At 37.8% G+C, this 60,948-nt stretch overlaps 3 protein-coding genes across 4 annotated transcripts in view; 1 reads left to right on the top strand and 2 right to left on the bottom strand.

Annotated features, from left to right (window-relative positions):
- Nucleotides 1-6,410: 6,410 nt before the first annotated feature.
- LOC114476351 (dynein heavy chain-like) lies at nucleotides 6,411-7,790 on the bottom strand. The gene has a single exon (XM_028467782.1). The coding sequence runs from the start codon at nucleotides 7,788-7,790 to the stop codon at nucleotides 6,411-6,413; it is 1,380 nt and encodes a 459-aa protein (XP_028323583.1).
- Nucleotides 7,791-12,652: 4,862 nt separating this feature from the next.
- pitx3 (paired-like homeodomain 3) lies at nucleotides 12,653-38,543 on the bottom strand. Its single transcript, XM_028468490.1, has 4 exons — nucleotides 38,325-38,543; nucleotides 30,910-31,027; nucleotides 21,978-22,183; nucleotides 12,653-13,731 (listed from the first exon to the last, which is right to left on the bottom strand). The coding sequence occupies exons 2-4, from the start codon at nucleotides 31,016-31,018 to the stop codon at nucleotides 13,180-13,182; spliced, it is 867 nt and encodes a 288-aa protein (XP_028324291.1). The 5' UTR covers nucleotides 31,019-31,027; nucleotides 38,325-38,543; the 3' UTR covers nucleotides 12,653-13,179.
- A 13,084-nt stretch (nucleotides 38,544-51,627) lies between these two features.
- gbf1 (golgi brefeldin A resistant guanine nucleotide exchange factor 1) overlaps nucleotides 51,628-60,948 on the top strand; it is a 164,048-nt gene continuing 154,727 nt past the window's right edge. For both annotated transcript variants that reach the window (XM_028467807.1, XM_028467806.1), the window contains exon 1: nucleotides 51,628-51,895. The gene's annotated coding sequence lies outside the window, so the exon portion shown is untranslated. The remainder of the gene's footprint in view (nucleotides 51,896-60,948) is intronic.

Here is a 60,948-nt window from a genome sequence, read left to right as displayed (position 1 = left end):
AATTGCAAAAGATATAAATACATATATACACATGTACCTTCTTTTATATACAACATTTAACTAATGCCAAAAAACACAAACATAAATCTACTGCTTCATATGACCCTCTAAAATATACTGTGACATTTTCTTTTTGAAATGAAATAATGTGTCACTCATTTTTATTTCTTTATCAGCAGAATTCCACAAATGAGCCCTGGAACAGACACATACTGTATCTGTGTTTAACTACTAATCCTGCTTTTGGAAAAATAAACATAAATTGATCTTTTAGGCTGTATTATTGAACGCCTTCTGATGGATATTTATTTTACATTGTTTGTATTATTTTATAATAAATAATATCTTTGAATTTCATAAGTTTTGATTTAACAAATAATGGATGTGTGTGGTCATAATATCCTGCTTTATTTATCAATCGTACGGCCTTTTTTTTGCAATAAAACAATATCATTGATTATGGTTTTAAAGAGAGTTCTACACTGAGGATTTTCATAGTCATTTTTTCAAATTTTGTGTATTTTGTTCTTTTGTATATTTTTGTGGTCATCTTGTTCATTTTTGTTGAATAATTTTATGTTTTTTTGTTGTGATTTTGTGTAAATGCATTTTCTTTTTGTGTATTTTATTGTAATTTTGTTTTTTTCTTGTCATTTTGTGTATTTTTGCTGTTGTTTTGTGTGTGTGTTTTTCTGTAGATTAGATGAGTTTACATTGGGGGGCGGGGCCCCACAGAATGGGACCGCCCTCTGTCCTGGTCTGATGTAAAGTAACAGTAGCTTATAAATAAGTGGGAACACTGAGCTCATGATCTGAACATTTCATATCTTAGTTAAACTCTTCAATAGAACGTAATCTACAGTTAGTGAGGAGGGAATCACTACGTCTTCATATTAATAAGTCAGAGAAATGAAATAAATCCCTCTTTAAATAGGTTCAACAAGCATCTCATAAAAGTGACTTAGAAACTAAGTCGCTCTGCTAATGAGAGTCAAAACTTTGTATGTTTTTTCTAATCCTCGTTGCAAGACAAAGTCTGTCTAATTATTTTGTCACTTTTCAACTTCAAATTCATCATTCTGCTTTTCATTTAGTTCTCCTTTGGAATTATGACAACATTAAACTGAGCAACAGGAATTTTAATAATTTAGAACATGACTTCAAAGCACAGCCAGAGTCATAAATGTGTTTTTTATTATTTTGGTTTATTTCAGTCACTTTATGTATTTTTCTTTAACTTTGCATGTTTTTTGTGTATTTTTTTAGGCCTGGGACTGTATCGCGTTAATTGCAATTAATTAATTACAGAAAACTATGACACCGTTAATCTTTTATTTGATTTTATTTTTTGCACTGCAAACAGCGCAAAACATTTCTCATTTCACGAGTTCTCAGTATATCCATAATAATAATGCTAAACATGTAGCAGCTTGCACCTCAATGCTAACATGTAGCAGCTAACACCTCAATGCTAACATGTAGCAGCTAGCGTCTCAATGCTAAACATGTAGTAGCTAACACCTCAATGCTAACATATAGCAGCTAGCATCTCAATGCTAACATATAACAGCTAACACCTCAATGCAAACATATAGCAGCTAACACCTCAATGCTAAGCATGTAGCAGCGAACACCTCAATGTTAACATATAGCAGCGAGCACCTCAATGCTAACACATAGCAGCTAACACCTCAATGCTAACATGTAGCAGCTAACACCTCAATGCTAAACATGTAGCAGGTAACACCTCAATGATAACATATAGCAGCTAACATCTCAATGCTAACATGTACCAGCTTGCACCTCAATACTAACATGTAGCAGCTAGCGCCTCAATGCTAAACATGTAGTAGCTAACACCTCAATGCTAACATGTAGCAGCTAGCATCTCAATGCTAACATGTAGCAGCTAACACCTCAATGCTAACATGTAGCAGCTAGCACCTCAATGCTAAACATGTAGCAGCTAACACCTCAATGCTAACATGTAGCAGCTCGCACCTCAATGCTAACACGTAGCAGCTAACACCTCAATGCTAACATGTAGCAGCTAGCACCTCAATGCTAAACATGTAGCATCTAACACCTCAATACTAACATGTAGCAGCTAGCACCTCAATGCTAACATATAGCAGCAAACACCTCAATGCTAACATGTAGCAGCTAGCACCTCGATGCTAAACATGTAGCAGCTAACACCTCAATGCTAACATGTAGCAGCTAGCACATCAATGCTAACATGTAGCAGCTAACACCTCAATGCTAACATGTAGCAGCTAGCACCTCAATGCTAATATGTAGCAGCTGACATATTAATGCTAACGTGTAGCAACTAGCATCTCAATGCTAACATGTAGCAGCTAGCACATCAATGCTAACATGTAGCAACTAGCACCTCAATGCTAACATGTAGCAGCTAGTGCCTCAATGCTAAACATATAGCAGCTAGCACCTCAATGCTAACATGTAGCAGCTATCACCTCAGTGCTAACATGTAGCAGCTAGCATCTCAATGCTAAACATATAGCAGCTATCACCTCAGTGCTAACATGTAGCAGCTAGCAGGGACAATGGTCCTAGTGGAGCAGACAGTGTCTCCAATCCACACTGACACTCAGACAGGGTTCAGAACCAATAATAAATACATGAGTGACAAATGAACAAAGTCAGTGATAAATGATACTTTTCAAATATTTTAGGCTCCTCCTGCTGTTCCCTCAGATGTTTAGTGGAGGAGTTTTTTTTCCAAATTGAGCTCTTTGTACCCCGTGTTTGATCTTGATCTGTAGACCTAATTCAGGTTTAAGATTCAGAGTTTAAGCTAGGCTACATTTCTTCCTTTCTTCTGTTGAGGAATCAAAGGAAAGCAGATCAAGGGCTGGAGGAGTGTGTTGTTGTGTGTGTTCACAGCTAAGTGTGAAGTTGTTGGTATCTGAATGTGAACCATGAAGTCAGAGTCCGTGACCCCGACACAGAACAAGTCTCGTTGGCCCTGGTTTCACAGAAACCCAGCCTGCTTGGCCACGGGAGTTTATGTATCTCGTTGCATTTTCCACATATCACAGGCAGACAGGGAGCAGGCGGAGAGCCTGGTGAACAGCTGCAGCACTGCCAACATGAGGCTGTTATTATGGAGACAGCTGAGTCCATACGCGCGCCCCCCCTCAGCCATCCTACAATCACACCCTAAAGCAGAGGTATGTTTTTTGGAGTCATATAGTATATTTGTGTGTGTGCGTCATTTTGTGTTTTTTGGGGTAATTTTTTAAGTATTTCTGTTGGCGTTTTGCTTGTTTGTAGTACTGTGGGTTTGCAGATTAATTTTTTGTGTTTTTCTTGTCTTTTTGTGTACTTTTGTTGTCATTTTCTGTAATTTTCTGTATTTTCTGGGTAATTTTATATATTTTGGGAGTAATTTTGTGCATTACTGTTGCCGTTTTGTTCATTTGTAGTTTTGTGTGTTTTTGGAGTATTTTCTGTGTTTCTCTTGTCTTTTACTGTATTTTCCTGCAATGTTGTAAATATTTCTATTTTTTTGTGTATTTTTCTGTCATTTTGTATGTTTACGTCGGGGTCCGCATGAAATTAGGCCGAGGGCCACATGTGCCTATATCTGCCCTAAAGCACCAGGGCTTTGTCTGAATATTTCCTCCTATCTCCTTTCCTATCCACTTTTCCTTAACCCTGTGGGTGATGTTACAGGGGTAAGGGTGTTAGGAGACTTCGTAAAGGAGTTAGGGAAAGGACAACACGTTGTTCTGACAATCAGATGCACTTACACTAGGTGACGTATTAATAATAATAATAATAATAATAACTAACTCGGCCTCCAGGTTTTGCAGAGCTCATGAAAGTATGACTGCTTGGGGCGAGCATCAGGACACAGACCAATGTGCCATTTGCAGTGTTGTAATAGTAATGGGTGTGGCCTAGTCCAGGTGATTCAGTGATATTCAGGAATGGGCGTGGCCTAAGTCAAAAGATGCTATGGTATTTAGGGAACACGTAGATATAAAGTTTATTAAGATGTGATTTAAAATGTGAAAGTTACAGGCCAAAATGTGTTTGCACCCACTATAGCGCCACCTAGTGGAACATTTTTTGGTATGGGTGATCTGTGTGGTCTTCTATATGTACCCTGTACATTTCACAGCCCTCAACATAATACTTCAGCTTAAATAAATGTTTGTTGTTTATCTAACAAGCCACGCCCACTTTGACCAAACATTATTAACTTCGAGATACGGCCTCAGGAGCGACCCAAGGTCATACCCACCAAATTTGGTAAAAATCGGTCTTAGGAGATATAAATATCCCATATTTTCAGTGCCCCCTAGTGGCCTACATTATTCAGCTGTAGCTCACACCCCCACAGTCACATACCAACCAAGGATTTCAGATTTGGTGTTTTTATAGATAACTAGAACAATTTATTCGTTAATGGTTTGTGCATATTTTGACCGAACAAAATTCTTTGCTGAACTTTAGATCAGGTCCAACTGAAGACTCTACGTGACAAGTTTCACGCTGATTGGACAAAACCCAAAGGAGGAGTTAGAAAAAGAAGGTTTTCCAGTTTTTGTGATTTTGCGCGGCTTGGCCCCTAATACTAAGGTTAGTGACATGGTGAAAAAACTACACATTTCCTAAAATGGACTAAAAGCTAATTTCTAACACTTTCTCCTGTGTCTCTAACTAGTAAGGTCTACTCCTGCACTCGTTCTCTAGTACCACTAGTAAACTCACAACATCTCACTAGTAGTACTAGTAAACCTATTGTAAATGAAGTAGGGTTGATAACCACACCCAGCTCTCTGATTGGTTGTAGTATTTCTGAAAGCCAATAAAAAGCCTGTATTAGTTTGAAGTTTCCCTGCAGCCATGTTAGCATGTAATGCTACTAGTAAAGTGTACGCAGGCTCTAGTAAACCTCAACTAAGTATTGGTACTCTAAATATGGGCAGTAGGAGAGCTGAACCATGGTTTGTATTGGTCTTTTCTGGTTTGGGAAAACACACTCACACACACACACACACACACACACACACACACACACACACACACACACACACACACACACCAACGCTAGCTTCAAGCTAGCTACCAGAACGCTAACGTTACATTTTGTTTCTTACAAACAGAACAGTCAAAATACAGTTTCAACAAAAAAAAACCTTTATTGACAAAGCTCTGCAGGTGAAGTAAACGGCTCTGCAACATTAATTGTCCGTTGCGCATAAATTGCACGACGCAACAAATCGATAATAAAATTCACCGCCAACGCTTTTAATCAGAGATTTTATTGATTTGTTGTTGTACCCCTAAATATCACTGATATAGCTTCAGAAACCAGTTGGATGTGGTTCAGTCCAATGACAGTTGTCTTTAACTGGAATCCAAACACAGCAGCCTGTCCTAGGCTCCTCCCACTATCAGCCCAGTGGACCAACTGGGAACATGATGTCAGTGGATTAGTCAGAGCTCAGAATAAGATGGAGAAGTTTGACTTGTTTCACCCTGTGTCCCTCAGTCCTTAGCTTCGTGTTCTTCATTCTACGTTAGAATGAAATGTCTTGAGCGTCTGGAGGAGGTGTTAGTGGAAAGGTGTTGACAATGGTGTGTGTGTTGGTGTGTGAGCAGCGGTCACGCTCCGACCCGTAGTCTCTGGACACGTCATTAGGACTTCCTCTCACTGACACGTCTGTGGTTTGTAGTGTGAGTAAACACCAGGGAGCAGCACACATCCTCCATCTACTGGAATATTGATCTGTGGAGCACTCGCTGTGACCGTTTCACGCCACAGAACAACTGTTTCTAGTCTTTGTCACGTTAATGGACATGGAGCTGACCTCCAATCAGCTGTGAGGGATGAGCTGTGCCCATATGGAAAAGTCATACATGGAGCTTTTAAAACCTTTAAATAAGACAATTTCTTGTGTTTGCTCTAAAAACTGACTTCCCAACACATTTCTGATGTTTACACGGAATGTATGGTGGAGTGAGGGAAATCTTTGATTTAATCACAGATAAAATGGGTTCAAAGGGACCAGAGTAGTTTACTGAAGACCCAAACATGTTCCAGACCCAAACACACATTGACTTAGTGACTATTTAGAGGAGCTGACATGTCCACCAGATAAATAGGATGTATAGCAGATCTATTTCTATATTCTCAGAGAGTGGGTGGAGCTTATTACTATACTATATTTACCTTTCTATGTGATGGAGTCCCCTCCCCCCTAGCTAAACATTTACAGTGTGAATATTGAATAACCACAAAATAATTGGTAAAACATGTCTTAATTCTTTTAGACTGAATGTAATGACTCAGTATATACTGATCTACATTTATGAAGCTTTCATTTATTTTACACAATAATCAATGTGCTGTTGTGAATGTGACTTTTCTCTCAAGACCAGTGGATAAACAGAGGGTGTAGAGTGTAAGGTGTAGGGTGTAGGGTGTAGGGTGTAAGGTGTAGGGTGTAGGGTGTAGGGTGTAAGGTGTAGGGTGTAGGGTGTAGGGTGTAAGGTGTAGGGTGTAAGGTGTAAGGTGTAGGGTGTAAGGTGTAGGGTGTAGGGTGTAGGGTGTAAGGTGTAGGGTGTAAGGTGTAAGATGTAAGGTGTAAGGTGTAGGGTGTAGGGTGTAAGGTGTAAGGTGTAGGGTGTAGGGTGTAAGGTGTAGGGTGTAGGGTGTAAGATGTAGGGTGTAGGGTGTAAGATGTAGGGTGTAAGGTGTAGGGTGTAAGGTGTAGGGTGTATGGTGTATGGTGTAGGGTGTAAGGTGTAGGGTGTATGGTGTAGGGTGTAAGGTGTAGGGTGTAAGGTGTAGGGTGTAGGGTGTAAGGTGTAAGGTGTAGGGTGTAAGGTGTAGGGTGTAGGGTGTAGGGTGTAGGGTGTAAGGTGTAAGGTGTAAGGTGTAGGGTGTAAGGTGTAAGGTGTAGGGTGTAGGGTGTAGGGTGTAAGGTGTAGGGTGTAAGGTGTAAGGTGTAAGGTGTAGGGTGTAGGGTGTAAGGTGTAGGGTGTAGGGTGTAGGGTGTAGGGTGTAAGGTGTAGGGTGTAAGGTGTAGGGTGTAAGGTGTAGGGTGTAGGGTGTACGGTGTAGAGTGTAAGGTGTAGGGTGTAAGGTGTCGGGTGTAGGGTGTAAGGTGTAAGGTGTAAGGTGTAGGGTGTAAGGTGTAAGGTGTAGGGTGTAGGGTGTAGGGTGTAGGGTGTAAGGTGTAGGGTGTAGGGTGTAAGGTGTAAGGTGTAGGGTGTAGGGTGTAGGGTGTAAGGTGTAGGGTGTAAGGTGTAGGGTGTATGGTGTAGGGTGTAGGGTGTAAGGTGTAGGGTGTAGGGTGTAATGTGTAGGTTGTAAGGTGTAGGGTGTAGAGTGTAAGGTGTAAGGTGTAAGGTGTAGGGTGTAGGGTGTAAGGTGTAAGGTGTAGGGTGTAGGGTGTAGGGTGTAGGGTGTAAGGTGTAGGGTGTAAGGTGTAGGGTGTAGGGTGTAATGTGTAGGTTGTAAGGTGTAGGGTGTAGGGTGTAGAGTGTAAGGTGTAAGGTGTAGGGTGTAGGGTGTAAGGTGTAAGGTGTAGGGTGTAGGGTGTAAGGTGTAGGGTGTAGGGTGGGGACAGTAAACACTGGGTCCTCTGAGGGTCTGATGGGGTTTGATGAGCTGCCAGCTCCTCTTTTGTGGGCGTGCTGGGATTCCTGCAGTAATCTGTGACTGAGCTGTGTGAATTCCTGACGTGTTCAGAGGAACATCTAACGTCTCTATCCTTAGCGCTGTGAACAGGGCCGTAGCACCACATTTACAGCCTTGGTACCCTATGTTATACTACTACCCTTACATTATTCTAGCTTTCTGTTTTTCCCACAATCCCATGGGTTCCCAACGTTTTCGGGTCGTGACCCCATTTTGAATATTACAAATGATCAACGAGCTCAGAGATTTATTTTTCTAGAATTAGTTTTTGATCATGTTTATTAAAGTGTGTTACAGATACAGAATAGTTACAGGATCAGTGACAGTGACAAGTGTGTCACCATTTACTGCATTTTATTTGAACTAGATTTATATATGAGAAAGTTTAAGTTTAGGATACAGTTATTTGATATCTATTGTGTGTGATGTGTATTTGAAAAATAATAATAATAGAAAAAATATAAATAGAACGTTGATCACAGTTTTTTTTAATATTAATTTTATTTATTTATTTAACCAATTACTAGACATTTTATGCGACACCATTTAAATTCCATGCCACCTCACATGGGGTCCCGACCCCAAAGTTGAAAAACACTGCAATAACCCAATGACTCCTTATCATTGCTTATATTTTATAATACTGTTCTACTATATTTTAGTGCGTTATAGAATATTGTTTGTGACATGCTGTTGTTACAGTTTAGTGGTGGCTGGAAATGTTTTATTTTCATGTGTGAGGAGGTATAACTCATATATATATGCATATATATGAAGAAAATACGTTTTTGAACACCCTGCTATTTTGCAAGTTCTCCCACTTAGAAATCATGGAGGGGTCTGGAATTTTCATGGAAGGTGCATGTCCACTGTATGAGAGATAACCTAAAAAGAAAAATCCAGAAATCACAATCTATGATTTTTTAACAATTTATTCGTGTGATAAAGCTGAAAATCCGTATTTGAACACCAACGTTAATATTTGGTAGAGTAGCCTTTGTTTGCAATTACAGAGGTCAAACGTTTCCTGTAGTTCTTCACCAGGTTTGCACAGACTGCAGGAGGGATTTTGGCCCACTCCTCCACACAGATCTTCTCTAGATCAGTCAGCTTTCTGGGCTGTCGCTGAGTAACACAGACTTTCAGCTCCCTCCAAAGATTTTCAATTGGATTTAGGTCTGGAGACTGGCTAGGCCATTCCAGAACCTTGATATGCTTCTTACGAAGCCACTCCTTGGTTTTCCTGGCTGTGTGCTTTGGGTCATTGTCATGTTGGAAGATCCAGCCACGACTCATCTTCAATGATCTGACTGAGGGAAGGAGGTTTTTGGCCAATATCTCACAATACATGGCTGCAGTCATCCTCTCCTTAATACAGTACAGTCGTCCTGTCCCATGAGCAGAAAAACACCCCCAAAGCATGATGCTACCACCCCCATGCTTCACAGTAGGGATGGTGTTCTTGGGATGGTACGCATCATTCTTCTTCCTCCAAACACGCATAGTGGAATTATGACCAAAAAGGTCCATCTTGGTCTCATCTGACCACAAAACTTTCTCCCATGACTCCTCTGGATCATCCAAATGGTCATTGGCAAACTTAAGACGGGCCTTAACATGTGCTGGTTTAAGCAGGGGAACCTTCCGTGCCATGCATGATTTCAAACCATGACGTCTTAGTGTATTACCAACAGTGACCATGGAAACAGTGGTCCCAGCTCTTTTCAGGTCATTGACCATGTCCTGCCTTGTAGTCCTGGGCTGATTCCTCACCTTTCTTAGCATCATTGAGACCCCACGAGGTGATATCTAGCATGGGGCTCCACTCCGATTGAGATTGTCAGTCATGTTTAGCTTTTTCCATTTTCTAATGGTTGCTCCAACAGTGGACCTTTTTTCACCAAGCTGCTTTGCAATTTCTCCGTAGCCCTTTCCAGCCTTGTGGAGTTGTACAATTTAGTCTCTGGTGTCTTTGGACAGCTCTTTGCTCTTAGCCATGCTGACTGTTTGGGTCTTACTGATTGTATGGGGTGGACAGGTGTCTTTATGCAGCTAACCACCTCACACAGGTGCATCTGATTCAGGATAATAGTGGAGTGGAGGAGGACTTTTAAAGGTGGACTAACAGGTCTTTGAGGGTCAGAATTCTAGCTGATAGACAGGTGTTCAAATACTTATTTTCAGCTGTATCACACAAATACATTGTTAAAAAATCATAGATTGTGATTTCTGGATTTTTCTTTTTAGGTTATCTCTCATACAGTGGACATGCACCTTCCATGAAAATTCCAGACCCCTCCATGATTTCTAAGTGGGAGAACTTGCAAAATAGCAGGGTGTTCAAATACTTATTTTCTTCACTGTATATATATACTGTATACAGTATATATATATATACAAAGGTTAATAAAAGGTAAATATAGAATGATTAGAATCACTCTGAACACCTACTTAAGACTTGGTGGCAGCAACATTTAGTCTTCAAAATCTTTTTTTTTTCCATCATTTTATTCCTAATTAAGATTTGACGTGCAAAAGGAATGTTCCAGCATTCCTAGTTTTTTTTCAATTTAAATAATATATTGCCTAAAAAAAGATGTTTTAAAACTCACCTCTGAAGAAATGCACAAACAGTTGGTTTCACCTTCTCTCCCTCTGCTTTATTTCTTTCTTTGAGTTTTTTTTCCTGGTTTTCCTTTGTTGAGGAAAGACATGCTTTCCTGCTGCTGTCTATCTCCTGCTCCACGTCACATCCACAGTTGAGTTTACCAGTGAAAGGTGCATATATATATACAGTATAAATAAACATGACCTGCAACAGAACCACATGCAGGTCGTACCATTTGCACAGTTTTAAAGGGGGTGGTAGCTAGTGCTCTGATGTAGCATCAAATACAATATAATAGTCGCACTGTCAATTACAATTACAATTTTCTAACTTTTATTTCTATAGCATTGTGATGATTGTATGCCGTTTTTTATATGCGTACAATGTCATTTTATCATCTTTACATTGATTGGGTCTTACAATTGATTATCAATTATGCAATTACAATTATGATCGACCCCAACCCTGGCTTAAGCATTAGCATTAGCTTAGTATTAGCATTAACCTAGCATTAGCATTAGCCTAGGATTAGCTTTAGCCTAGTGTTAGCATTAATAATCGATTTCAGTGCAAAACTGTGCTTAACAACATCTTATTTTCACACAGGGCCCTTTTTCATTCACATATAAATCATCTAAATATGTTCTAAGTGCATTTTCATACATACTATATATATAAAACAGACGTCTGAGGCCCCAGACTCTGTGGGGGTAATGGGTACACTCAGTATGCTCAGTATACCCATTCCCCCGCCCCCCATGGCCGTGAGTCATGCTCTGATGTCACAGGCTGCAGATGAGAACCATGGAGAGTGAGCGCTCAACACGTTCAGTGAAACACATCAATGAGTCGCATCTTTATTGAGACAAAGCAGGCTACACCAGAAGAAAAGAAAGCTGCTTTTTGCACTCGTGCATACATGGTTCACAGTCATGGACTCCTTCGTATTAAACACCACACAAATCTATAGATACGCAGTCAATGGCTTTTCTCAGTTCAACTTTGAAAAATGATAATAATGCTCTTGTACTAACATGTTGTTTTATTTCTACTGTTTATGCTCATCATCATAAGTTCACCTTCTACAGCAGGGGTGTCAAACTCATTTTAGTTCAGGGGCCAAATACGGAGCAGCTTGATCTGAAGTGGGCCAAAGATTTTAGGCTAAAACATGAATAATTTCAGTCTAGTTTACACTTAAAAATACTTAAAATACTAAATATGTAAAAAAAAAACAACAATATATCTCAACAGGGTCTACACATTACATTTCCTAGATTTTGTGACTAATTTCTATTTAATTAAGGGAAATATGTGGTTATGGTTTGAGAAAAATTAAAGGGTTTTGTAATAATATAGAGTTTTTTCAACATTAAAAATGACTGTAAAATGAACCAGGAAAACAGTGAGCACCTGTAAATATGATTGAGTTTCATTTACACAACGATTCATGTTTTCTTTCTCATTTTTGACTTTCTCCTGTGGGCCGAACTGGATGCTCCAAAGGGCCGAATTTGGCCCCCAGGCTTTGAGTTTGACATGTGTTGTGCATGCCCCCCCCCCCCCCCCCCCCCCCCATCCAACCAACCACCTTTAACCACTGACAGTCCACAGATAAAGCAGGTAACGGTTTAATAAAAGCCCATAACGATCAAACTAAGGCCTGGAGCTTCTTGGAAAACATGCTTTTACTCACCTTTAACTCACTACAGGTGGTCATATTATAAAACAGAAACAAGTCCCTTATGTACATCCTCCTTTGGGTCCCAACCATTGATTTAGACCAGCCTCCGTCAGAGGTCAGAGGTCAGTCCACATGACCACAGCGTCTACACGGAAAGTTCTCTGAGCGTTAGAACCCTGGTTCAGATCTACTAGTACCTCACCTCACGTTTACTAGAAAAAAGTGTCACTAGTTAGCATCATATGCTAATTAGGGGGCGGGGAAAGCATATTCAGGCTGACCATTGGCTTTAGAAAGTATTCTAACCAATCAGGGAGCTGGGTTTGGTTCTAATCCTTCCTACTTCATTTACATTAGGTCTACTAGTACAAGGGTTGGGGTCAATTATAATTGTAATTGCGTAACTGGTAGTTAATTACAATCGTAATCATAATTGTAATCGAATGTGTTGCTGTTGTGATCATAATTAAATTGTAATTGCGTTCAGATAATTGACTTAGTAATTCTATAAAAACTGTCAATCATAATTTAATTGACTCAAAATATTATAATTTATTGTTGTTATTTTCTTTTGTGACTTGTGTGTATTTGTTTTAACAACTGTAAAGTGTCTTTAGAAAAGCACTTATAAAGAAAATGTATTATTATCAATAATCATAATTGAAGCTAACACAAGAGGAAGATTACGTTTAATAAAGATTATTTATTAAAGATTCAGAAATTGTGATTAATTGTAATTGAACTTGACTTTCAGGGAGAAAATAATAATTGTAATTTTAACAGTAATAGTTGGTCACCGTAATGGTAATTATAAGTTGTAATTAACCTACTAGTAGTGCTAGTAAAGCCAATAGATTCACTAGTAGTACTTGAAGACCTAATGCAAAAGAAGTAGGAGGGATTAGAACAAAATCCAGCTCTTTGATTGGTTGGAATACTTTCTAAAGCCAATAGCAACCCTTAATTTACCCTCCCCGCCCCCTTGTTAGCATATGATGCTAACTCGTACACCGAGTAGATTAAAGATGAGTACTAGTAGAGTTTAACTCTCCCACGTCTTTCCTTACGTTTATTTCTCTCGTCATGCTCTCGTGTGGAAAGATGAAAAATGTGTTTTTTAAATCCTTGGAAGAAGTCGGTTTAAAATCCCAGACCTGTTGCTGGTGCCCGTGTGGTGTCAACGTTCAGTGGGAGTGGGAGGGTCTATACGGGCCGCTCCACGGCGTACTGACAGGGACTCATGTTAGAGACGGGGTTCTGCACGGCGGGGTAGCTGAAGGTGGCGTGCTGCTTGGCCTTCAGCCTCAGGCTGGCCAGGCTGGAGTTGCACGTGTCTCTGTACATGTAGGACCCAGCGCTGGTGGCGTACGGACACGCCGCCGCCGTCACCGCCACCGACTGGAGCGCCGCAGGGCCGTTGAGGTTGTTGAGGCCGCCGGCGGGGACCCCGGCCACTGCTGACGGAACCATGCCGGAGGCCATGTTCATGGAGGGAATGGAGGTGGGCGGGGAGAACATGGGCTGGGAGGAGAGAGGGCTGACGTTCATGGAGTTGAAGAAGGGGAAACTCTTAGCGGCGAGCGGGCTGCTGCTGAGGCTCTTGGTGGCCCAGTTATTGTAGGAGTACCCCGTGTACATGTCGTCATACGGCTGCATCAGTCCGTTGAACTGGGCACCAAAACCGTTCTTACACAACTCAGCCTGTTGGTTCCTCTCCCGCTTTCTCCACTTGGCACGACGGTTCTTGAACCACACCTACAGAGGCAGACAGGAAGAGACGTTCAGGAACCAGGAAGTCCTGCTCATGGATTATCAACAGTTTTATTTAACCCTCCAAGTCTTAAAGTCTTTACACTGGCTCCCAGTCAGCCTCAGAGGAGACTGTAAAGTTCTGCTGCTGGTTATAAATCTGTGAATGGGTTTGGTCCAGAATACATCAGTGAGATGTTAGTCAGGTATGAACCCAGCAGGTCTCTGAGATCTATGGACACAGGTCAGATAGTGGAGCCCAGAGCTCACAGTAACCATGGTGATGCTGCTTTTAGTTGTTATGCTGCAAAGAAGTGGAACAAACTGCAGCAGAGATGAAGTCAGCATCACATGTGAACATTTTTAAATCAAAGTTAAAGGAACTTTTTTTCTCTACTGCATATGATTGAGAGAGAGATTTTTAATCATATTATTTTAAATGTAATGTTTTTACTGATGATTTTAAATTGAGCATAGCGTTAGTTCAGGCAGGCCGCGGACATCAAGCCAGCCACACCTCCAATCAACCAACGGCATAGATTGGCTCCCTATTGGTCAAAGCATACAGGAAACACTACTTAAATGGCGACAGCTGCCTCTTACCAACTCTCACAACCCACCTCCACCCCAACTCCTCCAGGTCAGTATGGATCCAACTAACTGGGTGTCATTTTTTTGTCATTAACATATGCACTGATCTGTTCCAGGAGGTTTCCGCTAACCGCTCTCCTTGCTTTAGCCTTTAGCCAAGGCTCAGGGAAGGTCAGGGAGGAGTGCTCTCCCTACCTCCGGCTTTCCACGTAAGCTCGTGGAAAGGGCAAGGAGGTCCCAGAACAGACCCATACCGCCAAATATACGATTGCATGCATATCCATGTAAAGCGCTGAAAGGCGCTATATAAATCCTAATGCACGTTTATTGTAAATAAATCATTTATTTTGACTAAAGCGGTCCTGACTGAAGTGTTTTTGCTGCTGATGTTAATGTTCTTGTTGATTTTTAAGCTGTTGAATGTTTTCTTTTTGATCATGTAAAGCACATTGAGTTGCCTTGTGTATGAAATGCATTATACAAATAAATTTGCCTTGCCTCCTATTATCCTCAAATATTACTAACACATTATACCCTTGGGGTACGATTGATAAGTGCAATCTAACGATATTAGATTGTGAAGGATTAAAACATGATGACAATCTGCCAAATCCTGGAGATAGTAGAACCGTCTGTAGTACTCATTTCATCCTTCGTCAGTGCCATATGTCTGTGTACATACACAGCACAACCAAAGGTTTTTTCTCTGCTAAATCTCATCATTAACTATTCAGATTCATGTTCGCTCTACAAACACACACTGAAGAATTATTCAAAGGGCAGAATTAATAAAAATGCTCGTGACAAACATCCTTTAGCCTCATTCAGAGGGACGAGTTCAAAAGTTATGTTTCCTCCCTCTCTTGTTTTTACACATTTTGTAAAAAAAATATCAGCTCCAAACGGGCGAGTTGGATTTTTCTCATGTTGTGACGTCACAACGTGGAAACTCCTCCTCATGACAATCCTGGCTCCTCCTACCCTATAAGAATGTGAGCTCCCCCCTCTCAAACTACCTCACAGCTAAAACACACAGCAAACGCAGGTTAATATCACAGTTAATATCTTTATGTTCAGTATTTAGATCATTCAAAGTACAGTGTGAGCGCTAACAATCAGTTTCACTTTTAGTAGCCGTTATATTGCCTCGTATCACCTTTATGACATGATCTGACGTGTTTGTGACCCAATGCGACGCAGCGGTCGAATAAAACAATGAACTGTTTCTGTATTCAGACGAGGTGAGGAGGATACGACTGTTAATGATTTACTCTCCTGTTGTTGTGATAAACACACGCTGGAGCAGTGTGTGTGTTTACGCTCACGAAGAATGTGCAATATATCGTCGTTCACGATATATCGTCAAAAACATTCTCACCGGTAAGAATATGTCATCCCACGATATAAACGATAAATGCCCATGTCGGAAATTACAGAGGGTCATTTGTCCCTCGATTTAGCCAAGAATGACCCTAAAAACCTTGTTCCACAGGACAAAACTACCTGTTTGTTGTCAACAACTGATTATTTTCTGGAGCGGAACGCTGTTCACAGCAGACCAACGTCTTATTGTCATAAAACCACAGAGAACATGGATTGTTTATGGTTAGATTTAACACTTATATGAAAGGATAAAAAACTAAACATGTCACACGTTGTGTGAAATAAATGTTAGCATAAATAATAACGTCACTATTCACTATTTTTTATTATATTTCACGTGTTCACAGACAAAGCTGGTCCCATTAGACTAATGTAAATATTGAGATTATTACACATAAATATACTGAATGATTAACACTAGAAGTCCCAGGGATTTCTATATCCCCCCTGAAGTCCCAGAGCAGGGTCAAATGAACTCTAGGACCAAACTGACGACTCTGATGGCTACAATTTGCATCTATTCATTTGTAAATGAATCACCTGAGAAATCAGCAGGGGGGAGAGCCTGACTCTAACAATGGAAGTCTGGAATGTTAGGGGGAAGTGCCCTGGAAGCTAAAGTCACAATGCCCCGTTTATTAACTCGTTCTGCTTGATGCTGGGGGAGAACAAACACAGACTACAAACATTGAAAGAAACAGAGTCACCTCTTCCAACACACCTGATTCAAATTATTATCAGGCTTCTGCAGAGCTGGATGATCATTTGAATAAGGTGTGCTGATTAGTGGCCCTCGAGGACCGGAATTGGACACCCCTGGAATACCATGTTGTCATGCAGCCTTTTGTGCTGTGGGGAATAAATAGCTGGCTGCTTCCACCTGCTGACACTCCACACTTATTCTACTCAAAATGCAGAGAAGGTTTACCACTCAAGAAGCGTTGGAATTGATCCTGAACAATGCAAACCCTTGTGACTCAGATGGGGAGGACATAAACCTTCAGCCAAATTCGGATTCGGACTCTGAGCTGTCTTCAGGTTAGATTTCCCAAACATCCTATTTTCATTTCCTGACTTTATTTTTATTTAAAACCGAAGAAAAGAATAATTTGAATTTGTTCACATTGCAGATGACGCGACTGCTCCTCATCTGGAAAAGAGAGCTCGGTTGGAGAGTGAGCCCACAGAGACGGCGAAAGAGGGCACAGTGTGGCATGAAGAACATGTGGGTACAATTCTCCGTTTCACTCCAATGGAACCGTACGCTGCAGATGGAGAGCCAACAGCAAAGGCCAGAAGAAGAATCAGGAGTCGCCTTCAGAGCTTCCTCTGTTTCATTACTGTTGGCATGCTCCGTCCCATTCAAGAATGGACTATTCAGCATGCACGGCAAACGGAGCAGACGGACTGATTCATGATCCTCCATGAACTAATGGCATTTATTTCTGTTATTATTTTGAGGGGGGTGACCAAGGTTCCATCTCTGCGTGACAGCTGGTCAGCATGCCTGGGAAACCCACTTATCACTGGAATTATGTCACGAAACCGTTTCCAAGACATCATGCGTCACCTACGATTTGATGACATGTTTACGCGCAGTGAGCGAGTGCAGACAGATAAGTTTGCTGCAATTTCGGATGTGTGGGGATCGTTTGTTACCAACTGCATCACATGCTACAACCCTGGTCGACACATCACAATTGATGAACAGCTTTTCCCATCGAAGACTCGCTGCTGTTTCCTGCAGTACATTGCAACAAAACCCGACAAATTTGGCATAAAGTTTTGGGTGGCTTGTGATTTGAAAACAAAGTACATCTGCAATGTCCTCCCATATCTTGGAAAGGACCCCAGTCGTCCCAGTGAGGAGAGACTTTCTGAGAGTGTGGTGATGAAGCTGATGGAACCATTTATGGACAAAGGCAGGACGGTCACCACGGACAATTTCTTTACATCACTGACACTTGCACGACGACTGCTCAGCCGGAAAACCACCATCCTCGGGACAGTCAACAAGATTCGCCGGGAAATTCCTCAGTCAACTAGAAAGATGGACCGCAAGGAATTCACCACTCAGGTATGTTGTTGGTCTTTTTATTCCATCAACACCTCTGAGTGTGTCATTGTGTTTAAAACCGCTATAATAACAACAATTTCTTCTTTTTTAGGTGTTTTCCACCACTGGTGCCACGCTGACGGTGTATGCGCCCAAACGAAAAAAGACCGTCTACATTCTCAGCAGCATGCACAGCGTGGTTGAGACTGAGGAAACCATCAAAAGGAAGCCAAACACCATCACCCAATACAGCACCACAAAGTGCGGAGTGGATGTGATGGACCAGATGGTGCGGGAGTACAGTGTGCGCACAGGAACACGGCGATGGCCAGTCGCCGTGTTCTACAACATGATCGACATGGCGGCACTCAATGCACATCTGCTTTATCAAGCATGCACCGGGGTGCAGGAGAGACGGGTGGACTTCCTGGTTCAGCTAGCAAGAGAGTTGGCTAACTCTCATGTGAGTGAAAAGAAGGCACTCAAAGAGCAACTGCGCCAACAACAACCGCCTACACCTGGCCCTGGGAAAAGGGCTAAGTGTCAGATCAACCATTGCTGCAAGAGCAATCGCGCAACTGTGCGATGTGTTCATTGCCACAAATACACATGTGGCAAATGTAGGAGAGAGATACCGTGGCAGTGCCAAGTATGTCACGAGTCTCAATAAGAGGATGAAGGAGATTCTTCTAAATATGTGCACAGTTGCTTTGTTATTATCGTTATTTTTATTTATTTTGTTTGTTTTTTTTTTACACAAATAAAAACCATTGAAAACAAATCACAGTTGTTCTTTTGCACATTTCTCACACCACACTGTCATTAAAAATAAATAATTTTTGTGTTCTCTTTGGGTCAAATGACACCTCTCTGGGTTTTATAGGTAAAAAGTTCATTTGACACCTCTGTGGGACTTCTAGTGTTAAATCATCAGCTTGATCTGGTTTAATTATAGGAAATCATAGTTATTTATTAACCATAACTTTATTTAACCCATTATCAGATAATGAAACCAGATTCATCAGCAGTAAAAACACTAAAGAAGTTGTTTGTGTTTTTCATTTGCTTTTTTTTAGAAAATAATTTCATTTGAAGTGAGGAAATAAATGAATTAAATATAATAACACTAATAGTGACCCACATGCACAAATATATTCCATAAAATATCAGCTCATGAACTCTGAGTCAGCAGATATTGTAGCCTTTTTAAATGTGTCTATCGTTGATGTATTCACATGTATTTATATTTGTAAGGAAACTGTTTATACTTTAAGTTGGGAATTGTTTTATTTATTTATAGTTTTTTTTATTTATGGTGATGTTTATCGTTATCGTGATAAACACCAGAAATTATCAGGATCATTTTTTTGTCCATATCGCCCATCCCTAACGCCCACTATGTATGAAGGCCCTAAAAACAGCCTGTTTTTAGGAGCACTCTGAAAGTCACGTTTCAGAGGATAAAACTCCAGAAAACATATGACAGAGTAATACATCAGTATCATTTTACTGGTCATTAAAAAAAAGTCAAAAGTGCCACAAAACGTTGATATTAAGCTGCTCGTGATTCATTAAAGGGTTTTTGTGTCATTTTTCTCCACTGACTTTGACTCATTTTTGCTTTTCTTGTAAAATTATATTGAAAAATAAATAGAGTTTATATATTGCCATTTTAAGCAAAAATACATAGATATGAATATTGGTCCATATCACACAGGCCTAATGTAACCAAAGCAGTAACGTTTTATCTTATAAACGATATGATTGTATAAACTGTGTAAAATGAGGCGTTTAAACACTGTTTAAAGTATGATTTTATTAATATGAGTGTGTTACCTCAATAACTAATAGAAATCACTAGACTGATATACTGCCTTGTTATGTAGCAGTGATGCTAATGCTAATGCTACACTACTTTAGTTAAAGTAAAAACACTGTGTGACTATAAGAACATGTCAGACCTTTAGTTTGATGTTAATTATACTTAGAACCAGTTTGATAAATTACTTAAATACAATCTTTAAAATGTTTGAAATGTTTGACTCAAATGATCTTTCATCCCTTTTTCATATTTAGGATGAATATTTTAAGTTGGTGAATTGGGTTGTTTTACTGATAAATAACTTTAAAATAGTCTAAATGTTCTAAATGAAAGTATTGTGATAAAATTGTGATGATGATTGTTATTTCCATATCGCCCACCCCTACCCTAGGGTCAATGTGACCCCATTTCTAAGACAAAGTAGCAAACGTGCAAAACAAAAGAACGACTTATTGTAAGGTTTTTGTGTCAGAACACGAGCAGAAGAATCTACTTAAATTAAAGCTTCTGGAGATGATTATTGTTTATCAGATAAAGATAGAGTATAAATCTCAGATCAATTCATCAAAGATCATTTACACACAAAGAAGATGTAAAAGGTGGAAATAGTTTCTCTATAGTTAGTTTTGATCATCACTGTAAACTCTATGATTGACATTGTTGGTAAAGTTTGGTGCATTGTGGGAAGTGGAGTCCTCTCGACCAGTGGTTCTCAACATAGGGGTTGTGAGAGGGTGAGGGTCGCCAGAACAATCTGAACAATATGAGCTCATTCTTGATTATTTTTACCATTTTTCTGCAACTTCACCAAACTCACCATATTTTAACCTATTTTCATCACTTTTTCTCCTTTTAATGTATTTTTACTAAATTACTCCCATTTCTGACACTTGTGCATCATATTTCAATGACATTTTTTCCACTTTCCAGACATGTTCAGCACTTATAAACCCTTTCTACCACTTTTACACCTAATGTCACATATGTTGACCCATTATTGTCACTTTTAACCTCTTTTCACCAGATTTCATGCGTATATTGGCCAATTTAACCACATGCATGATTTGTCATGGCCCATTTTTTACCAGTTCAAACATTTTTTTTCTTAATTTTTATTTAAATTACCCACAATTTGCAAATTTTAACCAATTTCACCTCCTTTTCCACCATTTTTGGTAACTTTTAACCCATTTTATTTTTTGATTAGAACAAGGACTTACATATTTAAAATGAGTATATCCTAGAGTTTAATTAATAATGATAAACTTCCTGGATAACGGTGGATATTATTCAGATATCTGATCTCTGAGGCAAAACTGTCTTTATTTAATTAAAAAAACAGCTTCAAAGCTATAAAAGCTGTAGAAGAACTGAAGTGTCAAACTTAGAGAACAGTTTAATTTGATTAATGTTTCGTTTTCACTGAAAAGAGAAAGTGTTTTTCTTTCAAAGAAGTCAAATCATTTTTAATTCCAAACCAACCGCACTGAGCACTTAAACTAATATTGTTCTGAATTTAGGAAAGACATAATGATCTCAGAATGAGTCACATCTTACCCTCATATCAGACAGACTTATTAAACCAATCATTTACTTATTTAAATAAGAACACGTCAGAGACGAGAAACGCTCACATTTATCATTTATTGCTCTTTAATTTGAGGATAACATTGGATTAAAGCTTTAGCAAAAAGTCTAAATGGAGACATTTCACAGGTTTTTGTTTGAAGTGAAAATGTTGTAAAATGAAAGGAATGTGGCAGAGCTTCAGCTCTTTGATGTTTTATCTCCACAGTTGTTTCCATTGTTGGAACTATAGCCAGTTATCATCAAAAAGCTCACCGTGAACCAAATATCACATTTAAAATACAGGAAACGTTTATCACAGCAGGGCCGAGGGTCACATGACCAACATTCATTAACACACATTTGTAAAAAGTTTCCTTCATTTTTCAGACAAAATCTACTGCAGCTTAGTTTAGTAGTTCATACACTAAATAAATCTGGTTTAATTTAAGTTAAAATCACACAGAGCAGTGTGGGAAACTGGGGGCCAGGGGCCACATGTGGTTGTAAACGCACAAAATGACTCTAAAAACACACAAAACAGCAACAAATATACAGAAACAACTAAAAAACCCAAAATGACTGAATAATACAGAGAAAGACAATGAATACAAAAAGCAAAAATACACAAAAGGACTACACAATTATGGAAAACTACACAAAAACAACAAAAATACACAAAAGGACCACAAAATATACAGTAAAATATACAAAGAACAGCAAAATAAATGACAAGAAAAAAGAACTAAAACTGAGAACAGTGTGTGTGTGTGTGTGTGTGTGTGTGTGTGTGTGTGTGTGTGTGTGTGTGTGTGTGTGTGTGTGTATACACACCCTGACCCGTGCCTCAGTCAGGTTGGTCCACACTGCTATCTCCTCCCTGGTGCTCATGTCAGGGTAGCGGTTCCTCTGAAACGTGGCCTCCAGCTCCTGCAGCTGCTGACTGGTGAAGTGAGTCCTCTGTCGTCTCTGTTTCTTCTTCAGGGATCCATCGTCAGCGCTGGACTCGTCCAGAACACCAGGCTGAGACTTCTCAGTGTCTGAGGAGGAACACACACAGCTCTCATCACTACTGACCTGTGTGTGTGTGTGTGTGTGTGTTTATTCTTTACTGACTAAATTACTTTGCAAAGTTAGAGAAAAATGTACAAAAAGACAATGAACATAAAAAGCTGAAAAGGACCACACAATTACAGTAAAATACAGGACAAAAACATACAGTAAAGAAAATAGTATTTCACACATTGGGATTAAACAGATGACATTAATAACAAGAGCAGAATAATAATAATTAAATAATACAATGTTTGATACAATAATCAAATATAAATATACTGTTGATGATTTATTTTAAAGCATCTGTACATGTTGCTTTTGAAATAAATTAACTACCTATAATAAAATGATTACATACATATTTAGAATACTTACACACAAACATTAATGTAATATAATATAATGTATTATTTTTATAAAATAAATGTCAAATTTAATAGACGGATCTGATTTATTTAATTGTTTAATTTTCTCTTCTAGGTTCACAGGAGTTATTGATCACATTAATCACAAATAACTTTATACAAAGAATTCTCCTTTTCAAATAAAATGATTAAATATATTTGACTATTCATGTCTTCAATAAGGGAAACATCACTCGTGGTTTATTCAGAAAACAGAATAAATCAAACCTTTCAGACGTTCAGCTTTAAACTAATATTATGGATTAGCTATTGTATCTTTATTTATCTGTATTTTACAGTCCAATCAACATGTTTAATATGATCATTTATTATATATATATATATATATTTATATATATACAGCTATAATTAAACAGTTCAGGCCTTTACTGCCCCCTCCTGGAGAAATATAGGTACAGCATGGATGAGTTTTATCATAATTCACAGGTTTTAAGAAGAATTTACAGCAGATATGGGGCCACAGGCAACCAACCCTCAGACACATTTAGTGCCCCAAATTAAACGCACAACATAATTACAAACAACATTACAGAAAAACAAACACAATGATACACCGAAAATACAGGAAATTACAACAAATATTTACAAAATCACAATAACATATACAGAACAACCAAAATACACATAAATAACAAAAAACATACAGAAATTACTCCAAAACCACAAAATGACAGACATTATACACAAAACAACGGCAAAAATACACAGATTGACTTCAAAAAGCACACACGAATGTCTGAAAATTATTCAAAATGACAACAAAAATGTACAAAATAAATCCCAAAAACTATAGAAAAATACTGAAAACAATGAAAACACACAAAAGGACAATAAAAATACAGATATGACATCAAACATTGACAAAATGACAATAGATTAAACAAAAGAACAACCAAAATACACAAAATGACAACAGAAATACATAACATTTAAATATAACCAAAAACACACACAATAACAGAAAAATACAACAAAAATATACAGAAAGACAGCAAATATACACAAAAACACAGAAAAAGGTCAACAAAGATACTGGAAATTACAATAAACATTTTCAAAGTTACAATAAATAAAACAAAAGAACAACAAAAAATAATTAAAAACACTCGAAAATGTAGAAAACAACAAAAACACAAACTTTTGCTTGTTTCCTGTGTTAAAGCTCTGATTGGTCTTTATTCTAATGCTGACATGAATGTTGATCATGTGACCCTCAGATCAGATACAGTCACATGTTTGTGGCCCCGCCCCCTGTGATAAGAGTTGTCATCACTGGTTTACAGTATAAACCTAATTATTAACACACATGTTGTATGTACTGTAATAAAAACAGACTTTAAAACAACAACATGTGAGGTTTGAAACTATAGCAGCTATAAGATGAATTCATGAGGAGAAAAATGTCATTTTAACAAATGTTCAGGACTGAAAATATTATCAATTCTTCCTTAATAAGTAAATATTCACACTGTAAATGTTTGGTTTGATCAGATGGAAACTTTTTCAGATATGGAGATAATTTAGTGGTGGTGGTGGTGGGGGGGGAGGACCACCCCTTTCCGATGACACCTCGTTTGGCCCAATCCGAGCATTCGTTGGTTATATAATAATCATTGAATAGCATTGGCGGCCATCTTGAAAAATGGCGGCCATATTGAATTTTTGAGTGTCCAATGTTTTTTTTCTAAAATAGTGTCCTTTAGAAAGTATCTGTGCCAAGTTTCATGCTTTTATACCAACGTGAATGTTTTGTGTACTAATCTGCTGCACTATAAAACATGTTTGGGCCTTCAGATACAGTATTTACATGGACTGTATTCTCAAACTAGGGTACGTGTACCCCTGGGGTACACCTCAGAAACATGTCTGTTTATTTTTTGACATTATAGATTTAATTTTTTTCCTCATCATCAATAATAATTTGTGGAACAACTCTTTAAAATACACCAAAAAATGAAAATTGAATTCTAAAATGAGCAAAACATATATTCCTAAAACATCCCAGGGAAACATTTCCCACATACATCACTACTACTCTGTTATTTATGAACGTATCAGGCTGTTATGTGATAGCTATAATCGATGGATGTGTACGCATCAACGCTCGGAGCCCGATTTTTGATTTGGGGCCCGGGGGGGCCTTAAATGGCCCACCCACCCCAAAAAAAAACAAAAGTTGATTTCTCGTTTATTTGCGAGTTAATTATTACGACGGTTGGTGGAACTGAATCATTGAATGGGAGACGTTAACCCATATAAATGACTACTTCTCCGTTAGTTCTCATTAGATCAGAAAACAGTTTGGTATGAATACTCTATGAATGAATATGATGAGCCTTTTTTTGAAATGGGGCCCAGGGTTAGGGCCCCATTTCAAAACTTATGGGAACATAGTCATGTGATATATCGTTTCAAAGGTAATTCAACATAGATTACAATTATGCCTCGCACAATTCAATTAGGGGCCCGAGGGGACCACCCCCCCTTTTATTAAAGTTGTTTTCTCATTTATTTGTGAGTCAAATATTGCGACAGTTGACACATACCATATACAAATGGGGTTCTTTACTCCATATGTGCAAAGGGGGCGCCAGGGGGCCCCCGGCGGCCGCATTTTTCTAATGACTCCTCCTCTGTTAATGCTCATTGAATCGGGCTGTAATCTGACATGGATGTTCTATGAGCAGATGTCTAGAGCCTCTCTGAGACCTTTTATTACTCAGTGGAACCGAGTCATTTGACTAAATTCTCTGGAACGTGGAACGTGCTATTGGGCGTGGAGACGTTCCGTGGGTCCATCTGTAGTTCATCAGAACTTGTTCTGTAATTTTTGGGTGTTTTTGTGTAGCTTTTGCTTTTTGTATTCATTGACCTTGTGTGTATCATTCTGTCATTTTGTGTTTTTTAGTTGTTTTGTGTATTTTTGGTGTTGTTTTTGGATTCATTTTGTGATCAAAAGTCAAAGTGAGTGCATATATACTATAAGTTACTACATATTCTGTATCATTTTATGCATTTAAACTAAAAGAATAATTGGGTGTCACGTCATTAACGCATAAATGAATGTTGGTCATGTGACCCTCGGCCCAGCTGTGGTAAACGTTGTGTTTTAAATGTGATATTTGGTTCCTGTCACTCCCTGAGGGTGAGCTTTTTCATCACCGTCATCACCGTGTCATCAAACAGGAAGTGGCCATGTTGGAGGTACTCAGCATATAAACAAAGCAGATCCTGAACGTGGAACTAGAGGAAATGTTGAATTATTGCATTGTTTTTGGCTGCACTAATCAGTCAGACCGTGATAATGATAATGGGTGAATGAGCTTTGGTACAGTGTGGTGATAAAGCTTTATATAAATCATGTCTATTTATCATAAACATTTGGAGTTTTATAAACTTCCAAAAGTTAGAACAAATCAGGGAGAACAATGTCAACAGTTATCAGAGGAAAGGAGGAGCTAGTGGTTAGCGAAGCTAAACCAGGATCTACGATGCAAACATCTGGACAACATCTGAATGTGTTTGTTTCATTTCTTATCAGGTTAGTGAATTGTTGATAACAGTGGCTCTGAACTCATTTTCTAGTGTGATAATAATAATATAATTCATTATTGATTGATTATAATCACATTTAATATCCTGCTACAGTAGCAACACAGATGTTAAAATGTAGAGCTGTATTTCTCATTGGTTTAAGGATGAACCAGAATGGGTTTGGGTTAAAACCAGGTAGTTGATCATATCAGGATACACAATAGACCAGGGGTCCCCAATCCTGGTCCTCTATGGCCCCTATCCAGCATGTTTTAGATGTTTCCTCTTCCAACACAGCTGATTAAAATGACCAGGATGGTCATCAGGATTCTGCAGAGCTTGATGATGAGTTCATCATTTGAATCAGGTGTGTTGGAAGAGGGAAACATCTAAAACATGCTGGATAGGGGCTCTTGAGGACCAGGATTGGGGACCCCTGTAATAGACGGAAGACTCTCCAGGTCGTCATTGATCTAACTCGTATAGATCTGCACCACCGATAAACTCTCACTTTTCCAAGTCCTTCCCTCTATGTCTTTACATCTAGAACACATTCTGAGGAGCTTTTCTGTGGTTTTAGACATTTATCCATCACAGTGTTTACCTCTGAGTGCCTCCAATATGGCCGTGTATCCGGGTTTCTGCTCAGTACGTGATGTAGGTGAAAACTCTCTATAACAGATTTTCTGAGACCAAATTGCATGTGAAATAACTAACGACCATCATCATCATCATCATCTTGATGAAATGAGTAGATGAGAGTCTGCAGCGTTGAGTAGAACATGTGGAGGACCTCACACCAAGCAGTGGAATGAGTTGTCCTGTTAATCCTGTGGATCAGCTTTGTGACGGGGTGTTTGGTAAGGGCTTAGCTTTGAGCAGCACTGCTAAATGATCAGCAGTGCTCTGCAGGACAACCAATAAGGACCAGGAGGACACTGAGCATGTGCAGAACAGCTTCTCAGGAGGATTTAGTGTGGATCAATAACCTTAAGAGGCTTATAGGCCAATCACTTCTCAACAACTCATTAATGTGGTACACACGCAAACATGTGGCTCATAAACCACTCATTTGATCCTCCAGGAGCTGGAGTTAATGTCACGCTTTATATAACGAACAAAAGCTTTTATAATAGGACAGAATGAGCCTGAGGCACAGGAAGGAGTGGCACACACTGTGTGTGCGTGTGTGTGTGTGTGTGGGTGTGTGTGTGTGTGTGTGTGTGTGTGTGTGTGTGTGTGTGTGTGTGTGTGTGTGTGTGTGTGTGTGTGTGTGTGTGTGTGTGTGTGTGTGTGTGTGTGTGTGTGTGTGTTTGCAGAGAGAATCCAGCACAGGAAACAAAAAAGCAGGTGTTAAATCAGGAAGAGCAGGAATTATCTGTGATTTTTTTAAACAAACATGATAATCACTGATGGAGGTTCATTACATGTCATTTTAACACTTTGGTCTGACAAAAATTCAAACATTTCTGCCAATTGTTCAGTTTTTCTGTTATTTTTTGATTCTTTTGTATATTTTTGTTGTCTTTGTGTATTTTTCTCTTCTTTTTTGGTCCTTTTGTATATTTTTTAGGTCATTCCATGTAGTTTGACTTCGGTCTCAAAAAATTCTGAAATTTCTACCAATTGTTCTGTAATTATTCAATATTCACAGTGTAAATGTTTAGTTTAATAATATTATTACTTTTTGAGATATGGACAATTTAATGGGGGGGAGGGAGGGGGGGTGTTCTTATTGTTCTTCCATTTCCAGGTAAATGAGGTAAAGGAATACAGCTCCACCTACTCTCTCAGAATAATCAAACTATTTACAGCAAAACAATATTAATACATGAACCACAGACAAATTGTTATGTTTAAACATGTATTAATCAAACAAGTGAAATCTTTTGACACAAACACACTAAAATGTGCTACGCTCATGATCTGCTATACATCCTAACCTTCAGTAAACTACTTAGCATGACTCAGCTCCCTAACAATTCATAAATAAAAATAGTTTTATACATCAGAGAAAAGATGTAATCAGATGATAATTGTGTCCTATGTCACGCTTCACTTTGAACAATGAATGTGATGAACTTCTTAGAACATCCTGAAGCATAATACAATAATATTTATTCTAGTATTTGACATAAAAGGATTGTTGAATTTGCATCATTAAAAAAAGCATTTCTACATGACTATTTGTGAGAAACAGTGACTTTTGAGGAAACATTTAGTGATACCAACCAATTTGTGATGAAATCCTTCAATATTTTAGGATTCTACGTGTGTCAGATGAAATCATTACATTTGTAAATTGAGAAGAACAAAAATATCCAGTGCTAATGATATGTTTTCTTTGCACTTTTCATTTAGAACAAAGTCCTCAGAGCCCACGGTTCATACTATCAATTGAAACAGAATTTTATTTTTTTTTCTTGAATTCACACATGCAGTTATGGGCCAATGAAAATAGTACAAGAAAAAGTATTTTTTCATATTTCCAGTGTGTGACCAAAGAACCAATGCATTAATGTCAGTATTTGCCCATGTACTGTACCTTTACATTATGTTATACATGATTTATTAGTGTCTGCAGACTCATATAAACATTAATCCTTGATTTTACGCTTTTTTATTCATTTATTTCTGATGTTTTGCTAAATTCAGAAATCAAAATTCATCTTTTGGTGTATTTGTGCCACAAATTATTATTAATGGATGAGGAAAAGAGTCTGTGTGCATGTAAAAAATAATAATCTATCAAGTGTTTCTGAGAGGTGTTTAATTACCCAGAGGTACCCCACTAATAATATGATATATTAATAATATTAATAATATGATAATATGATCAAACTAAACATTTACAGTGTGAATATTGAATTATTACAGAACACATGGTAATAATGTCCTTATGTTGTGTCTGTAGCCGTGAACACGTGGCGTCTCTGATTAACGCTGAAGTTTTTTACGTCTGAATAGTTTGTGTTTCACAGGTTGTTAAACATGACGAGGATGGATTTCTCACACACACACACACACTTTCACCAGCAGATTGAGTTACACACACACACACACGCACACACGCACGCACAGACACACACACACACACACACGCACACACACACACACACACACACACACACACACACACACACACACACACACACACGCACACACACACACACACACGCACACACACACACACACACACACACACACACACACACACACACACACACACATAAAAATAGGTATGTTGTATCACAGAAATAAGAAGAGGCAGAAAACTTTTTTTCATAATAAAACACCTGAAAAAGCTCTGATTTAAAGCCTGAAAACAGATCATTTTTTAAACTACATTAGGTTCATTTTTCAGATCAGATGAGGTTGAGGTTTGTTCTCTGAATCTCTCCATTCATTGGACGTTTTCTTACTTTATTTATGTTGTTTGTCTTAATGTTTACATTTTCACTGTCTCAGAGTGTTTTTAAAGAAATGACAGGTTTCATCTAGAAACAATGATCTTACATCAGAGCATGTTTTTACTGTACAGTGTTCTGCCTTTGTCACGTTTATAAATGTCAATTTTCCACAGAAAATGTGATAATGCTGAAGTAACACAGTGCTGTGATTTTTTGTGTCACGTTTGAAATAATAAAACGCTGTTGTATATTTAATTATCTCGTCCTTAATTATGTTTTGACAATGGCAACAGGCGGCTCGGGGGCCACATGTGGCCCTCGGTCTAATTTTGTGCAGCCACCAAAGTGAATACACTACAATGACTCCAAATATACACAAAAGGACAAAATATTAACAAAAGGACAACAAAAATACATAAAAAATGATTCAAAACATACACTAAAATGAAACGAAAATACTAAAAAAGTATGGTATAAAGGGTTAAATAATGGACATGACAAATGGTGAATGTGGTTAAAGTGGCAAAAATAATCATGAAATCTGGTGAAAAGAGGTTAAAAGTGACATTAATGGGTCATTATATGTTACATTAGGTGGAAAAGTGGTTGAAATGGTTTATAAGTGCTGAACATGTCTGGAAAGTGGAAAAAATGACTCGAAAAATACACCAAATGACTAGAAACACATCAAAATGTCTCCTAAAACACATGAAATGACCATAAAAACCAACAAAAGGACAACAAAAATACATAAAAATTACACAAGAAATACACAAAATGACAGAATAATACACCTAAATATCTCCTAAAACACATATGACATTAAAAACAACAAAATTACAACAAAAATAAATCACAATGTCTAAAATAATACACAAAAAGAGAGAAAAATACTCCACAATATCTCCTAAAACATATAATATGACAAAAACCAATAAAACAATAGAAAAACAAACAAAAGAACAACCAAAATACATATAAATGACTAAAAATACACTATAATGGCAGAAAAATACACCAAAACGTCTCCTAAAACACATGAAATGACAAGAAAAACCAACAAAACGACAAAAAAAAATAACAAAAGGACCACAAAAAATACATAAAAATTACAAAAAAATACACAAAAAGACAATAAAAATGTCCCCAAAACCCCAGAAAATTACAACAAAAAGTGCATCCTGTCATTCACCTTTTAACTTTACAACATTTCTCATTTTTTAAAGCTTGAGGGCAGGTTTAGTAAATTAGCATTTAGCTTTAAGAGCATCTGAGACGTGTGTGTGTGTGTGTGTGTGTGTGTGTGTGTGCGTGTGTGTGTGTGTGTCTGTAGGTACTGACCGTCTGTGTCCTGGCCCTTACATCCTGGGTCGTGCTGCGGCGTCCCGGAGTCAGACAGAGAGAGGGCGGGGCTACGGGCCTCACCTCCACTCAGCAGGTTAAAGTCCATAACCAGGGTCTACACACACACACACACACACACACACACACACACACACACATCAGGGGGATTAATAAACTGGTATTTGACATTAAAGTCATGAATTATTATGTTGCACAAAACTCCCACATTTAATCTCTGTCTATTCAGGGGCCACGAACCACAGTTTGATGTCAAAGTATGAATGAAAAAAAGCAGTTTTAACATTATTATACGTTATAATAATGTTTAATACAATAAGTAACAGATTTATATTTGTAATGATAATAATAATAATAATAATAATAATAATAATAATAATAATAATAATAATAATAAATATCTCAGTCATTGCAAGAGGTAGAATTAGATTTAAAAGAGCCGTCCAGTGCCAACACAATTATACAAATACAATAAATAAGCTTTAAAACAACCCATCACACTCACACACATACTGTACATACTTTTATTATTATTATTATTATTATTATTATTATTATTATTATTATTATTATTATTATTATTATTATTATTATTATGTTCCACTCAGACATATAACACTTATTGTAATTATTTAACCTCTGTGGGATCAAAACTGTTTTTAAATCTGTTTGTTCTTGTTTTAATGGACCAGATTTGAAGAAATTTGCAGGATTTTGGACAAATGTAGAGTTTCTTTCATCAATGTGAAATTAAAAAATGACTTCCATCATGTGACGTAAGCATGGGGAAAACTGAGCTCTACAAATGTTTCATTGAATTTGTGTATATGAGAGATAATTTACACAATGATTAATGTTCTCTGTCATTGTTACTTCCTTCTGTGGGACACATTTGTTGATCTATAGCAGTGGTTCTCAACCTATGGAGCCCCCAACCCTTCAAAATAAAGGTCCCAGAGAGCGGGGACCCTTCAAAATAAAGGTCCCAGAGAGCGGGGACCCCCACTGTATCTGAAGGTGGTTGAACACAGACATGAACATTGAAGAACAGTCATGTGGAGACAGGACCATCTATAAGGGGGAATAAAGGAGAGATTTTTGGGGTCCATCCATAAAGTCAATAAAATGATGGTCCATTGTTCTATGAATCTGTAATAACCACATTTATTTATTCATCTGAATAATATCCACTGTTATCCAGGAACGTTAATTATTATTATTATAGTCATCTTAAAGATGGAAATCATGGTTTTAATCACTAATAAAATGGTTCAAAGTGACCAAAAATGGTGGAAAAGGAGGTGATTTAAAAAAACAACACAGAAATTGGTTAAAAGATGCTGCAAAGGTAGAGTGGACAAAAACAGACAGAATCAGTGGTAAAAAGGGTTTAAAGTGTCAATGTCAGAACAATTAGCTTAAATTTGTAAATAATAAAGTGACAATAATGGGTCAACATATGTGACATTAGGTGTAAAAGTGGTAGAAATGGTTTATAAGTGCTGAACATGTCTGGAAAGTGGAAAAAATGTGCAGAAAACATATTAAAATGTGGTGTGGAAGTGTCAGAAATAGAAGAAATGTAGCAAAAATACATTAAAAGGAGCAAAAATATGGTGAGAAAAGTGATGAAAATAGATTAAAATATATAGTTCCAGAAAAAAAGAGTAAAAATAAGCAAACATGGGCTCAAATTATTCAGAAAATATTCTTGTAATTTCTTGAGGGTATCTGGTGACCCCCTCCCAGTGTCCTGACCCTAAGGTTGAGAACTCCTGCTCTGAAGGACCAGATTTGTTTGGTACGTAATTATCATCACTTTATGAACACATGTAGTCACTCTAGCTCTTCTTGTAAAAGTGATGATGTAAATAAAATCCTTTTCTTTTGTTGCTCTCAGATCTCAGCTGTTTATCACGGGGGTGGGGGGTTGGGGGTTGGGGTTGGGGGGGGGTCCCTCTCCTCTATCACTGCAGGCCTGTTTGATGTGGATGCTGAGAATGTCTCTGGCACTACGTTCTGTTTCTATTTCCTCTTCGACCTTTTCCTTCTTCTCTGCCTGAGCTGGTATATCTGAGCGGCTCAAACCACCTCAGCTTTTACGCTGCTTAAACTCGCTGGATGGCGTTCACTAGGTATCTGCAGTGGACGTCACTGGCAAAAACGTCATTTGGTTATGGTGATGGTTAGCAGCAGCTCCTAAACCTACAGTCCTAGATGTTCAGTCACCGATAATCAATTAAAAGTGAATAAATTACACAAAGTCTTCAAAAACTAAGTGAAAAAAACAACTTTTGTCATGTTTTATAGAATATTTGTCATTTATTTGGTCATTTTTGTTATGCTTACTATTGTCTCTGCTGTAGGTTTATGGAGAAATTCACTAGTTTGGATATTACACTCTACAGAAAAACATGTGATAGTATCTGATCCGAGGGTCACATGATCAACATTAACTTCAGCCTTTAAAATGATGACCAATCAGAGCATTAACAAAGGAAACATCAAAGGAAATGTGATCCCTGCTAAAATTATTATGTATTAATATGGAGATATCTACAACACTGAAGTGGTGATTTACACAATGACTCATGGTTTCTGCTGCAGGCCAAAGTGGATGCTGTAAAGCAAAGGTTCTCGAATGGGGGTACGTGTACCCCTAGGGGTCCTCAATGTTATCACTGGGGTACTTGAGTGAGAGAGAGCGAGAGAGAAAGTGGAAAATTAACAAATAGTGTCATTCTTGGTCCCGCCCCAGACTTGAGGTGACTAGAAATGATAAAAAACTATTAAAATAAATCTATTCAGGAGCACTACATCAGTGTTTTTCAATCTTAGGGTCGGGACCCCATGTGGGGTCCCCTGAAATTTCTGAAAAATTCAAATACATTTTTGCAATGTTTTAATTCTTCTTCTTTTTTATTATTATTACAACTGTATTTCTATACTTTCACTTTGTGAAATATAATTCTAGTTCAACTAAAATGTAGTAAAAAATAAATAAATCTGAGCTCAAACATGATCAGGAACTAATTCTAGAATTTTTTTTTATTTGGGGTCGTCAGAAATTCTTGATATGAAAATGGGGTCACGATCCAAAAAAGGTTGTGAACCACAGCATTAAATACTGTTTATTTCACTTATTTATAAAATGAGATTCTTTAAAATGTGTGTTATTACTTATTATTTCATCATTATGATCTATAGATGTTTTTACATAGTTTTCTAAGCAAAATGTTGTAGTCGGACAAAGGAAGACTTGGATTCAGTAATAAGAGAAAGGAGGATTAGAGCTACAAAAAAGCGTGAGAACCACTGATCTAAAGGGCCGGATTCGGCCCCCGGGCCTTAAGTTTGACAAAAAGTTTTAAAATGATGGTTTTTATTGACTTTTGGATTATATGTGTGTGTGTGTGTGTGTGTGTGTGTGTGTGTGTGTGTGTGTGTGTGTGTGTGTGTGTGTGTGTGTGTGTGTGTCCCTCACACTATGAAACTCCAAACGCTGCATTAGGATAAAACCTTTAACACCTAATTATTACACACAGTCATTAAACACCTGATCAACATATTCTCAAACCAGGCACAGCTTATTAAAAAATAATAATAGTGATATTAAAGGTGGTGTATTTTCACAGTGCGATATGACAGATGAGCTCAGTGAAACAATGGTTTAAATTAATAAAACACACGTCATTATTTCTTCTTTTCTGTTGGATTTCAGAGAAAAAATACAACCATTACACTCTATAGAAAAACATGTGATAGAATCTGATCAGAGGGTCACATGATCAACATTCAAGTCAGCATTTAAGATACTGACCAATCAGAGTATCAGCACAGGAAACATCAAAGGCACTGTCTGCTTTTATTGTTGTTTTGTGTATTTTACGGTCATTTTTGTGTGTTTTTGTTGTCATTTTGTATATTTTTTCTTGTAGTTTTGTTTGTTCTGAAGTACTTTTATGTGTTTTCGTTGTCGTCTATGGTTTACTGGTCATTTTGTATATTTTAAAGTCATGAATTACACCATCACACAGTCTTCATAAACAAAGTGAATGAAGTAAAAAACAACAGCCACCACCTTTGTCATGTTTTATACAATATTTATGACTTATTTCATTGTTTTTTATAGTTAATATTGTCTCTGATGCAGATTATTGAAGAAATTCACCAGTTTTTATGATCAAGCATGTTTTTCAGCATTAGTCAAACAGTGAGTTTGGATATTACACATGTGATTGTTTCTGATCTGAGGGTCACGTGATCGATATTCACATCAGCATTTCAAATAAAACATTAATAGCGTTAACACAGACACAGTCTACGTTCATTGTTGTTTTGTGTATTTTCAGTTATTTTTGTGTGTTTTTGTTGTTGTTTTGTATATTTTAAACTCTTATTTGGCTTTGTTTGTTTCTGTTGTTTAGTTTAGTTTTGTGCTTTATTTATAACCTTTCTTTAGTTCACCTGAGACATCCTGTTTTCAATAAATATATCCATAATTTAAATCAAATTGTTCTTTGTTTATTTTAGTTTTCCTTTTGTGTATTTTTGTTGCCATTTTGTACATTTTCTCATTATTTTTGTTGTTGTATTTTGTAGTTCTTCAGTGTATTTTTCTGTCAGTTTTTGTGTTATTGGAATCATTTCATGTGCCACACAAAATGAAAGCGAGGGCAACATGTGGCCCCGGGCCGTATAATGTCTGCTCTTATAGACGGAAAAAATCCAACTGTACTTTGGCAATTTATTATATGAACTAAATAAATATTGATTTTGTTACACATTAGCTGAGCTTTATTGTGTATGATTATGATTGTTGAAAAATATAAAGGAACAACAGATGAGTTCATTCTAAAGCAGTTGTTGATATTTTAAAGTGAAAATAAAGCCTATAATAATAACATTTCTGTTGCATTGTGTGTTGCTTTTCAGAGTTTTTAAAAATCCTTCCCTCAAACGTTTCACAGGACACGTTAGGTCAGTGGTTCACAACCGTTTTTGGATCGTGACCCCATTTAGATATCAACAATTTCTGGTGAACCTAGACATTTATTTCTAGAATTTAGTATTCTAGAATGAGTGTGTTATACTGCTCTATAAATAGAGGGATACAGGATTAGTGCCAAGTACCGTAACTGAGTGACAGCTCAAATATTTTCTATTGCATTTTATTTGAACAACATTTATATTTGACAAAGTGAAAATATACAATAAAGTTGTTAAAAATGGTGTTGTTTTAATTTTAAAAAGAATTAAAACATTTCCCAAAACTTTTCAGGGGACTCCATTTAAACTCCTAGCGACCCCACATGGGGTCCTGACCCCAAGGTTGAAAAACCCTGCGTTAGGTGTGATTGCAGGTTCTCCCTCAGCAGAAGAACGTGAGATGATCAAAGTTCTTCCTCTGCAGGTTGCACCTTGTGCGTGTGCGCGTGCGTGCGTCGGGCCTTTTGCATAAGAAACAACGATCTGATCTCATCATTATACAAACAGACGTGCATGTGTGCCGTGCACGCGCTGCAATAAAAGCGCGTGTTAGTGGACGTTCCTTTGGTCCATCTGCTGCTGCGGAGCGTGCACGCGCGTGTCACACGCACACTGCGCGGAGTGCGCAAGCACAATTATTCAGACAGAAGCGCGTGGAGAATTAATTCCTTGGATTAAGAGTTGATTAAGATGTGCGTCACTTTGCGGTCTGAGGACCCAGTGAGGGCCTCATGGAGGAGGAGCAGATGGACTTAATTCAGCCCAATGTTTGTCCATGTTAATCACTCACATGCACTCACATGCACGCATTTGCATTTGATTGAGGGAGAGCGCGAGGCCGCAAAAACAGACGCAAATAATGTCTGTGCGCGCACGGATTATTATTAATACACGACATTAAAAATGTATGAAGGACTCCAAACACTGCTGCTTTATTCCATATATTCATTATCTTTATCCTTTAATCTTTTACAATAAATCTGTTCATCACAAGGTTCACTTTTATTCACTTTGTCACAATTTACAGGTTTTTAAAGTCATCTTAAAATATTCTGTAGAATTAACCTATAAGATGCAGAAGCTTTAATTTTATATACCTAATAATAATAATAATAATATACAAACAAGCTTTATTTTTATAATAATAATAATAATAATAATAATAATAATTATTATTATTATTATTATTATTATTATTATTATTATTATTATTATTATTATTACATTAAATTAAAAAATCAAACCTGCAGATATATTCAATTCTAGTTTGAATTGAAATCGTGACAACCGACGAAGCCGCACACGCACGCCGCAGTAGACGCGTGCGCACGGGCCACGGTGAACACAGGGTGCTGCTCGTACATGATTGGCTGAAAAGAAGAGAAACATATTTACATGGAGCCTGGAGGCCAAACGTGGACTTTAAACTAAACAAATGTTATTTTCATACGTTCTGATGTGGGAGCGGATGCAAAAGAAGGCCTGACTGAGGGCCTGTTGGACAGAAGTGGCCCTCAGGGGCTTTAGAGGAGCTAAACTAGCTCACTGTGTTCTATAATGAAATGTTTGAGATGAAAAAATACGAATAGATTGTTTATCCTGAAAAACATTCAGTAATAGATTATTTTTATTATTAAAACACAAAACCTGTCGATCCTTTTGCATTGGTGGAAAATGCCATCATGTCATTTTGAATAAATGCCTCTTTTATTATTATTGTTATTATTATTATTATTATTATTATTATTATTATTATTATTATTATTGAAATGATTTCATGTATTTTAACCCTTATAATAAACAGACGCGGTGCTAAATTCGGGCCTTTTCTGGCCGAAGTATCATTAAAACCTTCTAACATTAAAGTTATTCTGTGACTGAGGAGCATTAATATTAAATATTTTTAATGTCAGATCTTTGTGTTTATATTCTAACAAAAGGGATTAAAATTGTCTCTAAACTTTTAAATGTAAAGTATAAACACGTGCACGGAGAAGGAACACGTTCCTGTTTTTGTGCGTGTGAATATTGAGGGATTTATTCTCCTTAGGCGCGCGCGCACACACGCACACATGCACGAACGCACACACGCACACACACACGCACGCACCTGTCACCCATCCATTTGCTAAACAATGACAAACATTTTCCTCCTCGGAATGTATTCCTCTGACTGTGGCTCTGACATTTCATTATTAAAATAAACCACACATTATTTATGAATATTAGCCCATTAATAATGATAATAAATCCAAAGTATTGTGATTTTTGAAGCCCAGAGTGTCACACGCAGCAGTCCTCACACGCACGGACGGTAAAGGACAAATGTCTATATGAGGCTCAGCTGATCAGATCAGATCCACCCTGAGTTTAAATCAGATTAAAGGGGAACATGAAGCACTCACTGTGGGTCAGTCCTGGTCCTGGTCCTGGTCCTGGTCCTGGTCCGGGTGGGGGGTGGGGGGGCAGAGCTCGGTGCGGGGGTCTGACGGCTGTCCTGTCCTGGCCCCCGAGCAGTGGCGGACATGGACCCTTTAAAGTTCCTCCTCGCGCCAACAAGTCAGAGAGAAAGAAAGAAAGAAAGAAAGAGTGCTGAGGTGCTCGTGCGCTCCTGCGCTGTCAGACATGAAGGATGTGATGTGCGCAGCGCGGCGCGCGCACCCTGTTTAGACAGCGGGTGGGGGGGGGGGGGGGGGGGGGGTGGTCTCTGTGGAGGAGGCCATGCCTCCACTGACATGTTCACTGTGTGTGTGTGTCTGTGACCTTACACACACACACACACACACACACACACACACACACACACACACACACACACACACACACAACGTCACCCACTATCGACTTCCTTCACCGCGTATGACACGCTTTGATTTGGAGGCAAAGCGTTTGTTTGTTTGTTTGTTTGTTTGTTTGTTTGTTTGTTTGTTTGGACCCTGACAATAAAAGCCTACAAACAGCTGGTCACCAACATCTGTACCTTAATCAGACCATATAAGGATGCGCAGTGGATGCTGTGCGCCTTTACGCACCATTGGGGACGCATATATTCTATAATCTACGTGTTTGAGACGCAGGGCCATGATCCCTGGATGTCCTGATGGATAGGACACGCTCCCTTTTCAGGCCCCGTTTGTGTCGAAAATGAAATCAATCTGAATAATAATTATTAATGGACATATTGACTAAAATATAAAATCACATCAGGTTCCCAAATTTCAGCAGCACACTCTAAACTAAACTCCTGATTTAACAAGAGAGTCACTGGTTCTAATCCCACAATGGGTTATTGCTATGGCCCTTGGGCAAGGCTCTTTCTTTATCCTCACTGCTGCACTCTAAAGACAGTAAGGTTAGAAAGGAGCTGTAATGTACTTTTAGGTTACACAGATTATTAGATTTTTTTTTTAAACAGAGAACTTTAAATTAACTTGCCGTCATTTTAATGCAAAATATTGAAAACAATTAAATCATTATAGGTCCTTGTCAATCAAATCAATTGTCATCATCTAACTTACCAATTGAAACAATTCAGTGAAGTTGGTCCAACTATTTTCTTTTTCTTAGTTACAACAGTAAATTAAGAGTTCACACGGTGGTTTTCCAGATTGTTTCTGTGCAAACTGGTAAATCTAAATCACCATATTTATCAAATGTAAGAACCAAATTCCACTATGTGGTACAAACATGGTTTTAATGGTGTTTGTGTATTTTTGTCCATTCCATCCATTGATATTAAAATGTGACTCATAATGTTCTGGTGGTCACAGTCTAAGGGTTTGTGGGTTTCTGGTTTATTTCAGTGTGTTTACTTTGAAACCTGGAAAGAAAAGCTCATTTTTTAGATCCAATTCAGAAGCATTTGGAACTTTGAATTCTTGATTTGTTTGTAGTTTATTATATCTGTTGGATATGTTCACTTCCTATTGGTGGAGTCACGTCCCTCTGGTGACCCCAACTATTCTGTGTGTTGGTGTTACACACACTGGTGTCCAGGTGCACAAGACTAACATCTGTTTGGTTTCTCTTTAATTCATTCAACAATCTTCATGTTGATATGATACCTTTGTATCATATCAATCAATCAATCAATCAATCAATCAATCAATCAATCAATGGGACTGTTGCTAGCTTAACTCCTTTTCCTCCTCATTAGTTTATCATTGTCTCCAGTCTTTGATTTTTGTATATTTGGTTTTTGCCTGAACTCAAAAAATGTTGTCAAAGCTGCTGATGACAATAATTTTGTTTTTCAGATAAAGTAATGTCAGCGTGAATCTATGAATGCTGGTGTTTCCAATAACCTGGACATTAGTCAATGTCTTTCTTTCATCACCTCACACAGATGACTGGATTTATTAAAATAATCAATAACCCTGATACACGTAGAAATCAATAACCCTGATAGTCTGATTAGCCTAGCAATAGCATTAATCTAGTATTAGCACTAACCCAGTATTAGCATTAGCCTAGCAATAGCATTAATTTAGTATTAGCACTAACCTAGCATTTGCATTAGCCTAGCAATAGCACAATAGCAGAACATTAGCATTAAGGCTGAAAAAGGTTGAAAAAAATGAAAGAAGTTGAAATGTTAAAGGTTAAAATCAGTTGAAGAATGTCTGGGGTCGAAGGGGTTAAAAGTTGAAAAAGCTGAACTGTCCAATAGAAATGAATGGCAAAGAAAAAATGTAATATATCAAAAAGTTTAAAAGTTAAAAATGATAAAAGTACAATTTCAATTCAATTCTAATCGACTTTATTTACAGTATATAGCACAAAATACAACAAAGTCATCTCAAAGCGCTGAACAAAAAATAAAGTTCATAGTAAAGAAGAAAGAACCCCCAACAAGATCTACATGAACAAGCATTTAGCGACAGTGGGAAGAAAAAACTCCCTCTTTTTTATAGGAAGAAATATCCAGTGGAACCAGGTTCAGAGGTGGAGAACATCCGTGTCGACTGGTTGGGTTAGTGAACAGAAGGGCAAATAGGATAGGATAGAAGCATACCATCAGAGTGTTCCACACTAGTTGAGCCACGAACCATTGATCAGGAACCGCCAGCAGCATCAACACACCTGAAACAGAAAAGAGAGCGGAGGGCGAGGAGAAGACACAGACTGCAGGACATCAGTGTAAATGGTGTAAAGCAGTGTGAGCAGTATGATGGTTATACAACGAGGGACAGAAGTGGGGGTTGTCTACATCCCAGCACAACTGTGTCTAACTGGACATCAACCCATTACAGCCCATTAGAGCTGTGTGTAGATGGTGGATCATGTTTGAATATAATGTTGGTGTTCTATTATATAATCTTAGTTCTTAGTTCCTATTTTTAGGTTTAGAGCTTTTTTCCTAGTGTTTAGGTTAACGCTATTATACGGTATATGCTTTAGCAAATAAGTAGGTTTTGAGTTTATTTTTAAAGGTGGAGAGAGTAGCAGCCTCCTGTATTAATACTGGGAGCTGGTTCCAAAGGGGAGGAGCCTGGTGGCTGAATGATCTGCCTCCTGTTCTACTTCTAGATACGTTAGGAACGTCCAGAAGACCAGCAAACTGAGAGCGGAGTGATTTGCCTGAACAATAGGACACTAACAGGTCTCTATAGATATACAGGAGCTAGATCATGTAGAGCTTTGTATGCTAACAGGAGGATTTTAAACTCTATTCTAGATTTTACAGGAAGCCAATGAAGAGAAGCCAATACTGTAGAAATATGTTCTCTCCTGTTAGTAACTGTTAGTATTCTAGCTGCAGCATTCTGAATTAACTGGAGACTTTTTAGTGAGTTACTAGGACATCCTGACAGTAGAGAGTTACAATAATCTAATCTAGATGTAACACATGCATGGATTCATTTTTCAGCATCACTCTGGGTCAAGATATTCCTGATTTTATAGATATTACGGAGGTAGAAGAAGGCTGTCCTTGTGATTTGTTTAATATGAGAATTAAAACATAATTCAGTTTTAAAGATAATGCCTAAGTTTTTTACTGTGGTTGCTAGGTGACAGAGTAATGTCATCCAGAGACACTATTTACTCTGATAATTTATCTCTGAGGTGTTTTAGACCAAATAAAATCACTTCTGTTTTATCCTTTAAGCCTGGAGTTTTAATAACTGATGAGTTTCATCTGATTTCATTGAGAGATAAAGCTGTGTATCATCTGCATAGCAATGGAAATTTATATCATGTTTCCTGATAATGTTACCTAGTGGAAGCATATATAATGTAAAGAGTATTGGTCCTAAAACTGAACCTTGTGGAACTCCATGATTAACTCTGGCGTGCGCTGAGGAGAGATTATTAACATGAACAAAGTGGGTTCTGTCTGATTGGTAGGATTTAAACCAACCCAGCGCTGTTTCTTTAATCCCAAAAACACTTTCCAGTCTCTGCAGCAGTAGATGATGATCCACTGTATCGAAGGCTGCACTGAGATCTAAGAGAACCAGAACTGAGACCAACCCTCTGTCTGAGGCTAAGAGGAGATCATTGGTTACTTTTACTAAGACAGTCTCTGTGCTGTGATTGGCTCTAAAGCCAGACTGAAAGCTCTGTATAAATTGTTCCTAAGTAGGTGATCACATAGTTGACCTGCGATGACTTTTTCAAGAATTTTGGAAACAAAAGGGAGATTAGATATTGGTCTGTAATTGGACAAGTCACTTGGATCAAGGGTTGGTTTTTTAAGGAGAGGTTTGATTACAGTAGTTTTAAAGGCCTGTGGTACATAACCTGTTACTAGAGATGTGTTAATATAGTTCATCATATTAGTGCTGATTAGTGGAAGAACATCTTTAAATAGTGGAGCTGGGATTGGATCTAAAAGACAGGTTGTTGGTATAGAAGCACTAACTATTGAGGTCAGTTCAGATAGACCAATTGGAGTGAAACTATGTAAATATTTCAGGAGCTGCTTTGTTTAATAAATTATTGAGCACTCCTGCAGGGGGGACATTAGCTTTGTTTCTAATTGTTAGAATTTTATCAGTAAAGAAGTTGATGAAGTCGTCACTGCTCAGGTTGACAGGAATAGAGAGTTCAACAGAACTGTGGCTTTTGGTGAGCTTGGCTACAGTGTTGAATAGAAACCGAGGATTATTTTTGTTGTCCTCTATTAGAGTTGAATAATAGGAGGTTTTAGCTTTGCGGAGAGCTTTTTTATAAGCAAACAAACTTTCTCTCCAGGCAATATGAACTTCTACCATGTTTGAGGAGAGCCACTTCCTTTCTCATTTTTGCAATGCCTGTTTTAGAAGACACAATTCAGATTTATACCAGGGGCCAACCTTTTTATGAAATATCATCTTCTTTTTAAGCGGAGCAACAGCATCCAGAGTTGTGTGCACTGACAACATTGCACTGTTGATAAGATTATCTATTTTCACTGTTGTATGACATTGATAGCTACTCTCTGTTGAGATATGGATCAGAGGTAAGCAATGATGGAGCTAAATCTTTAAATCTAGTTACAGCTTTTTCAGACAGTGATCTACTATAGTGTACTCTTCTTTCAGAATTTAAACAGGCTGAGATTGAATTCAAAGGATAACAAGAAGTGATCTGAAAGAATAGGATTTTGAGGATATATTGTCAGGTCATATCTAAACCATATGTTAGAACAAGGTCTAGGGCATGATTAAGATAATGAGATGGTTTGTTTACATGTTGTGTAAAGCCGATTGAATCTAATAGTGAGATAAATAATTTATTTAGGTTGTTATTTTCATCATCAACATGAATGTTAAAGTCACCTACTATGATAGCTTTATCAGTGCTCAGCACCAGACCAGTGAGAAAGTCAGAGAATTCAGAGATAAACTCTGAGTATGGACCAGGAGGACGGTAAACTATAACCAATAAAGTGGGTTTTTCTATTTTGTTTTTGGGATTACAAATTTCAAGGGAGAGGCTTTCGAATTAATTTTGGTTAAGTTTGGTTTTTGGGGTAATTGATAAGTTTGAGTAAAAAACTGCTGCTACTCCTCCCCCCTGATCACTCTCACAGAGAATATGGTGATTACCATAATTGGGAGGGCTGGCTTCATTAAGAGCAATAAAATCTTCATTTTTGAGCCAAGTCTCTGTGAGGCATAATACACCTAGCTGATGGTCTGTTATAAGATCACTCACTAAGAGGGATATAGACGAAAGCGATCTGATATTTAATAGTCCACATTTAATGTTTTTTTCATTGTTTTGTGTTCTGTTTTTAGTTTTAATTTGAATGAGATTTGTATGGTTAACTCCTCTATTGTGGGCTTTAGTTTGTATTGCATGTTGTTTTGTACAGCTCAGCACAATGTTTATGGGGTATAATTGCTCTATATTTTGAGTAAAGGGCTTATCTATGGAAGCGTTTGTTGTAACTGCCAGTTTATTCTCAACTAGTCGTGCGCGTGTGGAGTTGTGACAAGCATAAATCTTGGGAACTATTAATTTTTTGATAGATTATTCTTCAAAATCGGACAAACGGTGTAGGAGGAGTTAATGCAGATGAAAGAGGGAGGAAGCCTCCTGGATCATCACTGATAATGTCCAACAGGCCTCATGGATCAATGAATTGAAGATCATTTACTCAAACAAATGTCAAAGGTACAAATTACTGCTCCAAAAATTGATGTTGACCAATGGTCATATGACTTGAACTTTGGAAATGTTTGGTGCATTGCATTGTGGGATTGTGAGTCCCACAGAAGAACGCAAAGACAGAGTGTCAATGCTTCTTTAACAAGTGTCTTGACTTCATTTCAACTGTGATTTCCTGTGTTTCTTCACCAGAGAAGGAGGACAGTGATTGTTCTGACTCCATTTATGTTCTACTTTTGTTATGGTGTTCCCCGTGATACAACGTCACTCTGATTTCAGTCGTATACGCAGAACACGTGCTGTGCATAGGGCATCATCCTCGATGGGGGGGCCACGATTGCGCGAGTGGACTAATTCGTGCAAATGGGCAATGGACGTGCCGTGTGCATGTGCACTCTGTGGGGCGTGGAAGGAGAGCTGTAATGTGAGCGCTGCAATGACCTATTTGTCGACATCCTGAGTCAGGAGGGTATGAAAAGATCAGGGACTATTTATTTGTGAATTATTTGGTAAAAGTGTGTCAACTAACTTAATAGTGTAGGGAAAAATAGGCACTAGTTAACTAGTTACCTACTCAAAAAATATGATGAGGTTAGAGGAGCATGCCCAAAGGTTTTCTATTGGCCCCCCAGTCCAAACTTAAACACAACAACCAATGAAAACTCAGGATTTAGTTCTTATCTTGCCTTATAGTTCATTTGCCCTATAGCCTAGGTTCCCAAAGTGGGGTACGGGTATCCCCAGGGGTACGCAAATTGTCATAGGGGGTACTAGTATTGATGCTAGGCTAATGCTAATGGAAATGTTAGGCTAATGCTAGAGCTATGTTAATGCTACTGCTAGGTAATGCTAATGTTACGCTAATGCTAGCTAATGTTAATGTTATAATAATGCTAATGATAATGCTAGGCTAATGCTATTATTAGCAAATGCTAATGTTAGTAAATGCTTATGCTAGCAAATGCAAATGTAAATGGAGGGCTAATACTTATGTTAATTAATGCTAACAAATGCTAAGGTTAATGCGAGGCGATTACTTGTGTTAACTAATGGTAGCTATTGCTAATTATAGGTCAATGTTAGCTAATGCTAGGGTAATGTTAACACTAGGCTAATGCTAATGCAGTGTTAAATGATTTGGGCCTTCAGGAAATGCAAATATGAAATATAAACAATCCCTTAAAAAGATTGTATATCACATTACATTATTGTGTTTTTGAAGAGTGCAGGAGTAGGGGGTACATGGCTTCAGGTTAAAAGTCTGAAGGGGTACAGGACTGTGAAAAGTTTGGGAACCACTGCCCTATAGTTCATGTTATATGTTGCCTCAGTGTATCTTAGTGTGAACATGTGCACAGTGCTTACTAGTTAGCTAGTTAATATATATTGTGAATTTACATGTAAACTAGTGAAGCTTCTAAATTGTACTATATTGTATCAGATGCTGAACGTACTGAGGGGAACACGTTCATGTTTAGTTGTATTTGATTTGTTTTTGTTTTTTCAGTTGAAGTTGTTCGTATTTAATATTTATTTATTTATCTTTTAACGAGTTATTCTTTTTTCATTGATCCAAACTACTGTATCTATACTTACAGTAAATTATTTAATACTCATAAGGGTGTCAGGATAAATGATACATTAGGGTTTGGGCGGCGTTTGAGATCCAAACTCACTTAGGGCCCCAATTTGGTCAGGTACGGCCCTGCCAACCTCTGCTTGATTTGTCAGCAGAGTTTTGGGGTCACGCTGGCATCAAAAGTGGAAGAGAACAACTTCTAGATGAAAAGCATTAAAAGTTTAAAATTTTGATTATCATCTGTAGCAGGTCCAGTATTTTGCTATTTTTCATCCATCTCCAATTGTTCTAAGAACTCCAACAACATAGTATTTGAGGTTTATTTTCCCAAACTCACCTGTTTTCTGGGGTTTTAGCCTCTGAAAGTCACTTTCACCATTTAGGGTGATAATTATTTGTTTTGTCCGACCGCTGCATCGCATTGGGTCACAAACATGTCAGATCATCCCATAAAGGCGATACAATGTGGTATAACGGCTACTAAAAATGGAACTGATTGTGAGTGCTCTATGGTTTATCTATATACTGGATTATTTATATACTGAACGTAAAGATATTAACTGTGATATTAACCTGCCGCTGCTATGTTTGTTTTACCTGTGAGGTAGTCTGAGAGGGAGGAGCTCGCGTTCTTATAGGGTAGGAGGAGCCAGGATCATCAGGAGGAGGAGTTTCAGCGATGTGACGTCACAACATGAAAAAAATCCAACTCGCTCGTTTGGAGCTGACTTTTTACAAGATGTGCAACAACTGTGCATTACCACATTTGCAGCATATCAAACAAAAATAATATATTTTTACATAACATACTTATGTATGTATGTATGTGTGTATAATGGGCAATGGATGCAAACTCCACATTTAAGCAAAAACACTCAAACATTACTTTATTCAACAAATACATTTCTTTGACTCATTCTTTTTTTTTGTTTCTGAATGTGAAAAAGTTCTGTCTACACATTCCTAACCCAGGTGTGTGTGTTGAGATAAGACATTAGTGTACACAACACCAGCCCTTGTCATATTTGGATAAATAGTGACTTTGAAGCTGAGCTGATTTGGTAAGGTGTAAAAAAAAAATAAAGGGAGCTGGATGTAAATATGAGCCGTACTTTAGTGCAGCTGTATTTGTTCTTCTGTTAAACACCTGCCCTGCATACCTCCACATACAGTATATATGTCTAATGACTCCCAGCATTCTGCAGCTGAGGCATCGTGAGGAGAGCAAGGACGTGACACAACAGTCTGTTGAAAGACCTCACCAAGTTCTTCATTTATGAAACATTACAGCCTGTGTCCAAAACCCAACAAAAACACACAAAATGTATCCTCAAAAATACAAAAAAAATAAACACAAAAAAGAGATTAAACATCAACAACAGAAATCAACCCAGAAACACAATATGAACAAAATACACAATTTGACAAAAATACACAAAATCACTCCCAAAAAGTACAACAAAAGTAGACAGAAATCAATGCAAAATCACAAAACAAAAAAAAAATACACAAAATGACCACATAAATTACTCCTTAAGCACAAAATTGCATCAAAAACACACAAATATGACTTTCAGATACACAGAAGGACCAGTAAACCATACGAAACAACAACAGAAACACATGGAATGGCCATTTTCTGTTACTTCAGAAAAAACAAAACAACAAAAATAAACAAAAAAATAAATAAATATATATATAATATAAAAAATGACTCCAAAATTGTACAAAATGATATTAAAAACACACAAATATGACTTTATAATATACAAAAGGACCAGTAAACCATACAAAATGACAATAAAAACACATGAAGTTGCAACAAAAATACACAGAACTACTTCAGAACAAACAAAACAATAAAAAATAAACAAAATGAGATTAAAAAAATAACCAGAAAATACACAAAACAACAACAAAAACAGACAAACTCTTAATTGTGTCCTGTGTTAATGCTCTGATTGGTCATTCTAATGCTGACATGAATGTTGATCATGTGACCTTCAGATCACATACAATCCCATGTTTGTGGCCCTACTGTGAATAATGTTTTTCATCTCTGAACTTGGGGCAATCGAGCCATGCAGTTGGAGTGGAGCAGGTCTAGAAAAGGATTAGTGCTACGTTGGTGTCCTTCACCTGTCTGTGAAATAATGAGATAACAATCATTTCTCTTCCATTGTCTAACACAGCTCACACAGGCAAATGCTGTGTCATGCCTTAATCCTGCAACATGACCAAAAAAAAACCAAAATGGCCTCATGCTTATCAATCAAATAAACAACAGGGAAAGTTAAGTGAAGCTGCAGAAAGTTCTGTTTTCCAGTGGAAACTTTAGAGATGTAAAGTTTAACTGGTCAGGAACAGATTATTTTATGTATAATAAAGGGGACTTTTGACGCAACCTTGACCTTGAGATTTTGGCTCCAAAAAAGGTGGACTGCACATCCTTGACATTGTCCCTATGAGATAACACACGTGTCATTAGTGCTGCATTAATAGTCAGGAGGCGTTCTAGGACAAAGCAAGTTGCAGAAGAAAAATAAGAACTCTGAGAACAATGTATTTGGCCATTTTTAATTGCCACATACAATGAACATGCGTCATCAACATCTGAGACTTACATTGTCCTTCTTCATTGCTGTACTTTTCAAATATATATTTCTACTGAGTTTAATTGTTTAATCAAGATCATTCCACAAAACCAGCCCACATATGGAACTACACATACTTTTTAAATTAAACCGAGCAAACTGTTGTTTAAAGTTTAGTTTCCCTCTAAAGTTATTCCCCCTCTGTCTGTCTGTGACTAGTTTTTGTATGTTTACAGGTTGATGTTTATTTTTTGCTTTATATATATTAACAGTGTAGTCTTAAATTGTACCAGATGCCCAAACTTTAAGGTGTGTGATTTTAAAAACAGTAAATTGGTGTGTTCATAATATCCTACATTGTGTACTATACAGATGGCTCTTTTGTGTGATGTGCTTAGTGATTGAAAGGTGGTTTTGTAGGTATTGCCCCTTACTTCTACACAGTAATTTAAATATGGCAACACAAGTGAACTATACAGAATATACACCCTTTCTATTTCAATATTATTTATCATTACTTTTACTTGTGTGTTTGTTTTGCATTTTCCAAACAGCTCAAGTTTGGGTCTGTTTAAACTGAATGAAGAAAAACATGGTTTAATTTATTCAAATCAAACCATTTGAATAAATGTTTTTGGTTTATTTCTACTGTAACCACCTCCAAAATCTGCTGCGAATCTTCCCCATCACAGAAAATATTAGAGTCATCTGCAAATAACGCACATTCTAAGAGGTTTGACACTCTACATTTATCATTAATGTACAAAATGAATAACTTTGGACCTAAATCCGACTCCACAAGTTATATTTAAGCATGTTGATTTATTGCACACACTGATGCCTGGTACTTATGTAGCTTCTCTTCTCTGAGCACAACCCCTCTGATTCTATAGTTTTCCAGTTTTTGGATGAACAAATGATGATCAATTGTGTCGAATGCTTTTTTCAAATCCATAAATACACCTACTGCAACTTTCTGATGTTCTATGGAACTGTCTTCAATTAACTCCATCAATGCCATTTTCAAATCTCACAAGAAAACTTACTGTAATCTTATTGTATATTTCTGTTACAAGGCATATTTAAGTAAATGTTAAGTACTTTTTCAGTATGCTGAGGTCAGCGAGGAGGTGCTTTTACCTGTCTTTTAGAACATTTGGAGCTTTTAATAATTGGCAGTGATTTACAATGTACTGCATGTTTTAATGTTCTAATACTAAAATAATATTTAAATAAAGACAATCAACTGTTTTGACATTTATTGGAAAAATGTCCAATAAATGTAGGCCGCTGGAGTAGCGTAGCCTCGTACCAGCAGTGTTTATTTTTTTTATTTTTATTTATTCAGTTTATTTCCGACATGGTTACATTCACTTTTTTTTTTTTTTTTTTTTTTTTTTTGTGTCCGTTAGCGGAGGCGATGTAAGCGGTGTGATCAGAAGCAGGAGCGGGGCGAGCAACCAAGCTAAAAGCTAATCCTCAGAGAACGCCACTTCCTTCTATCCTGTGTTCTAATGTCTGTTCCCTGGAGAACAACCTGGACTTCCTGAAGCTGGATTTAAATGTACGACAAGCGATGAGGGCGATGGTGTTTGCATATACACCAATAACAACTGGTGCAACAACGATGAGCTAGTCTCATGTCACTGCTCTCCTGATGTAGAACAAACTGACTATAAAATACAGACATTATCCCTGATCTGTTATAACTTCTTGCAGTCTATAAAACTCCACATGTTTTTCACGTTCTGACCAATTAGTACAGCCAAAAACAAGGCAGTAGTTCACCATTTCCTCTCAAAAGTCGGGATTTGCTCATTTGTGTGCCGTTTGTAAACCGGCTGCATACCTCCAAAATGGCGACTTCCGGGTTGATGACGCGCCGTGAAAACTCTATATTGAACAGAAGCAATTTAAAAATGTTTTTTTCTGGCTTCAGACATGTTAGGGTCAATTACATTTTCTAATTACAATTACTTCCTCAATTATTCAGTGCTGGACTAGGGGTTAAGGAAGCAGGCTTCTAATTGGAGGGTCACCGGTTCAAATCTCACCTTGGCCATCACTATGGGACCCTCCAGGGACTCCGGCTTCTTCCCACAATCCAACTACATGACTGTTAGGTTGATTGCAGTCTCTAAATTACACATAGGAGTGAATGTCTGTGTGTGTGTTTGTCTGACGGAGTGTTGTCTCGTGATGGACTGGCACACCGTCCAGGGTGTACCCCCGCCAATCGCCCAGTGTGAGCCAGAGATAGGCACTGGCAGACCCCCACAACCATGAAAATGGATGGATAGAATTACGCAACATAATTAATTAATTGCTGAATTTTTTTAATCTCTTGACAGCACTATTTTGGAGCTATGTTGGCATTTTTTGGGTTAGGTAGGGTAACAAACGACACTTAATGACAGCCTTTGTGACACCTTATTCATGCTAATGACAGGTGTTTATCTCATAATAATGACAGTGTCATGTGTACAACTTCAACTAAAGTGTTACTGTATCTTTTCATTGAGTTCAAAATAGATGAAAATGTTTATTTTATGTGATGTTTTGCTCATAATATACAGTAGTTCTCAAACTCTTCCCAATATGTATTGCAATATGAGCATCATAAATAAATAAATTCCATCTATTTTAAAAGTGGTGCATGACGTAGGTTTTTAACGTCATCAACTTTGTGCAACCTACCTTCATTCAGCCGGTGCTGCCTTTGTCCCGCCCCCTATGTGTGTTTGACAGCTGATTCAAACTAACCCTGTCATTTATGACTTTTGTAATATTTATAAAAGCACTAATTAAAGTAAATCTTTAGATAGGATGAGCACACATGTCTCCTACAGGTGATACAGGCCGGAAACCTCGTGCTAAGCGGAGCGTCAATCAAAGAGTAGTCATGTTCGGTTGAGGTGCAGAGCTGGTCCACGTCAGTGTGTTTACCGGGAGCAGACTGACAGCTGCTCCAGGCCTAGTTTCACCTCTTCTATGGAGCTTTTCTGACCACACACTGAGGCTGCTGGACTGCTCGGGATTTATTCACACACAGGAGACTGCGGACATACTTTCATTCTGTTATTTAAAGAATTGGACAGATCTCAAGCGTTCTACTTCACTGTTGGCCGGCTAGCCTGCTAGCTTGTCAAGCAGGCTAGCATTAGCTTCAGTAGGACTCCATCTTTGAAGTAACGTCCATCTACAGGTAAGACTGTCCTTTTTACTGTACCACAACACTGTTTAATGCTTTTCTTAAAGCTGTGTGCTTGAGGTTTAAAGAGGTTTTTAACATGTCATTGGAGGTGGTAGACGCTAAAGACACGTCTACGTGAAGCTAGCTCAATCTGTGGCTAGCCTAACTTGTTTGGATGAAATCTAATAACTAGTCATTGATTACATAATTACTTAGACAGCTTTTATTAAAGTGGAAGATGTTTCCGTTTAGTAAAAACAGAGAATAGCCCGTTTTTACTGAACCTGCTAACTTAGCTAGCATTCTCTAGTCAATGCAATGAGCAGCATCTTATTTGTCCTCTAGCATTAGTTTATTTGTTACAGAATAATAGTCAAATGTGTGCCGTGCTGTTGAGTGGTTGCACAGTATAGATCTGGAATGTCAAACTCGAGGCCCGTGGGCTAAATCCGGTCCTTCAGAGCGTCCCAATCGGCCCACAGGAGGAAGTAAAAATGACAGAGAAAAATGATTAATTTTGTAATTATTAGGGCTGTAACGAGTCGTTTTAACAATGATTCGAATCTAATCATGATTTGTTGTTGTCGATTCATAGATGTTTTTGGTTAATTTAGAATGATTTGATCCCAAGCGAGTCAGTGTCTTAAAATGGATTCAGTAACTTATTATCCAAAATAATAATGTGTCCAGTGTGAGTAAAATAAATCTCTGATACTGGACAGTATACGTGAGCTTTACTAGATTCCTGTTGTTTATTTTAAGGGAATCGTCTATAAATTATTGATGGACATAAACAAAGTAAACAACATTTAATATAAAATATATTCACATTTTATTTGAATAAAGTCAAATTAACACTTCAGTTTGAATTAACAGGAAGTTAACTTTTCTGCTCTCATTTTCAATACTCAATATGTTTTCAATAAAAACACATTATGTTTACCTGACTCTTCCGATTGTTTTTATTCATCAAAATAATACAATATTACAGGGTTCTCGCAATGCTCTTCAGCGTAGGGCCCCCCGATACGGCAATTCTAATCCTCTACAGAGTGATGTTGGCCCTATGGGGCTTTTTCACCAGTGTGTGTGTGTGTGGGGGGTGGGGTGGGGTGTGGGGGGCTAGCGGTGTCCATAACAGTCCCAATATTACTGCGGGTCCCACATAATATCTCATTTAAATTTGAAAAGTTCGTCTTTGTATCAAATGTTATTTTTTGTCCCCACCATGTGTGTGAGTATTTATGAGTAAAGAACCGATACCAAACATGAGTTACTCTATAACTACATTCATCATGTAGATTGATCGTAGGAATATAAATCGATTCATCGATCTAATGATGAATCGTTACACCCTTAGTAACAGTAATTCACGTACAAAACACAACAAAAAACTCAAAACAACTGAAATCACACAAAACTAAATGCACAAACCAACAAATTAGAGTTGTCACGATACCAAAATGAGTAGCCACAATACTATACCAGACAAAGTATCACGGTTCCGCGTAATATCGCGATACTGAAGCCTTTTTTTATTGTTGTCTTTATGAACTGCAATGTATTTGTATAAGTTAGAAATACAGATAATTACTTATAGTGTTCTTTGGTACATGATAAGAGTACATGAACAAAAGCATATAATCAATTAAAAAAACTAATAAATGAATTAAGTTTCCTTTGCACATCAATTTATGTTTAACTAATATAAATAATCAACTTAGAATAACAAATTCATTGTCTTTAAAAAAAATTTAAAAAAACATTTGACAACATAATAAACCATAGAGGATAAAATACAATAAACAGGAACTGATTCCCTGAGGAAACTATATTTGTATGTGTTTTCTGGGTGACGTCACTGGTGTTTTATGAAATTGGATATAATCCCTCCTTTGTATGTATGTAATTTGTAAATATTGTTTTGTACATTGTAAATATCACTGTAAATAAAAAAGATACAATAAAAAATTTTAAAAAAGATCACAAGGTTGAACACTGATTCAGGAAAAGTATCTGTTCTCTTTTTATTGGATCTAAGTCTGCATTTGACACTGTAGATCATACAATTTTGTTGCACAGATTGTAAACATGGGTTGGACTAAATGTTAAAGTAATGCAATGGTATAAGTTCTACTTGGAGGATCAAAGTTATTTTGTAAGCATTGTAAACTTTGAATCTGACAGATTACCAATGTCCTGTGGGGTTCCTCAGGGATCTGTTTTTGGACCTCTTCTGTTTAACCTTTATATGCTTCCTTTAGGACACATTTTACACAACTGTAAGGTTGATTATCAGAGCTACGCAGATGACACACAACTATATCTATCACTGAACCCAGATGACTATGGTCCCATTGAGGTGTTGTGTGACTACTTAGAAAAAGTAAACTGATGGATGAGTGAAAACTTCCTTCAACTAAACCATGACAAGATGGAGGTGATTGTCTTTGGTAACAAGGAAAAGAGGACTGCTGTCAGCAAGTATCTGAGTCTGGATCTTTAAAAGATAAAGACCAAGTCAAAAACCTTGGTGTTCTGATTGACTCAGATCTGACATTCAGCATCAGATCAAATCTATCACAAAAACATCTTCTACCACCTAAAGAACATCTCCAGAGTGAAAGGTTTAATGACTCAGAAAGATCAGGAGAAACTGGTCCATGCTTTTATCTCCAGCAGACTGGACTATTGTAATGGTCTTCATCAAACATCTACAGCTGGTTCAGAACGCTGCAGCTCAGGTCTGAACCAGAACAAAGAGGTCAGAACACATTACACTGGCTCCCAGTCAGCCTCAGAGGAGACTGTAAAGTTCTGCTGCTGGTTATAAATGTGTGAATGGGTTTGGTCCAGAATACATCAGTGAGATGTTAGTCAGGTATGAACCCAGCAGGTCTCTCAGATCTATGGACACAGGTCAGATAGTGGAGCCCAGAGCTCACAGTAACCATGGTGATGCTGTGTTTAGTTGTTATGCTGCAAAGAAGTGGAACAAACTGCAGCAGACTGAAGTCAGCATCACATGTGAACATTTTTAAATCAAAGTTAAAGGAACTTTTTTTCTCTACTGCATATGATTGAGAGAGATTTATGGTCATGTTGATGATGTCATGTGTTTGTTGATGATTTTAACTGATTTTACTGATGATTTTAAATGTTCTTATTGATTTTAAGCTGTTGAATGTTTTATCATCTAAAGCACATTGAGTTGCCTTGTGTTTGAAATGTGCTATACAAATACATTTTGCTTTGCCTTTGTGACTGTAAGCCGTGCACTCGACCAGGCGAGACGGAAGTTTAGCTTGTTTGTTTCGAAGCAAGTTTCTGTCGAAGCGGAGCTGTCTTCAGTTCCTTCATGCTGGCAGAAACACACGAACAGCCAATCAGCTAACAGATGGGCGGACCCAGCGTGCGGAAACAGCCTATCATATCCCCGTACGTCACCAGTAAACAGCCAATCACTACGCAGCTGTGGAGTTCGGTTGCAGTAGTTGACATGTTGGTGTTTCAAGTAAGTAGCATGCTGTGAGCATAGACTGTGCAGTGAGAAGCCGGGATTTGAGTAGAGGCAGCCGCGATGTAGCGAAAACTGGCACCGGTAGTATCGTAGTACCGTTGTGTAGAATTTCTAGTATAGTATGAACCGTTATAATTTGGTACCGTGGGTGTCATGGCTATCGTGCAACTATACAACAAACATACACAACATTTCTCAAAGAAACAACAAAAATATACAAAAACGACAGAAAATATGCAAAACGTCAACAAAAACACAAACTCTTTAATTTTTCCTGTGTTAATGCTCTGATTGGTCATTATTCTAATAATGATATGAACGTTGATTTTGTGGCCCTCTGATCTGATAATCATGTTTGTGGCCCTGCTTTGGCAACACTTGAACAGTAATTTTTACTTCACATTTTATAAATTAAGGCCAGTACACAGTACAAAGTCTACTATACAGTCAGGACATCTGATATCATATGCCTGATAGTAGAATAATAGCGTAGTTGCCACAGTCTTTGCACTGCAGGGCTCACAGTTGAGTTTCCTAATGCTTGCATCACATGATAGAAATAACTTTTAATGTAAAATTGTCAAAAGAACTGTTGATTCTTTCTAAATACTGCAAATTTTCCTCAAATTGTTCCGCAAGTTTTTCACAAAATGAAGGAAATGTGAATGAAGTTTCCGCAGGGACTGATATCTGTCCTATAATTTATATGTGGAAGTACAAACTAGAGAACAATAATGTTGAAATTACTCCTTTTCTCACTTTTTACCTGTAGCCCACTACAGATGAACTTGGTCTGTATTTGGTCCCTATATGTACTAAAATGAGTTGACACCACTGGTATAGATGCAAAGGGCTTCCGATTTTCAGTTGTTTTAAATGTATTAAATACCATTTCAGGTTTTCAACATTTCCGTGTCGTTTAAACTTTTGTGTTTCCTCATCTTTCGCTGTTCAGATATTTTACTGGATATTAAACTTCCTGAAATCATAACAAACACAATAAATAGTGTTAATATTAAGATTGTAGCAATTCATCCATTAGATCGAATAATAGATTTACAGTATATTCCTATGATTTAACTACATTGATTTATGCTCGGCTAGTTGTCCTTCCTGATGACATTAATCGATCTAAAATGGTTTTAAAAGGTAATCGATTGACTGGATACAAGTAAACAACTGATATGGTTTAATCACAGCAGACTTTATATGGATTTGTTTTAAAGCACTTTTAATAATAGACGTTACTGTGTATGACGTCATGGCCACGCCCCCAGCAGACAACTAAACATGTGATGGAGGAGAAATGGATGGAACCACCTTTGGGTCCAGTGTGTGAAACACTTTGTCTTTATCACAGACGGAGATATTCTAAAGCTGTGGTTCACTGTGTCCACCATCCACCACCATGTAGCGTTAGCTCGTTAGCATTAGCTCTGTAGCAGCCTCCCTTATGATAACCATGAACCACTGCTCCTTTAACCTCAACACATCATTGTTGATATGAATATTTAATTATTTTGATGTATAAAAAACAATCAGGAGAGTCAGGTAAACCAAATATGTGTTTATTGAAAATGTATTGATAATTAGATTTGAATAGACCTTTATTGATTCACCAGAGGGGAAATTCACATGTAGCAACCATAGAATAGCACAAAGTAAGAACAAAATAAATACCAATGTAGGATAATAGTGTGAAAAAAAACGATTGTGGGACAGACATCAATTTAAAAAAAAATATTAAATGAAATAAAATAGATACAAATGAGTAAAATAAACAAAACAAAAAACACAACAATTTATTGAGTTAAACAGCAGTTTTGAAAATGAAACGTTCTTTGTTGAATAGGTGAAGGCAATGATGAATCTAGGTAGAGTTACTTATGCTTGGGAGGTCCTCCACTAATAAATACTCATGCACTGTAAGAAATAACATTTGATTCAAAAGACTGATTCTAAGATACGCTTTTCAAATTTAAATGAGATATGTGGGACCAGCAGTAATATTGGGACTGTTTTGGACACGCCCCCCAACTCATTATATTTTGAGATTGTGAAGCACACTGTTTATATTGGACGGGTTACAAAGCAGAGGAGGCACACAGTAGCGCTTTAATTGGGTCTAAAAGAATAAGACCTGACCCAGTCTGAGCCCGACAGAACACGGCCCAAACCCATCGTCACTTTAAGCCTGAACCTGTTTCAACATCCGTGAGCGCGCTTTTAGAATGATCTGAACGTTTTGAGTTCTAAACATGACTAGCAGCTTCATGTGTTGCTACACGCCACGTGAGTCTGATGTATGTGTTTCTGGGTTATGCAGATTAAAAAGCGTTACGACACGGACACACCTGGAAGTCCAAGTGTGCAACAATTATTACGACGGTACCAAAGGAAAAAACAACAGAAAGTGCCCCCTACGCTGTGTTTCAAGCAGAAACATCACACCGTAAGGGATCATCACACCATAGGGGGCCCGTACGCTTAACAGCGCTGGTGAGAATCCTGGTTTACATAAACAGGAAGGTTTCACTGAAATCACACGAGATTATGTCGAGAGGGCAACGTTAGCCACACTGCTAACCCTCAACCACTCATTTAAAGGGTGGATCATGTAGCCTACTGGTCCTCCTAATTGTCAATCATTCTAATGTAAGGCCATCATATGCGCTCGTCCCCAGCTAGTTTTGGCTTGCTGCGCATTAGGGATGGGCGATACGGACTAAAAAAAATGATCCCGATAATTTCTGGTATTTATCACGATCACTATTAATAAATAAAACAATTCCCAACTTAAAGTGTAAACAGGTTCCTTACAAACAAATACTGTACATCAACAATAGACACATTAAAAAAGGCTACAATAACTGCTGACTCAGAGTTCATGAGCTGATATTTTATGGAATATATTAGTGCATTTGGATCACTATTAGTGTTATTGTATGTAATTCATTTATTTCCTCACTTCAAATGAAATTATTTTCTATGAAAAAAAAAGCACATGAAAAGCACAAATAACTCCATTAGTGTTTTTACTGCTGCTGTGAACACGTGAAATATAATTAAACATTTCACAAGTTTGGACGGATTAATAGTGACATTAGTATTTATGCTAACATTTATTTCACACAACGTGTGACAGGTTTAGCCTTTACTCTTCCATAGTAAAGTGTTAAATCTGACCATAAACAAATCGATGGCTCTCTGTGGCTTTATGACAGTAAGACATGTTTTTATTTGGTCTATTATTCCTTATAAGGAGTGGTTAGCGTTAGCTCTTAGCCCAGTGTGTCGATGGGTTAGCTTAGAATAGTTAGCTTTAGTTGAGTTTCCAGTTCATAATTGTTGCTGCGGGTTCATCTCTGTCATCGTGTTTGTGGAACTTTGGGTGGACATGACGAAGGAACTTGAATCAGTTCACTTTGTTGGATGGTTATCTGGTCTTAACCAAGTAGCGGTCCATGATGTATCGCAGCTCGGCAGCTTCAGGTGACGAGCACCGCAGTGTGTGTGTGTGTGTGTGTGTGTGGGTGTGGGTGTGTAGGTGGGTGGGTGGGGCTAAATTAAAGCGGTTAACTTCTTGAATAAGCGTATACATTCTGTGTGAGCTCATCCTTTAGTAACCCCGTAAATTGATCATTTAAACCTTAAAAGCGGCGCTGTCTATGATTCGACCGGAAAAGAAGTGATCAGCCGTCTCTCTCCCCTGTCAGCGGCAGACACACACACTGTTCCCTGGTCATCACGTCACTGAAGTAATGGAGTGACCGAAAAGCACCACTATGTTCAAGTGACTCATCATAGACGGTTGAAGCGACTGCAGTCTCTACAGTCGCGTTCGGTGTGAACACAAGTGTTTATGTGTCTCGTGAGCTATGGTTTCAGCCATTTATTGAAGCTCGTTGTTCTCACCGGGTAAGTAAGCTTGTATGAGCGATGCCGACACCAACTTGTAAACAGAGCTTTGCACGAGGAAAACTGGGCTCGTGCACGCTCTCTCGCACTCGTTTAATAGGCGTTCCCTCTTGGAAGCAGGTAGAGTGTTGCGTTTCTTTTCCAAACTTCGGAAAAATCCTCCTCTATATCTTTAAGTTGGAAAAATCACATAGAAATGTGTGATATGATCCTAAAACTTAGAACTCGGGATGAACCGAAATTAAGATTTGTGACCGAAGCCAAATAAAATATAAACGCTTGGTCGAATAATACGGAATATCAAATGCGGTTGTTAAGTTTTTTTACTATTATTTTTAATAGTGCATAAATAGCCGAGAATACATTTTAGACATAGCAGCAGCAGCCGCCCAGGCTTCCAACTTTTACGCGGTGATGGACAACGGATAGCGGGAAGCAGAAATGAGAGCGTCTGGCTGTGTTTGTGTGCGGAAATGAGGAGCTCCTGCTGCAGCAACGCGCATACACTTTTCTGACTCTAAATCACTACACTTTGATTGTGTCATTGCGTCACACGCTAACATTCGACTTGCTTTAAACTCACTAAACTGGAGGCCGACGGTTGCTCTTTTTGCAATATTTGGCCGAATATTCGGTGCATCCCTACTTAGAACCATTGATATCAGACTGAGATCCAATATCAATATTAGACATCCTTAAATAATTCTACTATAACCTTTGTGCTTTTTAAGATGATGACATTCTGAATGAAAAATGAAAGAATGAATGGAAACGTGCACCTCTGGTGATCAGGGCTAATGTGAAGATGTTGAAATATAATTTTTTAAATCATGTGTGACAATCAAGCAACACATTACTTACTTCAGGTGTTTGATGTGAAGTCACAGTTGTACTACAGCCATGTTAGAGCACAGCTGACTGTGGTTTACAGGCCTGTAGATAGGTAGGTAGTGCATGTCCATAGACAGGCTGAGCAGGACATCATTGATTCATATCTGAGCTGTGAGTTCAATCAGCTGAAAGCATAGTGCCGTGCCCTCACTTATCCTGCCTTCATCCACATAATCTTTTCCAATGGCTAGCTGCTTAGCCTGAAATTGAAGCAGAGTGACCTCAGCCATCCAATCTCTAAACTCACAAGTCTTCCTCAAAGTAACAGTGTTTTCACTCAGGACTTTTCTAACTCCAGGAAAGGGGTTAATCCAACCTCTTTGAATCACACAACTTGTCAAATATGAGCAGCGAGTCATTTTTACTCTGTTTGCTGATCTATATTGGTTTGAGATTATAACAAGTCACATTCGTTTCTCTTTTTATTTTTCTATGGTTCTGATGTCTACAGTGACATATGGAAAATAAGTAACTGAGTGAGCAACAGTACTTCATTGATTGATGTTAATGCTAGCTAGGGATGCACCGAAATGAAAATTTGTGGACGAAGCCGAATAAAATATAAACGCTTGACTGAATACCAAATATCAAATGCGGTTGTTAAATTTTTCACTATTTTTTTTAATAGTGCATAAATAGCATAAAATACATTTTTAGACATGTTTTTTAAAGAAAGTAAATGTTTATAGAATATTCTGACATTTTTTAAATATTCCAGTAGCCTTTGCTTTTCAAA

The sequence above is a fragment of the Gouania willdenowi genome, chromosome 15, assembly GCF_900634775.1.
Source record: "Gouania willdenowi chromosome 15, fGouWil2.1, whole genome shotgun sequence".
NCBI lineage: Eukaryota > Metazoa > Chordata > Actinopteri > Blenniiformes > Gobiesocidae > Gouania > Gouania willdenowi.
Note: the sequence above shows the minus strand (reverse complement) of the source record. Positions and strands in the feature narration are given on the sequence as shown.

What these genes read in the sequence shown, in the direction of transcription:
- LOC114476351 (XM_028467782.1), bottom strand. Translation starts at nt 7,790, where the DNA reads ATGTGGTGCTACGGCCCTGTTCACAGCGCTAAGGATAGAGACGTTAGA.
- pitx3 (XM_028468490.1), bottom strand. Translation starts at nt 31,018, where the DNA reads ATGGACTTTAACCTGCTGAGTGGAGGTGAGGCCCGTAGCCCCGCCCTC. An exon ending in TAAGGGCCAGGACACAGACG is followed by an intron (nt 22,184 to 30,909) that starts GTCAGTACCTAC and finishes GTTCCTCCTCAG; the next exon opens with ACACTGAGAAGTCTCAGCCT. An exon ending in TGACTGAGGCACGGGTCAGG is followed by an intron (nt 13,732 to 21,977) that starts GTGTGTATACAC and finishes CTGCCTCTGTAG; the next exon opens with GTGTGGTTCAAGAACCGTCG.